The 72,089-nt window shown below is 45.2% G+C and overlaps 1 protein-coding gene across 2 annotated transcripts; it reads right to left on the reverse strand.

The window, feature by feature from the left end:
- Positions 1-13,524: 13,524 nt before the first annotated feature.
- LOC123411429 (RNA-binding protein L-like) lies at positions 13,525-27,172 on the reverse strand. Of its 2 annotated transcripts, none has more exons than XM_045104367.1 (6): positions 26,721-27,172; positions 25,678-26,140; positions 14,332-14,381; positions 14,112-14,242; positions 13,927-14,029; positions 13,525-13,854 (listed from the first exon to the last, which is right to left on the reverse strand). In XM_045104367.1, the coding sequence occupies exons 1-6, from the start codon at positions 27,042-27,044 to the stop codon at positions 13,759-13,761; spliced, it is 1,167 nt and encodes a 388-aa protein (XP_044960302.1). In that variant the 5' UTR covers positions 27,045-27,172; the 3' UTR covers positions 13,525-13,758. The 2 variants fall into 2 exon arrangements, with proteins under 2 accessions (XP_044960302.1, XP_044960303.1); XM_045104368.1 differs by having other exon boundaries at positions 13,525-13,845; positions 26,721-27,169.
- Positions 27,173-72,089: the final 44,917 nt, after the last annotated feature.

The following is a 72,089-nucleotide window of genomic DNA, read 5'->3' on the forward strand; positions in this document are numbered from 1 at the left end:
TAGCGATGCTTAAGTCCGTTCGAATCATGTTAGCGATAGCTGCATTTTTCGATTATGAAATCTGGCAGATGGATGTCAAAACGGCGTTCCTTAACGGTTTCCTTAAGGAAGAGTTGTATATGATGCAACCCGAAGGTTTTTTCGATCCTAAAAATGCTAACAAAGTGTGCAAGCTCCAACGATCCATTTATGGACTCGTGCAAGCATCTCGGAGTTGGAATAAACGCTTTGATGAGGTGATCAAAGCATTTGGGTTTATACAAGTGGTTGGAGAATCTTGTATTTACAAGAAAGTGAGTGGGAGCTCTGTGGCGTTCCTAATACTATTTGTGGATGACATATTACTGATTGGAAATGGCGTGGAGTTTTTGGAGAGCATAAAGGATTACTTGAATAAAAGTTTCTCTATGAAGGACCTAGGAGAATATGCTTACATTCTAGGCATTAAGATCTATAGGGGTAGATTGAAACGCCTGATAGGACTTTCACAGAGCACATACCTTGATAAAGTTTTGAAGAGGTTCAAAATGGAACAGTCAAAGAAAGGGTTCTTGCCAGTTTTACAAGCTACGAGATTGAGTAAGACTCAGTGCCCAGCAACTGATAAAGATAGAGAGCATGTGAGCACCGTCCCCTATGCTTCAGCCGTAGGTTCTATCATGTATGCAATGTTGTGCACTAGACCGGACGTTAGCCTGGCCATAAGTATCGCAGGCAGGTTCCAGAGTAATCCAGGAGTGGATCACTGGAGGGCGGTCAAGAATATCCTGAAGTACCTGAAAAGGACTAACGAGATGTTTCTCGTGTATGGAGGTGACGAAGAGCTCGCCGTAAAAGGTTACGTCGATGCAAGCTTTGACACAGATCCGGACGACTCTAAGTCATAGACCGGATACGTATTTATTTTTAATGGGGGTGCAGTAAGCTGGTGTAGTTTCAAGCAAAGCGTCGTAGCTGATTCTACATGTGAAGCAGACTACATGGTTGCCTCGAAGGTAGCTAAGGAAGGTGTCTGGATGAAGGAGTTCATGACGGATCTTGGAGTGGTGCCGAGCGCACTGAATCCAATAACCCTGTTTTGTGACAACAAGGGTGCCATTGCCTTAGCAAAGGAACCATGATTTCACAAGAAGACCAGACACATCAAACGACGCTTCAACCTCATCCGCGACTACGTCGAGGAAGAGCACGTGAATATATGCAAAGTGCACACGGATCTCAATGTAGCAGACCCGCTGACTAAACCTCTTCCACGGGCAAAGCATGATCAACACCAGAACTGTATGGGTGTTAGATTTATTACAATGTAATTCGCATGGCGATGTGAGGACTAGATTATTGCCTCTAGTGCAAGTGGGAGACTGTAGGAATTATGCCCTAGAGGCAATGATAAATAAGTTATTATTATAATTCCTCTATCAAGATAATCGTTTATTATCCATGCTATAATTGTATTGAATGAAGACTTAGATACATGTGTGGATACATAGACAAAACGCTGTCCCTAGCAAGCCTCTAGTTGTCTAGCCAGTTGATCAAGGATAGTCAGGGTCTTCTGACTATGTACAAGGTGTTGTTGCTTCATAACTGGATCACATCATTAGGTGAATCATGTGATGGACTAGACCCAAACTAATAGACGTAGCATGTTGATCGTGCCATTTTGTTGCTACTGTTTTCTGCGTGTCAAGTATTTATTCCTATGACCATGAGATCATTTAACTCACTGACACCGAAGGAATGCTTTGTGTGTATCAAACGTCGCAACGTAACTGGGTGACTATAAAGATGCTCTACAGGTATCTCCGAAGGTGTCCATTGAGTTAGTATGGATCAAGACGATTTGTCACTCCGTGTGACGGAGAGGTATCTCGGGGCCCACTCGGTAATACAACATCACACACAAGCCTTGCAAGCAATGTTACTTATTGTAAGTCACAGCATCTTGTATTACGGAACGAGTAAAGAGACTTTCCGGTAAATGAGATTGAAATAGGTATGCGGATACTGACGATCGAATCTCGGGCAAGTGACATACCGAAGGACAAAGGTAATGACATACGGGAGTATATGAATCCTTGGCACTAAGGTTCAAACGATAAGATCTTCTAGAATATGTAGGATCCAATATGGTCATCCAGGTCCCGCTATTGGATATTGACCGAGGAGTCCCTCGGGTCATGTCTACATAGTTCTCGAACCCGCAGGGTCTGCACACTTAAGGTTCGGCGTTGTTTTATGTGTATTTGAGTTATATGGTTGGTTACCGAATGTTGTTCGAAGTCCCGGATGAGATCACAGACGTCACGAGGGTTTCCGGAATGGTCCGGAAACGAAGATTGATATATAGGATGACCTCATTTGATGACCGGAAAAATTTTGGCATTACCGGGAATGTACCGGGAGTGACGAATGGGTTCCGGATGTTCACCGGGGGCAGCCCACCCCGGGGAAGCCCATAGGCCTTAGGGGTGCCGCACCAGCCCTTAGTGGGCTGGTGGGAAAGCCCAAGAAGGCCCCTCCGCAGGATAAGAGAAAAGAAAAGAGAAAAGAAAAAAAAAGGGATGTGGGAAGGAAGGGAAGGACTCCACCTTCCAATCCTAGTTGGACTAGGATTGGAGGAGGATTCCTCCTCCCCCCTTCGGCCGACCCCCTTGGGTCTCCTTGAGCCTCAAGGCAAGGCCCCTCCCCTCCCTCCTATATATACGGAGGTATTAGGGCTGATTTCAGACAACTTTGCCACGGCAGCCCGACCACATACCTCCACGGTTTTTCCTCTAGATCGCGTTTCTGCGGAGCTCGGGCGGAGCCCTGCTGAGATTAGATCACCACCAACCTCCGGAGCACCATCACGCTGCCGGAGAACTCATCTACCTCTTCGTCTCTCTTGCTGGATCAAGAAGGCCGAGATCGTCGTCGAGTTGTATGTGTGCTGAACGCGGAGGTGCCGTCCGTTCGGCACTAGATCGGAGCGGATCATGGGACGGATCGCAGGACGGTTCGTGGGACGGTTCGCGGGGCGGGTCGAGGGACGTGAGGACATTCCACTACATCAACCGCGTTTATTAACACTTCTGCTGTGTGATCTACAAGGGTACGTAGATCGTAAATCCCCTCTCGCAGATGGACATCACCATGATAGGTCTTCGTGCGCGTAGGAAATTTTTTGTTTCCCATGCGACGTTCCCCAACAGAATCGAGGCTGTCAAGGCGGATATCGAGGCGACAAGTCAGAGACTGCGATGATGGCGCCTAGATTTTTGGGATAAGTGATTATGGAGCAAAAGATCCGTTGATGGTTGCGGTGTTAACAACCCCGGGGTTAAAGGGATGAGGAGATATCATCGAAGATTACACGGCGGGTCAGAGAAGATTACAATGAGTGGCGACTTATCGATCATCGAAAGATAGAAATGGTAAGAGTCGCCGCAAATTGGTGAAGGTTTATTGACATGAATGAATTCAAGACAATTTGGGGCCTAATGTTGGGGATATTACCTGTGGATAACCCGCCCTTAGTGGGCCGGGTCATCGAAGGGGCGACTTGCAATTCAACGCGTGTCTCATGGCCGAGAAACTGGATGGCGGTTCAAGAGGTCGTGTGGTTGGCAGATTACCAAGGGAGTTCCCGATCGTGGAGAGCACGGCGACTTAGAGATAAGGAAAGTCACGAGGTGTAGCATGGCAGGACTTTGTAAACCCTAGGGCCTCGACCTGTGTATAAAGACGAGCCCCGGGGATAGGTCGGGCGAGTTAGAGAGCGAATCGAGAGCTAGGTCAGGCGACTTACGCCCTCCTTGTAATCAAAACCACCATTAATCCACACAAAGCAAGACGTAGGCTTTTACCTCCTCACGAGGCGCCGAACCTGGGTAAATCTGAGTCTTGCTTTCGCTCACCCCCTTCGAGTCGCCACCAAGGTGCGATGGCTCCATCTTTAAGTCCTTTCACGAGGACATCTGCCGTGACAAAACCACGACAGTAACCACACATATAACTCAACTATACTAAAATACCATCGAACCTTAAGTGTGCAGACCCTGCGGGTTCGAGAATTATGTAGACATGACCCGAGACACTCCTCGGTCAATATCCAATAGCGGAACCTGGATGTCCATATTGGATCCTACATATTCTATGAAGATCTTATTGGTTGAACCTCTGTGCCAAGGATTCATATAATCATGTATGTCATTCCCTTTGTCCTTCGGTATGTTACTTGCCCGAGATTCGATCGTCGGTATCCGTATACCTATTTCAATCTCGTTACCGGCAAGTCTCTTTACTCGTTCCATAATGCAAGATCTCGTGACTTACACTTAGTCACATTGCTTGCAAGGCTTGTTTGTGATGTTGTATTACCGAGTGGGCCCCGAGATACCTCTCCGTCACACGGAGTGACAAATCCCAGTTTTGATCCATACTAACTCAACGGACACCTTTGGAGATACATGTAGAGCACCTTTATAGTCACCCAGTTACGTTGCGACGTTTGATACACACAAGGTATTCCTCTGGTCTCAGTGAGTTATATGATCTCATGGTCATAGGAATAAATACTTGACACGCAGAAAACAATAGCAATAAAATGACACGATCACATGCTACATTCACAGTTTGGGTCTAGTCCATCACATGATTCTCCTAATGATGTGATCCAGTTATCAAGTGACAACACTTGCGTATGGTCAGAAAACCTTAACCATCCTTGATCAACTGGCTAGCCAACTAGAGGCTTTCTAGGGACATTGTTTTGTCTATGTATCCACACATGTATCTATGTTTTCATTCAATACAATTATAGCATGGATAATAAACGATTATCTTGAAACAGGAAATATAATAATAACTATTTTATCATTGCCTCTAGGGCATATTTCCAACTGTCTCCCACTTGCACTAGAGTCAATAATCTAGTCCTCACATCGCTATGCGATTTACATTGTTATGAATCTAACACCCATACAGTTTTGTTGTTGATCATGCTTTGCTCATGGAAGAGGTTTAGTCAGTGGATCTGCTACATTCAGATCCGTGTGCACTTTGCAAATATTTACGTCCTCTCCTTCGACGTAGTCGCGGATGAGGTTGAAGCGTTGTTTGATGTGTCTGTTTTCTTGTTAAACCTTGGTTCCTTTGCTAAAGCAATGGCACCAGTGTTGTCACATAACAGAGTTATTGGATTTAGTGCACCCGGCACAACTCCAAGATCCGTCATGAACTGCTTCATCCAGACACCCTCCTTAGCTGCCTCCGAGGCAGCCATGTACTCCGCTTCACATGTAGAATCTGCTACGACGCTTTGCTTGGAACTGCACCAGCTTACCTCAGCCCCATTAAGAATAAATACGTATCTGGTTTGATACTGAGTAATCCGGATCAGTGTCAAAGCTTGCGTCGACGTAACCCTTTACGACGAGCTCTTCGTCACCTCCATAAACGAGAAACATTTCCTTAGTCCTTTTCAGGTACTTCAGAATATTCTTGACCGTCGTCCAGTGATCCACTCCTGGATTACTTTGAAACCTGCATGCCATACTTATGGCCAGGCTGACATCCGGTCTAGTGCACAGCACTACATACATGATAGAACCTATGGCTAAAGCATAGGGGACGGTACTCATCTTTTCTCTATCTTCCGAAGTTACTGGGCACTGAGTCTTACTCAATTTTATACCTTCTAATACTGGAAAGAACCGTTCTTGGACTGTTCCATTTTGAACTTCTTCAAAACTTTATCAAGGTATGTGCTTTGTGAAAGTCCTATCAGGCGTCTCGATCTATCCCTATAGATCTTAATGCTAGAATGTAAGCAGCTTCTCCTAGGTCCTTCATAGAGAAACTTTAATTCAAGTAATCATTTACGCTCTCCAAAAACTCCACGTTGTTTCCAATCAGCAATATGTCATCCACATATAATATTAGAAACGCCACAGAGCTCCCACTCACTTTCTTGTAAATACAAGATTCTCCAACCACTTGTATAATCCCAAATGCTTTGATCACCTCATCAAAGCGCTTATTCCAACTCCGAGATGCCTCCACCAGTCCATAAATGGATCAATGGAGCTTTCACACTTTGGTAGCATTCTCTGGTTCAACAAAACCTTCGGGTTGCATCACATAGAACAAATCCTTAAGAAAACCGTTAAGGAACGCCGTTTTGACATCCATCTGCCAGATTTCATAATCGAAAAATGCAGCTATTGCTAACATGATTCAGACGGACTTAAGCATCGCTACTGGTGAGAATGTCTCATCCTAGTCAACTCCTTGAACTTGTGAAAAACCCTTTGCCACAAGTCGAGCTTTACAAACGGTCACATTACCGTGCGCGTCCGTCTTCTTCTTAAAGATCCATTTGTTCTGAATAGCCTTGCGGCCTTCAGGTAATACTTCCAAAGTCCACACTTTGTTTTCATACATAGATCCTACCTCGGACTTCATGGCCTCCAGTCATTTGTTGGAATCCGGGCCCACCATTGCTTCTTCATAATTCGCAGGTTCATTGTTGTTTAACAACATGATTGATAAGACAGGATTACTGTACCACTCAGGAGTAGTACGTGACCTTGTCGACCTGCGAGGTCCGATAGGAACTTGATCCAAAGTTTCATGATCATCATCATTAACTTCCTCCTCAACTGGTGTCGCTTCGACAGAGGTTTCCCCCTGCCCTGTGCCACCATCTAGAGGGATTAGAGGTTCGACAACCTCATGAAGTTCTATCTTCCTCCCACTCAATTCTTTCGAGAGAAACTCCTTCTCAAGAAAAGCTTTGTTCTTAGCAACAAACACTATGCCCTCGAATTTGAGATAGAAGGTGTACCCAACTGTCTCTTTTGGGTAACCTATGAAGACGCACTTTTCCGCTTTGGGTTCCAGCTTTTCAGGCTGAAGCTTTTTGACATAAGCATCCCATCCCCAAACTTTAAGAAATGACAACTTCGGTTTTTTGCCATACTACAGCTCGTATGGTGTCGTCTCAACGGATTTTGATGGTGCCCTATTTAAAGCGAATGCAGCTGTCTCTAATGCATAACCCCAAAACGATAACGGCAAATCGGTAAGAGACATCATAGATTGCACCATTTCTAACAAAGTACGATTACGATGTTTGGACAGACCATTACGATGTGGTGTTCCATGCGGTGTCAACTGTGAAACAATTCCACATTGTCTTAAGTGAGCACCAAACTCAAAACTCAGATACTCACCCCCACAATCAGAACGTAGGAACTTGATCTTCTTGTTACGATGATTTTCGTCTTCACTCTGAAATTGCTTGAACTTCTCAAACGTTTCACACTTGTGCTTCATCAAGTAGATATATCCATACCCAGTCAAATCGTCAGTGAAGGTGAGACAATAACGATATCTGCCACACACCTCCTCACTCATCGGACCACACACATCGGTATGTATGATTTCCAACAAGTCACTTGCACGCTCCATTGTTCCGGAGAACGGAGTCTTAGTCATCTTGCCCATGAGGCATAGTTCGCACGTGCCAAGTGATTCAAAATCAAGTGACTCCAAAAGCCCATCGGAATGGAGTTTCTTCATGCGCTTTACACCAATATGACCTAAGCGGCAGTGCCACAAAAACATGGCGCTATCATTGTTAACTCCACATCTTTTGGTCTCAATGTTATGTATATGTGTATCATCACTATCAAGATTCAATATGAACAATCCTCTCACACTGGGTGCATGACCATAAAAGATATTACTCATAGAAATAGAACAACCATTATTCTCTGACTTAAAATAAACAAGATCTAGATATAATGTACATGCTTAACGCAGGCACTAAATAAAATTATTTAAGTTCATAACTAATCCTGATGGTAACAGAAATGAGACTCTGCCGACGGCGATTGCATCAACCTTGGAACCATTTCCCACGCGCATCGTCACTTCATCCTTCGCCAGCCTTCGTTTATTCCGCAGTTCCTGCTTCGAGTTGCAAATATGAGCAACAGAACCGGTATCAAATACCCAAGCACTACTACGAGAGTTGCTTAAGTACACATCAATAACATATATATCAAATATACCTGATTTTTCCTTGGCCGCCTTCTTATCAGCCAAATACTTGGGGCAGTTGCGCTTCTAGTGACCCATTCCCTTGTAATAATAACACTCTGTTTCAAGCTTAGGTCCATCCATGAGTTTCTTCGTCGGATTGGCAATAGGCTTGCCGCTCTTCTTGGAGTTACCCTTCTTTCCTTTGTCGTTTCTCTTGAAACCAGTGGTCTTATTGACCATCAACACTTGATGCTCTTTCCGGAGTTCTGACTCTGCGACTTTCAGCATCGCGAATAACTCACCGGGTGACTTGTTCATCCCTTGCATGTTATAGTTCAACACAAATCTCTTATAGCTAGGTGGCAGTGATTGAAGAATTCTCTCAGTGATAGCCTCTTGTGGGAGTTCAATCCCCAGTCACCCAGACGGTTTGAGTACCCAAACATTTTGAGCACATGTTCACTGATAGACGAATTCTCCTCCATCTTGCATGCATACAATTTATCAGATGTCTCATACCTTTCGATCTGGGCGTTCTTCTTAAAGATAAACTTCAACTCCTGGAACATCTCATATGCTCCATGACGCTCAAAGCAACGTTGAAGTCCCGGTTCTAAGCCATACAAGATTGCACATTGAACTACTGAGTAGTCCTCCTTACGTGTTAACCAGGCGTTCAAAACATCTTGGCTAGACGGATATCACGCCCAAGATGCGACCCTATCCTCAATTTGGCACGGGGGCCTCGTCAGGGATAGAAGCGCATCTCGTCGTGTCGCAAGAATGGATATCGTTTCAAGAACATGTACTGAAAAGAAGAGATATAAAAAGAGTTGGCTTACACTCGCCACAAGCTACATCAGAGTCACATCAGTACATTACATAAACATCAAGAGTAAGAGCAGGGTCCGACTACGGACGAAAACAAACGACAAAAGAAGAACGCCGTCCATCCTTGCTATCCCAGGCTGCCGGCATGGAACCCATCCTAGATCGATGAAGAAGGAGAAGGAGAAGCAACTCCAAATGGACAATCAACGCGCTCGCGTCAAGTAACCTTTACATGTACCTGCAACTGGTGTTGTAGTAATCTGTGAGCCACAGGGGACTCAGCAATCTCATTTCCAAAGGTATCAAGACTAGCAGAGCTTAATGGGTGAGGTATGGTTAAGTGGTGAGGTTGCAGCAGCGACTAAGCACATATTTGGTGGCTAACTTACGAGTACAGGAAATAAGAGGGGGGATGATCTACGCATAGCGGGCATGACTACTAATGATCAAATGAATGATCCTGAACACCTACATACGTCAGACATAACCCCACCGTGTCCTCGATCGGAGAAGGAACTCACGAAAGAGACAGTCACGGTTACGCACACGGTTGGCAAGTTTTAATTAATTAGCTTCAAGTTGTCTAGAACCAGTGTTAAACAAAGCTTCCACGTTGTCACATAACCGCGGGCACGGCTTTCCGAAAGATTTAACCCTGCAGGGGTGCTCCAACTAGTCCATCACAAATTACCACAAGCCGCATAGAAATCCTCAATCACGAAGCTTGCGATCTTGTCGGATTCCCTAGTGGAAAACCTCAACTCTGAGATTACCCAAAGCATCACCGGAATCCCGATGCACAAGATATTTCGTCAAAGGTAAAACTAATCCAGCAAGGCCGCCCGACGTGTCGACGATCCCGATAGGAGTCGCGTACCTCGTTCTCAGGACACGGCGGATGAGCTAGACGTCGGGATCGCTAAACCTCCGGGTGACCAGAGGGGCGCTGGACATCACTCAGGTGGGGCCAACACTCATGAGGAGCACTGGCCCGGGGGTTGATTAAATCTCCTCGGGTTAATTACTCCCTATGCAGTTCATTAGTTATTAGGCAAATGTAGTACCAAAGTTGGGCCTTGCCAGACCAGCTTTAATCTAAAACGAATTATCAAGGGGGTCCCCATAACAACCCCGATCGTGTTAGGAGCATTCATTTATGGAACATAACACCGGTAGCCGAAACTAAGGGGGCAAAGGTGGAACAAAACACCAGGCTAGAAAGGCCGAGCCTTCCACCTTTTACCAAGTGTATAGGTGCATTAAATTAAATAGCATTAATAGGGTGATATGACAAGGAATCCATGTTATCACATGGAAGCATCTGCACCTGCAACTAGCAACGCTAACAACATGGGTAAGCAAGCGGTAACATAGCCAATCAGTGGTTTGCTAGGTCGAACAGTTTGAAGGTATTCATGGCATTGTTGAGAGGCTATTTTTTAACAAGTGGTAGGCAACGAGACATAATCGATGGCATCGAAATAACTAGCATGGCAATGATAGTAATGGTATCTGGGGAAATGATCATCTTGCCTGAGATCCTGCTTGGAAGAAGAACAACTCCGTGAAGCAGACGAACCGATGTAGTCGAACAGGTCCTCACAATCCGGCACGCTGCGGAACTCTATCGAGACGAAGCAAACCGGAAACACAAATCAACACACGGAATTTACCACACGATGCACTACACATATGATGCATGAGCTACTGAATACATGCAAGTCACGGCATGACAGTTCACACCATCAAACACTACACATTAAGTGAAGTTCAATATGTCACGAGTTGCATATTGACGAAACTTCACATATGAATTATTTAGTTCACTCCCGGTTATTTACACGGCAATATTAATGTTGTCAAACATGCAGGAGGTGAAGCGGTGATTCTACATGTCATCCTAGTCGGTTAACACGTGGAACAAAGAACAGAGCTACAACCAAGAGACATGCACAACAGGAAGCACTAACTAAAATGATGCATGTATGCTCAATCCCTAACTATGCACTTACACCAACCTACGAGGTCAACAAGTGCCACCTCATCACAAAGTGCCACTTCTGCAAAACTGCTCACAACTGGAATCCAGTGCCACCATTGGATTCATTGGGTTCTTCTACCCCAAATTCATATATTACACTGCTATATATGCATGCAGAAAACACCAGAAACAGCAAAGGAAAAACTACACAAGATCAAACTCCGCTAATAACAAGAACAGGGGTTGTTCTTGATATGCCAAATTTGGCATATTCCTCTTATGGAATATTCCAGATTTGGAAATACATCACAAAACAAAGCAACAACAAAAAAAACATATAAACATCAGGGGGTCCCACTGGTCATACTCACCAGGGCCCCTAATGGGTGTATGCAAGTGGGCCATACCCCCACAATACACACACCCCAACTACTGCACCACACACCTTAAAAAAATGGGGTGCAAGGGGATTCAAACCCTGAACCTAGGGTACCATAAGCACAACTCCACACCACTATGCTACTGCAGCACAGCTGACCATAGATGAGGACTTAGCATAGCTAAACTAACTCTACTGCTAGTGCAACAGGAAAAAACAAAAAAAACAAAAGGAGGCGCCGGCGGGATTTCATCCCTGGACCTCAGGTTTACTACCAAGCGCGCTGACCACTGGGATACAAGCGAATCAGTGATGCAAAAAGGGGTTTCCGCGAGATGAACCATATCTGAGCCGAACCTGACGAAACTGAAATGTGAAACAGAGATATCTCTGTTGCCAAGTGGGGAACGCAGCTCCTGTCCATGGGGGGCATGGACTCCTGCAAGAGAGAGAAGTCAGGGGGGAGAGGAGGCCGAGAAGAGAGGAGGGAGAAGCGCACGAGGGGGCGGGGCACCTGCCTGGGCATGCGAGCACCACGCTCGCTCGAAGCAACGGCGTCCTGGCTCTGCTCGTTTTCTGACGAACAGGAGCACAGGAGAACACCACGGAGGACGACGCGCGTCACGGATGGGCAGGAAGGCGAGCTCTAGTCGGATCCAGACGACCTTGGTGTCGCGGTTCCATTCCCGGTGGTGGCAGCGTCTGGCACCGCGAGGCCGACCGACGGGGAGCTTCTTGGGGAGGCGACCATGGAGGCCTGCTGAAAGAAACGAGAGAGAGATGAGACAGAGAGAGAGTCAGGAATAGATGGAAGAGAGCAGGAAGAAGGAGAAGGGAGGGACCCTGGTCCGGCCTGCGGAGCTCTGGCTGCCGGCAACTTGCTGGAACGACGACGGGGTCGGCTTGGCTCGGGCTCGCGAGGAGAGTTGGATGGCGCCGCTTGCTGGAGGCCAGGGTCGAGCACAGAGGCGCACGGGTGGAGCTAGTTGAATCACGGGTGCCATGAGTGCTGCTGGAGGCCAGCTCTTGCCTGCTGCTTGGAGACGAGGTGCGCCGGTGCACGGATCCAAGGGAGGCGTGCGGGTCCATTCGGGCAAGAGGGAGGATGTTGCAGGTTGGACGGCGGCGGAAAACAAGGAAGGTGGTCTCAGCAATGTGGTTGGATGGGGATGGATGCCAAGGGGAAATTTTCAGTGGGTGGCGGCGGAGAGGGAATTGATGGATGGGACAGCTAGGGCTAGGTTAGATTAGGTGGACTATATATGAGGTAGGTTAGATTAGGGGTTATTTGAACCCTCCGATTCGGATCGGACGGTCAAAAAAAAATAACTAGATTAGAGAGGCCAATGGACAAGCTGATGACTGCTTGCGGTAAAACGGGGTTGATCCGGACCCAACGGTCACGACCGCCCGGTCCGGGTTCTGAGAGATTTTTCGAACTAGACTGCACGCACGTCGATGCAGTGTGTAGAGGGGCTAGGCAGGGAAAAACGGGCAGCCCGGCAGCAGGGTTTTTTTAAACACCGACAAACGTCCGACGATAGACCGAATACGGTGCCGCTACGGTCGACCGTTCGGGTACCAGACGGTCTCCGATCGCGACGAAATTTCGACAAGCGGCCTAGCTATATCGAATCGCGACCGCGTGCCAAATTTCACCTCGATCAGAGAAAGTCTTATACGCACTTTAAAAACAGGGTTCCGACGATGCCGCGGGCGCGTGCGTGTGCGGTCGGACTCAGAACGGACAACGACGAGAACCGGCAACTACTAGCGGATGCAAGTTTGAAAACTGGCGGCAACGGAGATGCCGATGCGATGCAGATGATGCGCATGATGCGATGATGATGCGACAAATAAAATAAATCACACGACGAAAATGGAAAGGAAAGGGAATCTTCTGGAACGTCGGCATCGGGCTGTCACAACTCTCCTACACTACAAGAGGATCTCACCCTGAGATCCAAGAATGAAAGGGGGAGAGGATGAGAAGGAGACGAGGTAAAACTTAGTCGCTTCTTTGACAAATGAGTGACACCAACGATCCTTGAAGGTTGCAAAGAGATGAGGAATGACATGAGGAAGAAGCAAGAATTCAAGGAAAATTTCGGCAACACATCGGTAGGAAAATGGGACAAAATATTCGATAAGATGGAAGAAATAGACAATAAACACAACAAACAAGTAAATAGAGCAAGGGGACACCATGACCTTGATAGAACAACAAGATAGACACAAAAGAGCAATATCACAAAGCCTCCGGAACAATAGAATAGGAACTAGCTCATACGGAAGAAGAGAATGAAGAGAGAATGACAACTACTAACTCCAATGAACTTGGCAAGCATCCATGCCGCATATGCTGATGTAACAGGATGGTGTCCATATAACATGACTGTCCTAGGTCAGACGGCATCTATACAATTAACGAAGATTTTACCCGTTCCTGCTGTTGCTGCTGTGCTGCTACTTGTTGCTGTGGATAGTTTGGGTAGCTAGCATATGTCCCATACCCATACATGTTTGGGTCCTGAGGTTAAGCAGAATATCCATTAGCCCCGTAGCCTTGCCCGTAGCCATAGTAGCTAGCATTAGCAGTAGCACCACCCCACTGGTTGAAGTCCTGTTGAGACTGAAAATGTATAGCTTCAATTGGTTGGAGGGGTAATGAAGCAAGAGTCCCATATGTGGGACATGAAATCACCTGAACTTGTTTGTTTGAAGGGCTCCGACCCCATGAAAGCCTCACATTCTGCCCTTCAATCATGGTACCTTGCAGCATTAGCAGGGCTTCCTCTGCGGAGGATCTGAATTTTACAGTAACAGACTGCTTAGAATTTAAATGAATATACTGATTGGTACCACGAAACTAGGGTAAAAATAGTGAACCTGCTAGCATATTGAACAAAACCACATCTTTTGCCAACAGGTATCTTAACATGGACCACTTCTCCGTACGGAGTGAAAACTTGTTTTAACACATCCTCAGTGGCGCTCGGGTCAAGGCCACCAACAAATATCTGCATTCACCAAAGATAGATGATCTATCAAACATAAACGATTAGCAGGCTAGTTGCTTGCATTTAAGGAAACAGAACAAAGAACGCACGGTGGAATTGCTAGGATCATTGTCAGTCTGAATCCCCTGAGCAGTTGGTACTGTAAATAAACACAAATAGATACTGTGAGGCTTGAGGAATATTGAACGGAAAAACATATATATGAATAATTATGCCAGGCACGTTATAAATTTTCAATTGACTTGAAAAGAAAGGCTTGGTAAATGCAATTGTTCATACAATGCCGTGTTATATGCTGTAGCACTGACAAAACAGCACGCTTCACACATTCTAGCTAGCAATAACTAGGTCAAATATATAACACACTATGAAGCATAATGAATTACAACTTGTTCATTAAACAATATATGTAGGGAAAAGGGCAAATCAAGCATATCACATATCATTGTGCATCAAATCTCAGAAACTACACCGAACGTCAGAAAAAATACAACACTGCAAGGTTGCAATGAAGGATAATTCTTGTGGTTAGTATTATTCCTCAGTCCTTAACTACTCAATGGCCAAAAGATCCAAGAGCTCAAAGTAAATCATATACTACCTCCGTTCCTAAATACAAGTATTTTTAGAGATTTCACTATGAACTACATACGGATGTATATAGACATACTTTAGTGTGTAGATTCACTCATTTTGCTCCGTATGTAGTCCATAGTGGAATCTCTAAAAAGACTTATAGGAGTATTTAGGAACGGAGAGAGTAGCTAATAATGATATTTATATGAATGATTCAGCTCCATATTTTGAATAGTTACTGTATTATTCTTCAGTCCTTAACTAAGCAATGGCCAAAAGATCTAAGAGCTCAAAGTAAAGAATATACTTCCTCAGTTTCTAAATATAAGTCTTTTTAGAGATGAACTACATACGGATGTATATAGACATACTTTAGTGTGTAGATTCACTCATTTTGCTCCGTATGTAGTCCATAGTGGAATCTCTAAAAATACTTATAGGAGGAACGGAGAGAGTAGCTAATAATGATATTTATATGAATGATTCAGCTCCATATTTTGAATAGTTAGTGTATTATTCTTCAGTGCTTAACTAAGCAACGGCCAAAAGATCTAAGAGCTCAAAGTAAAGAATATACTTCCTCGGTTTCTAAATATAAGTCTTTTTAGAGATCTCACTAGGGGACTACATACGGAGCAAAATGAGTGAATCTACACTCTAAAGTATGTCTATATACTTCCGCATGTATTCTCCTAGTGAAACCTCTAAAAAGACTTATATTTAACGGAGGGAGTAGCTAATAATGATATTTCTATGAATGATTTAGCTCCATATTTGGAATTGCAAAAGCATCAAAATATGAGAATACGAATAACAAACTTGAACATATTAAATTTCAGAGTTTGTTCCTGAAAATTAGCCAGGCGAACTTGAGGAGTACGCAAGTAAAATATTAACGATATGTTAAATAGCCTGCTGATCAATGCAATCAATGGAACTTGCAGGACTCTGTCCTTCCTCGCTGCGTCTTGCGCCTTTGTGAAATGCTTATGTTTCCTGCTTTGGGGATTAGAAACTGTCTTCACAAAAGTTGACCAAGATAGATAGATGACATCGACTAGATAAGTTGACCAAGATAGATAGATGACATCGACTAGATAAGTAGCCTTGGTCATAATCACGGACATTAACATTGCATACTAAAAACCACATGATAGCCTCGCAAACAGATGAGATCTATGCAGGATATTAATGTCATTGCGAGATCCAGGCAAGCCAAAGTAGCAATGCAAAATCCACGAATCCTCTAAGTGTCACACCCTGTGTTTGTACCACTTTTGCCACATGTTGTTTTTATGAAAAATTGGAACCAATTACAACTTTTGCATGTTTGTGATGATTGATTTAGGTTGCAACTTGTTTGTGTGACCGATTGAGTTTTTGAATCACTATAGTTTTCTCCTCTCTAAAACCTACCTCCTTGACCCCAAGCCCTTGCCCAATGATCATGCCATGTGAGTAGGACCAGAAAACCATTTTTACAAATTACTATTTTAACAAAAGGCTTTTAATCGTTTTAATTTCTCCAAAACCCCTGATTGGAGATTTGCACTGCAAGTCCCTAAATTAGGAGGGATGTTTTACACCAAAGATTTTATTTGAATCCTATTATTCAAAAGACTCCCCAAAACCACAAAATAATTACTTTCAAAGCTATTTTCCTATTTTATTTAAATACCTTTTTCTGAGGCCAGAAATGGTATTTCATAAGGAAAAATTATTTTCTTTCTTCAAAAATATTTGAGAAAATTTAGGAAACTCAGTGGACATATATTTTCCATACATAAGAGTTTCAACACATGGTCATGTTCAAAATATTGAACAAAACCCCTCAAAACCCTTCCTGCCTATTTCAAGCTTTTGAAATATTTCCAAAGGAAATATTCTTAATAAATCCCAGGAAAATTTTAGCAAGTCACACATGATAAGTGTGGTGATCCTGCAAAGCTTCATCTCAATCCAAAATGATTTGATCCACCTATTAATTCCAAAAACCCTTCCTGTCCAGAACCAAATTTGGTCAACTCTACATTGCCAAGTTTACCCAATTGCTCTCAAACTTTACAGGAGCGATCCAGCCCCCAAATAAGTATGCCACACCAAGTTGTACATTTGTGGGAGTTGATTTGATCACCTTGGTCCACATAAATCTGATTCTATCCGTTCCTACGGTTTTTCATGTCTACATTGTCAACTTTGCTCAACTGAGCTCAAACTTGGTGAATCCTATTGGTTTTGCTCATAATCCAATCCTGTTAAATATCACTACAAGTGGTGAGGTTTATCTTCCTCAAACCAGCATCAAACACCTTCCGGTGAATTGGTAAAAGTGCTACTTTCACCCCCTACATTGTTCTCCTTCACTCCAAATTTTTACCACAAGCCCACAGAGTCACTCTTCACATGCAGTAGCGAGATCCAGCTCTAGTTCAACCGTGGAGTTAGACAAAAATCTCAATTACCCCTCTGGTCCACCCTCGCAGAAGCTTTTCACCCCTCTCCCTTTGACCACAGTCCTCCCCCTCGGCTCCAAGGCATCCCAGCATGCCCCAGACGCTAGAGGACAAGATGGGGCGCGCTAGAGCGCGCCAGCATGCCGTGGCATGCCAAAACTGTGCTCTGGCGGCGCTACAGTGCGCACCCGCACGTTGAGAGGCCAGCCGGCCAGCTTTGGACCCCGATGGCTATCCCCCGCGGCCCCCTCGACGGCAGGAGACCTGCACCACGTCGTGTGCCCCTCCTCTCTCTCCTTCTACTCCCCCTGCGACGCGTGCCCCAGCGGCCGATTTGGACAAATGGCGCCCGCCACCAAGGCACGCCAGGAACCAGCTCCCCGCTCCTCCTCAACCCTGTTCCAACCCCAGACCGCGTCCACGAAGACCGCAGACGCGCTCCCAAGCCCTCCTCCCCTGGCCGTCGTCATGGTCTCGCCGGCGCACGAACATTCGGTGCACCGTGCCCCATCTATATAACGCCACCCTGAGCCCTCTCCCTCCCTTCGACCTCCTGTTGCAGCTAATCGCACCCCTGAGCCACACATTCATCTCTAGGAGCCTCGAGCTCGAGATCGAGCTCCAGATCCGCCGCATCGGGATTCTGGTAATCCCCGGGTACAAGGTCACTCCGGCTATCATTTCTTTCCCAATGGGACCGCGGCAGCTTCTTGATGCTTTCCCCTATCTCCCTTGTTCTTTTGCTGCAGGTTTCGGCCCCGACGACCACCCTCCCCAAGCTCCTCCGTTGCGGGACCTCGTCGTCGGCAACTCCTTGCACCCCTGCTCCTCTCTCCTCCACCAGTCGAACGGCAGCTCGTCCTTGGATCCATTTCCATCCCTAGCCGCAATCGTCGTGCCCTCTATCATCGTCGGTGAGCTCGCCACCCTCTTTGTCCCGAGGTTGAAGATGACAGGTGGGGGCCACCTGTCTGGTAGAGGCTAGGGTTCTATCAGGTCTCGGGCGTAGGTTGTAGGGGTGGAAGTGCGGCCGGCAAGAGAGAGAGAGAGGCGGCTAGGGTTTGGGCTCCCGTCTCCTGAGGGAGACGACAACAGAATACTGTTTATTGTCTGCTTAATATCGAAGGGGTACATGTGTTTATATAGGAGGACAGCCTCCTCTAAACCCTAGATAACTCGGACTCTAATATAACTTGGACTCTAATATAACTTGGACTCTTAAGATAGCTAAGATAACTTGGGCTAAGCCCGTAAATAACCCTGCCCATTGGGCCTCCTCCGTTGGTACGTTGTACCGGTCATAACACTGTCATCCTCACCTCTCCCTCGCCTCCCCTCTCTGCCACTGGCGGATGGAACACTGGCGGGTGCGCGCGCCTGGTCCGCCTGGGCTGGGCCGTTTAGGCCAGCAACTCCAGGCACAGGAACTGTGGCCCTTCTTTTTCCTTTTTCTTTTAATTTCTGTTTTACCAAAATTCCACAGGATTAAATATTTATCCAAATTCAAGTATTCCTCCACCACTAATCTTGTAATATTATGTACTATTTTAGAGTGCCACTTGTGCAATTTTTAGAAAGGTTGCATGCACTGTATTATTTTAAGACCTTGTTTTAGACATTTTAACACTGTTAAAATAGTTTCTGCAACTTATTGCAATAAAAAAAACACAATAATTTTTACAGAACCTATACTCACCCTAGTATTTTACTAAAATGGTGTGACATTTTTCTGAGTAGAATATTTTCCCTGTTTTGGGTTGAGTGCTTATTTTTGCCCGTTTATATTGCGGCGATAGACTGAGTTGCTGACGAGGGGCTTGGACCAGAAGACCTCCAAGACCCGGAGACCTATTTGAGCAAGGCAAGCAGCCCTTGACCATGCTCGATAAAATACTTTCATGCATGTCATATGAAGCATTTATTCCGATGCATAAGACGATGTTGAATCGATAACTACCTCGATGGGGTGTTTCCGACAGTTCCTAATTGACACTTGCACTTGGGTATAACCCTACCACCTATGAGGGTTGTATGGGTGGGAGTAGTTAGGTTGCTAGTAGTGCAACGCATGGTAGTGAGCACATGCATGGTGACGGTAAAAAGGAAGTAATTTCAAAGGTTTTTACGAAAACCCCGTCGGGTGCCACTAATGCCCGAGGGACATGGTGTGAGCTAGGTAACCACTTGAGGAAGAAGTGGCATACCGAGGCTAGTGAGTGTGTGGTTTTCAAAATTGGATTGATTTAAGTTGCGACCGTTACTCCAACCTTACATGTATGACCAAAATACCGCTTACGGGACGGGGCTTTGCTGATTACTATGGTCGGTGGTAGTAGAGAGCCCGCATTACTAGTGCGGGAGTGACGTGGTCACTCTAGAGACGGGGTCGTGCCAGGAAAAGAGGGCGACCATGGGCTGTTTTTACAGACACCGGGCACACCGTTGCGTGCCCTCGTGGATGATATGTCTGATGTACATCACGAGGGACTGTCACCAATGAGTGGTCTCTTGCTAGTACGGTCACGGGAAAGATGAAGTTCGGGTACTTACCTCGGGTATGATAAATACCGCGAGTCGTGTTCTGACACGGAGGTTTCCCGAATCTTGTGGGTAAAGTGTGCAACCACTGCAGAGTGTAAAACTATTCAAATAGTCGTGTCCACGATCAAGGACAGTTCGATGACCGCTTTTGGGCTACGTCCATGTTTACCAAACAGTGTGCGTGTGGAAAGGGGTGGTATGTGGGTAATATGGTGTCTGGGCTAAGTCAGGTGACTTGGCATGATGGGTGGACAAGGGTTGTCCGACCCTCAGTTGATATTGGCATCTGTAACCTGCTCTTGGTTACCAGTTATCTTATGATGCATGTCGCACGAGAAGTTGATCATGTTATTGCACTAAGGAAAAATCTGCTTTCTGCAAAATAGCATACTAGTGTTATGTCATACTTTATTATTGCCTTGTTCCATATCATGGGTTGCTTGCGAGTACATTCAAAGTACTCATTGGCTTGCCACTGTTATTTAATTGACCACGCATGGAAGAATGGGAATTTGGAGAAGAGTTCGTCGGTGACGAACATGCAAACTACGACGTTTCCCAGTCGGCATGCTTGTAGGTTAAGGCAGATGGCATGGGTTCACGATTTCAACCAAGTTATCCGTTGTTAGTTTGTGTTTGGTGTGTCGGCCTTCGAGGCCCTATCTATATAATGACTTGGCCTTAATGGTCCTTATTTGTATCAAACAGTATGTATGTATGTAATGCTCGTTTTTATTCAGCTTTTATGTGTTCAGTGAGCATTGATCGCTGGGATCACTGTACACGTGCATTCGGTGATCACGACTTACAAGTCGGGGTCCCCATAGAGCTGGTATCAGAGCCATCCTGATTATAGGAAGCCTTAGTTAGCATGGACGTTAGGTAGGACAAAAAACCCTTTCAAAAGTCACACCTAGCCTTTACACTTAGGAGTTTCTGCATCTCTCGCCTCTTCCACTCTATTTTCAAAACCCTTTACTGACACCTCTCCTTAGACCTTGTAGATGGCCGTCGTACCCGAAAGCCTCCTAGAGTCCGGCTTTCCCCTACTCCTTGAGGACAGCCCGAAGAAGTGTCAGGTCCGCCAATTACCCGTTTTCCTTTACAACGAGCACTGGGTCAATGCCACCATGAAGGAGTACCACGTTGATGTGGTCCTGAAGGCAAATGACTCACCGACTAGTTGGTTCTTTGAAGGACCACAAATGGAGACTGGTGTTAGCAGTCGAGACAGCGGCATGAAGGGCGCTCATCCGCCTTCGCGACATCCTTCCTGAGATGGCCGACGAACCGGCTACTCGCCACTTGCCTTTCATAAAGGATGAGGATGGCGGGAGTTGGACGTTGACCCCATCCTCGAAAGAAGGAACACCATTCAGATTCCAGACCTACCTCAGCCTCTCCGCCGATAGTCTAGCTCACAACCTGATCAAGAAATCCGTGAAGCTCCGCCAGGAACTTCACCATACCCGTGAGCTACTCCGTCAAGCTAAGACGAAGACGGGCAAGATCAAGAAGGATGGAGCCCCCGAGGGGCAACCCGTTGTCGCATACAGAGGAGGAATACCTCCAGCTAGAGATACACCCACACGGCGTCATCGCATGAGTGCAAAGGAGTACCGTGAGCTCTTCACCGCTCCACTGACGAAGCGTCGTCGGGATGGACCTCCTCGTTCCCCGACTCCCTTGACGGAAGACAATGCTCGCACAGATGATGACCAGGAGGAAGACCGAGAGGAGCGTGAGTATGAGACCGAGCACTCCACTACTTGAGTCCGAGAACCCCTAGGGTAGGACAAGCTATGAACCCCTCATGCGAAGTCGAGTCCGTGTAATGGTTCATATGAAACCATGTGTGTTTGTTGCTTGTTTTTCTATTTCTGATTCGATGAAAGTCACGCTTTTGCCCTAGGCGACATGTAAGCGACTACATCGCTTATCCTATCTTAAGGTTATGTGATGAGTCTTTCGACCCTTTTGTTTGACACACTTGCACTATACCAACCCCCTTTAAGCGTGTTTCCCTTTTGTTGCTATTCCTTTCGAATATTCCAGTTGTTTGACTTGGCTTCTCCAAACAGGATGGTGACTGCTACTGGCACTAGTACTTTTGGCAACCCCAGCACCGGCGACTCTAGCCAGCAGCCAAAAGCCGGTGCGTTTGCTCAAGCTGAGGGGAGCAGCCACAAGACGATATTCCCCCGCCACCACCTCCTCCGGAAAACCTGACTATGGCTCAATTTCTCCAAGCTCTCCGGGAAGAACGCCAAACCAACAATGCCGCTATCCAGCAGATGGCTCAGGTTCTCGTGAACAACCCACAACAGGGTTGGAACGGCAATGGTCGTTCCACTCTGTCAGAGTTCATGAGGTCTTCGCCCCCGACCTTCACCGAGACAGCTAAACCTTTGGATGCTAATGACTGGATCCGCACCATCGAGGACCTCCTTGCTCTGGTCAACTGCAATGAGGACTGTGAGAAGGTTCTTTATGCTTCTCACTGCCTCGAAGATACCACCAAAGCTTGGTGGGATGGATTCAAGGTCATGCAAGGCGAGTGTGTTATCACCTGGGATGATTTCAAGCAAGGATTCCGTACTGCCCATATCCCCTCTGGGATTATGGCCATCAAGAAGCGGGAGTTTCGAGCATTGAAGCAAGGAAGTGGCTCAGTCAAGGAGCACCTGCAGAAGTTCAACCTCTTATCAAGGTACGCACCTGATGATGTCAGCACTGAGGCAGCCAAGATAGAACGCTTCATGGAAGGGCTTCAGCAATCGCTGAAGTATCAACTTGTTGTCTGTGACTGTCAAACCTTCTTCGAGCTGGTGAACAAGGCCCTCATGCTTGAATATAAGCGTCGTGCTATGGAAGACACACACAAGCGCAAGCTTATCAACATCGGTGGTTCCAGCAACCAGAAGACTCGCCCCTGGCAATCAGCCCCGGCAAAGCCAAACTATCAGCCTCAGCACCCCAGGACTCATGCACCTCGTTCGAGCTACCAGCCTCAGTCGTATGCCAACTCCAAGCCGACATACAACTCTCCCAACAACAACAGTGGCGGCAAGACCAACAACTTTGGGCAGGTAACTTGCTTTGGGTGTGGTCAGCCTGGACACATCTCGGGGCAATGCCCGAACAAGAAGCCAGATGCATCGCGCCACAATGCGCCAAACCAGGGACAAGGCCGTGGAGCGCCAACCACGAATCAAGCTCCTCGCAACCCGCCCAACAATGACAAGGGTCATGTGAATCACGTCTCCGCAGAGGAAGCCCAGGAAGACCCGAATGTCATACTGGGTACGTTCCGTGTCAACTCAACCCCAGCAACAGCAGAGGAAGCCCAGGAAGAACCGAATGTCACACTTGGGCATAACCCTACCACCTATGAGGGTTGTGCGGGTGGGAGCAGTTAGGTTGCTAGTGGTGCAACGCAATGGAGTGAGCACATGCATGGTGACGATAAAAAGGAAGTGACTTCAAAGGTTTTTACGAAAACCCCGTCGGGTGCCACTAATGCCCGAGGGAGATGGTGTGAGCTAGGTAACCACTTGAGGGAGAAGTGGCATACTGAGGCTAATGAGTGTGTGGTATTCAAAATCTGATTGGTTTAAGTTGCGACCGTTACTCCAACCTTACATGTACGACCACAATACCCGTTATGGGACGGGGCTTTGCTGATTACTATGGTCAGTGCTAGTAGAGAGCCCGCATTACTAGTGATGGGAGTGACGTGGTCACTCTCGAGACGGGGTCGTGCCAGGAAAAGAGGGCCACCATGGGTTGTTATTACAGACACCGGGCACACCGTTGTGTGCCCTCGTGGATGATACGTGTGATGTACATCACGAGGGACTGTCACCAATGAGTGGTCTCTTGCTAGTACCGTCATGAAAAAGGTGAAGTTCGAGTACTTACCTCGGGTATGATAGATACCGCGAGTCGTGTTCTGACACGGAGGTTTCCCGAATCTTCTGGGTAATGTGTGCAACCTCTACAGAGTGTAAAACTATTCGAATAGCCCACGGTCAAGGACAGTTTGATGACCGCTCTTGGGCTACGTCCATGTTTACCAAACAGTGTGCGTGTGGAAAGGGGTGGTATGTGTGTAATATGGTGTCTGGGCTAAGTCAGGTGACTTGGCATGATGGGTGGACAAGGGTAGTCCGACCCTCAGTTGATATTGACATCTGTAACGTGCTCTTGGTTACCGGTTACCTTATGATGCATGTCGCACGAGAAGTTGATCATGTTATTGCACTAGGGAAAATCTGCTTTCCGTAAAATAGCATACTAGTGTTACGTCATACTTCATTATCGCCTTGTTCCATATCATGGGTTGCTTGCGAGTACATTCAAAGTACTCATTGGCTTGCCATTGGTTACTTAATTGGCCAGGCATGGAAGGCATGGAAGAACGGGAGTTTGGAGAAGAGTTCGTCGGTGACGAACATACGAACTAGGACGCTTCCCAGTCAGAATGCCTGTAGGTTAAGGCAGATGGCATGGGTTCATGCTTTCAACCAAGTTATCCGTTGTTAGTTTGTGTTTGGTGTGTCGGCCTTCGAGGCCCTATCTATGTCATGACTTGGCCTTAATGGTCCTTTTTTGTATCAGACGGTATGTATGGATGTAAGGCTCATTTTATTTAGCTTCTGTGTGTTCAGTGAGCATTGATCTTTGGGATCACTGTACACATGCATTCAGTGATCACGACTTACAAGTCGGGGTCCCCACATGAAGGCAACCGCTTCCAAATTAATTGTTGGATCATGGCAATGCACCGGTGAATTGGTTGTGCCAAGCTGTAGGGCATTTCTTCCACCTTCAATGCATACAATCAACGCTACCAAGCAAGCCTCTTGCATTGCTAAAAGCCTCGGCGTGTCCTCGGCATTAGGTGCTCATAGATACTGAGCTCCATAAATACTAACCACAGTACCGGCAAACACTTGCGCACTTTATGATTGTATCTTCAGCCATTCAAAGATACCCATCCATCACATGAGCGTTGTACGCAATCATCCGAAGACAACCTTCATCCATTGCTTGAAGAAGGGGTACATTGGCTTACATGTGCTTTTATCATATACGATTTCTCGGATGAATTAGCACAAAGAGCCTCCGGGTAGAAAAGGCTCTGGCCATTCCTAAGAAATTTGTACAACTACCCATGTTGGGAAGGCCTTTTTGGCATTAACCTAAAACTTGATTGGCAAGGACACTGATATTTGAACATGTCATCCAACACAAGAAATTTAGAAGAAATTGTAAGGACTACTCAACCCCATAACTGTTTTACGAGACATTACACTATACACATTCTGCCACGGACCCTACGACCGACGAAGGTTGTGAACTTCAAGAGACACCTTTAATTGAAGATACAGAAGAAATAAAATGAGTACGTGGAAGGAACAACATTGGAAAGGAAGTAGTGGATACCAAAAGAGCCAGGTTCAAATTTAGGACATAAACGATTAACACTAACCTAACATAGGTCACACATTACACGAGACATGTAATGTTGTTCATGTCAGTCGTAGAGAGCCTGTTGGTATCCTGCTTCGACGCAATGGGAGTTTTATGAGTACTTCAGAATCCTAAAGTGTATTATTAAATGATCCGAATTCACGAAGGAAATGTTGTGGATCTACAAACTTATTGCTCAAGCCAAGCTTCAATACATTTTCAACTAGTAAAGGAAACTGAACCACAAGAGGCTAATAGAACAGGTAACTGCAAGAACAACTAAGGAGAAAATGAACACATAAAATCAATTACAAGTCAAATGCAAATGTAATAATCTTTAAAATGCAGCTAAAACAAATTAAATTCAGTTGACAAGGATTTAGTGCTTACCTTTCTCTTGAACTCCATTTGCTTTTTGCTTATTTGCAGCTGGACCAATACGCATGGGCCTGGAAGAACAGATCATCCCATTCATTTCAGTCATTGCACGAGTTTGTTCTGTAGGATCACCAAATTTCACAAAGCCATAGCCCTTTGAGCGCATTGTCAATTTGTCTGTTACAACTTTTGCACCCTTAACAGAGGGGTATTGTGCCCTAAATGTCTCTTGCAATAAGTAGTCGGTGACATCAGCAGCCAAATCACCAACAAATATTGTGTAATCAGCGCCGTCATCATGTTTTTCACCAGCAGTCGCCCAGTTCAATCTGTATGTCATCTCAACATTTGGCATCATTGCCCCGTTGAATGTCTGAAGAACTCTTTCAGCACCAGCACGGCTTGTGAATTCAATAAAGCCATAACCTTGAAGTTGTCCAGTCTGCTTGTCACGAATTAGTTTAACAGATTGTACCTATAAATTAAAGAGGACAATATGAAAGATCAATATGTATCCGATAGACACAAACAGAGAGTATAATTTGTAGAACACATGATGATAAATAATCCCAAATCTGAATCAGTCAACCAGTTACAACATCAATAAACCAGTTATAATAGAAAAGCAACTCAGTTTCGCAAAATACCTTGGCCACAGTCATTCCTAAAATTTAGTTTCAGCCTATTGTGAAACAAATAAGCTTAAGGAACCAATAACAAAACCAAACAAAAAAACTGAGAACCTGATCCCATGGCTCAAGTGGCTCTTCAGAAAGTAAAACGGTTAACTGAAGAATAACAGTAGTTTGAATTCAGACAGGGGCCTGACACACATAAACACATATATTGCATCAAACACGGATGTGTAATCACGAATTAACGTCCATTGCATTAATCGCAACGATCCATACAGCAAAGCGCGCAGCTACATAACATTTGCGTCAAGCGTCACCCACGGGCCCACGACAAATCACTGGTAAAATCCACATCGACATATTGAAACAATTATACAACGGATTCTGAGGAGATGGCACCGGAGAGCGAGAGGCACGTACCTCGCCGGTGCTCGCGAAGCAATTGTAGACATAGTTCTCGTCCATCCAGTACTGCAGGTCCCCTATCCAGAGTGTCCTGGCCTCGTTGGGCCCAGCGGGCGCCTGCGTCGGGACAGACGGCCAGCCGTAGTACGCGGTCTGGGGAGGCGGCTGCGCCTGCCCATACGCGGCCTGCTGGGGCGGCAGCGGCTGGCTCCACATCTGCAGGGGTGGCGGCGCGTAGAGCTGGTGCGGCAGCATGGGCGGTGGGATGGCGCCCCACTGTGGCGGCGCGCCGGACGCCGGATGCGGTGGGGCAACGCCGGGCTGCGGCTGTGGCATCATGGCGGCTGGAACGATGAACCCTAACGCGGAGAGGGAACGGGAGCAGAAGCAGGAGCAGGAGCAGGACGAGATGGGGTTGGATTGCGATCCCGATGTGTGCGCGTGTGAGGGCCAACGTGCAAGGACGGACGCAGACGTCTGGCGCCCCACCCCATATCTCTACTCGGCACCTGCTGCTCATCATGTCATCTACCGAGTACAGTATAACTCATCTTATAACTAACATATATACTCCGTTTCTAAATATAAGACATTTTAAGGATTACATTACAAACTACATACTGATGTATATAGACATATTTTAGAATATAGATTCACTTGTTTTGTTCCGTATGTAGTCCATGATAGAATATGTAAAAGGTCTTATATTTAGGAACGAAGGGAGTAATAGGTAATTAAAAGAGTGTGTTATTTTTTTGTTATATGGCCTATTTTTCACTCTCATAAATATCTAGGAGCACGTGCTAGTGCTGGTTTTTAATTAAAAGCTCGTTTATTTTCTTTCTCATCTTCTCTTTTCTCCAACTAAGCAAAAATATATTAGTTTATTTCTTATAGCCCCTTTGATTCAGCTCTATTGTACTTGCTCTTAGGCCCGTGCAATAGAAGTTTCTTAGCGCGGGTTCATGACGGTTTTGATTATGTGTCATATGTGTCATACTAGGTAACGATGATATGTCATACTAGTTAATAATTTAAGATACAATATTTGCACGCCATCATAGGTAAAAATGATTAATAGCTCAATCACATCTATGCATGAGGATCAAATCATTAAATTTAGAGACAACCTCTAAAAAATAATGCATTGGGTTAGTGGTCTCTTAAATTATTAATCCTCCTATAATAACGTGCTACGAAACGATGTATTGGCACACGCCTTAGAGCATCTCTAGCACACCCCGTATAAGAGCATCTCTAGCAGACCTCGTATAAGAGCATCTCTAACACACCCCGTATAATGCCTAGATCCGTAAAATAACCGTCCAAATACGGGTCTGCGCGGAAAATGTTACCCGATCATACCCCGTAAACGCGTCCGACCCGTAAAAAAATTTGAGGGGTGCGACAAAATTCCCTCCCCGACCCGCGAAAACACATGTTTCCGCCTCGCTCTACGATTCCACGTATCATATGAAAGCGGTTGGTGGGAGGGACATTTCAGCCCGCACCCTTTCCCCCCCCCTTCCGCCTCTGCCCCGCCATTGGTTCCGCCCGTGTGCCGTCGGCGATTCTGGCCAAATCTACGGGCTCAATCGCGTCGCGGGGGCGCCCCTGCCCTCTTTCATCGAGTCGCTGGACCGGCTCCCCCGGATCCGCTAATCTACCGTGGCCGGAGAGCCACCATCGGAGATGGAATTGAGCTCGTGCGAGAAGTTTTTGCTCGACGATTCATCCGATTCGGACGACTCGGATGTTGAGACGATGCTTCTCACCTTTCGCCGGCATACTTTGGTAATGGCCCTTGCCGTGAAGGAGCACGAACACAAGAACCAGAAGAGGCGGCAAGGATCGACCGTCGGTCGTCTTTGCATTCCTCAAAATCGCAACCTCGGGAACAAGATGTTGATGCAAGACTACTTCGCGGCCAATCCAACATATCCGCCGCACATCTTCCGGAGAAAGTAACGTATGCGTCGATCCATCTTTGTGAAAATTGTTCAAGCTTGCGAGGCCAATTGTCGATATTTTACTCAAAGAAGAAATGTCGCGGGCTTGAATGGATTTAGTGCATATCAAAAAATCTCGACACCTATGCGGGTAATTGCATACGGCATTCCTGCTGCCTATGCCGATGAGTACCTTCTCATTTTTTGCATGAAGGAGCGAGACCGCCAGTCCACCTTGGATGTTTCCCACATTATGTGGACGGAGTTGAGATCTGCAGTGCTTGATAAGAAGAAAGTGCTCATTTATGCTATGTACCTGTTCAACTTGATTGAAGACACTTGGGATGCTACCTTTCCTTGTGATCTCTTGTGACTGATCACATGGTTCATCATGGTGTACTCAAGCTCCGTGTGAAGGAAAATTGGGGCATTCCACCTGGCGCTGAGGAGATTGCTCCTACTGACTCGGATGACGAGCCTGAGCCCGATTGTGAGTTTGTTCCCAGATCAGAGACTGAACCTTCTTGGGCCTCCAAGATCACGAAGAAGATTGTAATGCCCCAGATGTAACCCTTGCCTTTTTGTGGAACCCTTTCCTATTTTGGGTCATGATGTCAATGCTATGGAGTTATCATTTCATGTGGTCATTTCATGTCATCACTTTTGCATCATGCCATTCATTGCATTCATGTCACTTCCTTTGTGTTGTTGTTTTTGTTTGATCCATGTTGGTGCAAGTGTGAGTGTTGATGTGATGAGGGGTGAATCCCAAGCTATGATCAAACTATGATTGTTTTTCAAACTAGGTTTCAAAAACCCCTTCTCCATGATTTATTTGAGCTCATGTTTAACTTGCTCAAAACCTGTTTTAAAAATGTTGTTCATTTTGTAGTTTTACCTTGTGTTTGAGGGGTACTGTTTTGGGGTTTTTAAAAACTTAAATGATTAGGAGTTTAAATACAAAAACAGCATAGTTATTTTGCTTTTGTATTTAATTTAGTTGCTCCAAAATTCTGGTTTTCATTTTGTTTAAATAGGGCATAATTTCCTTATGCCCCAGATATTTTACTTTTTCCTTTTGGAGCCCTGAGTTGCTCTGGTTTATTTTGTTTGTTGTTTGGTTTTTTTAAAAGAAGAAAACCTTTTGTTTTCTTCTCTGGCTATCTGCGCCAGTGGGTGGGCTTCCTCCTTCCCTCAGGCCCATTTCCTCCTCTCCTCGCGCGCGCAGCCCACTCAGCGACCGTCTTCCTCCTCGCTGTCGTCACCCTCATGTACGACCGCAGCACAGCCACAGATCCTCCCCCCTCTCGATCCTGCGGCTCCAACCACGCGGCCTGAGGCCATTTAAGGAGCTCGTCACCCTCCCCAACCCTAGGGCATTCCATTTTCCTCCTCCTCTCCTCTCTGGCGCCGCTGGAGGCGCTCCCGAGCAGAGCCGCCGCCATGGCCGACTGCTGTTGAGCTCGTCGCCGGCAAGAACGGTGCTTCATCTCCTTCCCCGATCGGTCTAGGAGCCAACGGAGGCAGCAGGAGTTCCATTCTCGGCAAGATCGGGCGATGGGATCGACTACATCGGCGACCCCGACTTCTTCCTCTTCTTCCACTACGGCAACCCCTCTGCAGCACCTCTCCATCGACCCCTTCTTCCTCAACGATGAGTTCCTCTCCTCGGCACCCTAGGTGAGCCGTGCCACGCTCCCCTCCGCCTTCTCCTTCCCTCAGCAGCGCTCGGCCGCATCATCGCCCGCGTTGCTCTGTTGCACGGGCAACAACACCTTTTGCGTAGATAGGTGAACATCGAGCCGCCGTGGTGGTGCATCTCCCGGCGAGTTTGGGACAAAAATGGGTCCCCTGATGACCCCTCTTCCTCCCCGCTAGCGCCGCCGTGTCGATTAGATGTCGTAGAGTCGCCGGAGATGATCCCCTGTTCCGGCGCCGTTGATGTGCAGTAGGAGCAGAGGGGGATGCTCAAAAGAGCAACGCCCCCCTCTCTGTTAAGTGCCGCTTCGTTGCCGAGTGGTAGTGGGGTGGTTTTGCGACAAGGTGATCGTGGGTTTGAATCCCCGAAGACCCCCCCTTTTTCCTTGTTGTTTCTTTTATTTCAGTGTAGCTTCGTAAGGTGATAGCTTACCTGCTCTGTTGCTTCTAATAGAGCAGAAACAACGCGCTAGTGCAGTGGTGTAGGCATGTGTATTGCACCAGGGGGCGTGGGTTCGAATCGAGGGTACCCCCCTTTTATATTTTTGCCTTTTGTTCATTTTTTTCCTGTTACATTACTTGGGCAACAAGTATGTCTTGGGTTTTTATCAAAAACCAGTGGGTTTTAATCCTTTTAAGTTTAGCTTATGTATGTATGAGTGTGTGAGCAAGTGCTTGTGTGTGTGCAAGTAGTGTGTGCACCCTTGTATGTACAAGGGCACATGAGGGTGTGTATGTGAGTGGATGTGTGTGTGCACATGAGGAGATGTGCACATATGTGATGGTGTGTGTGTGCATGTGGTGGCACATGCATATGTGCACGAGGGCAGCCCCTCTTGATGCACCTCTTGATCGTGTGTGTGTGAGCACACATATTTGTGTGTAGGTGTAGGTGTCATGCTTGTGTGTGTGTGTGGGCATGAGTGCACATATGCACTTGTGCATGAGGGCTAACCCCTCATGCTTGCCAATATGGTGATTTGGTGGCGTATGAACCTTGTGTGTGTGAATATGTAGGAGTAGTGGATACTACAAGTGCTAAGTTACATGTGATAATGCTCCTATATGCTCATATAGGATTCTAGGTTGATTTTCGAGCTAGCTTTGTGCCTACATGTTACATGCAAGTACCCATGTATTATATATGATTTTTGGGTAGAATCATCCCAGGAATCCACTGGTGAAATTAGATTTCACTTTAGAGCAACTTCATAAACTGTCATTTTTCTGTCTTGATGCCATGTTTGGAGCTTTGTATTAGATAGTGCTTTGACCCTATGAGGATGAATTCTTGATGTGGCAGTAGTGGGTGAACCCCTCTACAACATGGAGTCTTTGTTTTGTTCATAGGAGTTTGTATGCACCTTTTGTGCCTTGTCAAAGTTGACACTTGGCTGAAACTGACAACTTTGTGAAAATATGTGATTTTCACTAATTCTGAGAATCTGCTGTTATTTTCTTCCCTTATTGTTTTGTTTGCACAAGCTCATGTGTTGGGAATCAGCCCATGCAACAAACTAAGGTTTGTGAGCTTTTGTGTTTGTCTAGCTTCCTGTTAAATTTCATGCTCTTTCACTTCTTGTAGATATCATTTTGGAGGGTGCCAAAATGCTTTAGAGCATAAGCAGCTGGTAAAAATCTGACATTTTCACTAAGTCCGAGAATCTGTTATTTTTGTCCAAGTTTGTGTCCATAGATCTTCTCATGTGTGACTCCTTTGTACAAACTTCTTGCACAGGCTTGTAGAGCTTTTGAATGGCTTTTGCCTCATATCTTGTTTGGCTCATTTGGGTGGCTGTAGGTACTTTAAATGTTGTGGACAAACTGCTATGATGCTGTTTAAAACAGATTGCATGTTTTAGTTGTTTTGAAGCTTGTGTGGGCATAGTTGATGGTATGATGTGTTTCCATGCACCACCCCACTTGTATTTGATTGTTTGATCATGTGGCAGCCTGGTAACACCAGGAGAGTGCCATTGGTGTGTACTTGTGGTGGATTTGAACCGCAGGTCTTCATATCTTGTTTCGTAGTTTCCAGTTGATCCGTAGCTCCGTTCCCTACGTTCTTTATATGTTTTTGCTTCGTTTTCTCATGATGCACATGTTCATGCCATCCTCATGCATGTCAAGATAACTTAATATGAAGTTATGTCGAGAAGTTTATCAACTCAACTAATGCATATGAAAGTGACTAGAATAGTGATGCATGCTTCCTTCTTCACTCATGCATCATATTGGTTGTTGCATCATGTTGTGTTGGTGTTAATTGGCTGTTATTTTTATCTTGGGTAGCATCGGGATCGGAGAGCGAGTACGTGGATTCTGGAGAGTACGTGCAGGAAGATCAAGAGTTGTTCCAAGCTGAAGACATCACATGCAAGATGACCGTGACCTTGATACCGTATCTAGCCTTGTTATGCTTAGAATCACGTTTCCTTCGATGTACGCTCTCTGCCTACCACTTGACAAAAAATCCACATGTTATTGCCATGAAACCCAAACACCTTCCTCTCCTAGCAAAAGTTGTTTGGCTAAGTAGGCTTGCTCAGCTTCTAATGGATAGCTTTGCTAGTTGCAGGTGCCAGCTGTCTCATGTGATAACATGAGTATTTTGATATCATTATGTTTAAACTGCTATTTAATTAATGCACCTATATACTTGGTAAATGACGGAAGACCTAGCCTTTTGCGGGGTGATTTGTTCCGTTATTCCGCCTTAGTTTCTGTTACCGGTGTTTGATTCCATAACTGATCGCTCCTAACACGTTCGGGGTTGTTATGGGGACCCCCTTGATAAATCGTGTAGTGTTAAGGCTCGTCTGGAGGACCCAACATTGGTTTTAATTTGCTAATCACCTAATAATAATTTGCATAGGGAATAACTACCCCAAGGATTTAATCAACAAGCCGGGCCAGTGCTCCTCATGAGTGTTGGTCCACCCTGTTAACCACCGGTGGCTACCAGGGGCAACTCTGTGTTTGGCCTACCGGGAGTTTGGACAATCCGTCGTGTCCTCAAAATGAGATATGCGGCTCCTATCGGGTTCGTGGACACGACGGGAGGTCTTGCCAGATTTGTCTTACCTTAGCGATATATCTTGCGTATAGGAATCTCGGTGAAACTTTGGGTCTCCTCAAAGTTGAGGTTTTCCTCTAAGGAATCCGACGAGATCATGAGATTCATGATAGAGGATTACTTTACGGCCCGTGGAAGTTTGTGATGGACTAGTTGGAGCACCCCTGCAGGGTTTAATCTTTCGGAAAGTCGTGCCCGCGGTATGTGGCAAACATGGATATTTTGTTAACATCCGGTTCTAGACAACTTAAAGTAACTCTAATAAAACTGCCAACTGTGCGTAACCGTGACTGTCTCCTTCGAAGACCTCTCTTCGATTGGGAACATGGTGGGGTTATGTTTGACGTAAGTAGGTGTTCAGGATCACTTAGTGATCATCTAGTCTTCGACCGCTCGCGTAGACCACCATATCAACTACTCTCATCAACGTAAGTTAGCCACCATATATGTTTAGGTTGTTGCAAACCTATACACCAAACCTTCCTCACCTAATAACTTGACTAGATTCGATACCAAGGTCATCCGATTGCTGAGTCCCCGTGGCTCACAGTTTACTACAACACCCCAACAGGTACAGGTACGCCCGACGCAAGAGATCCTGATGGCACCCAGCTGACGTGGTAGTACGATGAGGAGTCTGACCGACTGTACGTGAACTATCCGGAGGACTAAGGTCGTGGTCGTGATCGTGGGCCAGCATGCGGGATGTCATAGTCTTTTACTTGTTTCATGTTGTCCGTAGCGGGACTAAACTTTGCTCTGAATAATTGTGTGGATGTAAACCTTATGTTATACTATGTCAGATGTCAAGTGTATGCCCTACTTGTCATTCTTCAGTTATGTAATGTCATGATTATGTCGCTTGCGAAACGTTTAGATGCGCCTCTTTCTCTTTTGGGGCATCGCCCCCAAAATAGGAAAGGGCCGCATCTTAGTCGTTACAAAGATGAAGGCTCTATTCTACTTCCAGATGAAGGGTCAGTACAAGGCACATGTTGATGCCAAGAAGGCGCACAGTTGTGACAAGATGATCATGCGGAAGATTGGCCTTGATGTCCAGAGTGGTTCAGAGGACAAGATCATTGATGAGGAGGACTGGATGAAGGCCAACTGCGAGTGGACGGAGTCTGAGGAGGAGGTGTCTACTACTTTCGATGAGTCTGAGCGCGATGATGATGAAGATTACTGAGCTTATCTTGTCTCCCCTTTTTGGTGTCTCGATGCCAAAGGGGGAGAGAGTATCTTAGTTTGAGATGGATCTGCCGAGTCACGAGTGCTTTATTGATTATTTGCTTTCCTATCTCGTGAACTCATTTTAATTTATTTGGTTGCTTTGGTTTGTGTTATCATGACTTGTGTGAACTAAAAGTGTTAGACATATGCTATCTTCCCTATTATATTATGACTACTTCAGTGTTTATATGAGTTCATGTTTTCTACTCTTGCATCCATATTCAACTCGCATTTCGTGTTCATGCAAGCATGTGGTTGTATCTATAAAATATAGGGGGGGTGATCCTAGTGTGTGCTCTTTGCATTCCAAAAACATACTCAAATAGAGCACGCATCTCGGGGGAGCTTATCTATATTTTGTAGGTTTTGGAAATCCCTAAGAATGTTGGAAATATGCCCTAGAGGCAATAATAAAATAGTTATTACTCCCTTCATCTCAGTTTATAAGTTCGGCACGTGTACCTAGGTCATCAATTTGACCAACTTAATGATAAGCATATATTACAAAAAATATATCATTAAAAACTTTAGATGTTCTATTTTTTATATTGAACAATAGATTTTATATAAGTTAAATTGACGATCTAGGTACACGTGCGTGCCTTCTAAACTGTGACGGAGGTAGTATTATATTTCTTGTTTCAAGATAATCGTTTATTATCCATGCTATAATTGTATTGAATGGAAACATAAATGCATGTGTGGATATATAGACAAAACAATGTCCCTCGTGAGTCTCTAGTTGACTAGCCTGTTGGTCAAGGATGGTTAAGGTTTCCAAGCCATAGACAAGTGTTGTCACTTGATGACGGGATCACCTCATTAGGAGAATGATGTGATGGACAAGACCCAAACTATAAACGTGGCATATGATCGTGTCATTTTGTTTATATTTTTTTTCTGCATGTCAAGTATTCATTCCTGTGACCATGAGATCATGTAACTCACTGACACAGGAGGAATGCCTTATGTGTATCAAACGTTGCAACATTACTGGGTGACTATAAAGGTACTCTACAGGCATCTCCGAAGGTGTCCGTTGAGTTAGCATGGATCAAGACTGGGATTTGTCACTCCGTGTGACGGAGAGGTATCTCGGGGCCCACTCGGTAATACAACATCAGAAACAAGCCTTGCAAGCAAGGTGACTAAAGAATTAGTCACGGGATCTTGTATTACGGAACGAGTAAAGAGACTTGCCGGTAACAAGATTGAAATAGGTATGAAGATGCCGACGATCGAATCTCAGGCGAGTAACATACCGAAGGACAAAGGGACTGACATACGGGATTGTGTGAATCCTTGACATAGAGGTTCCACCGATAAGATGTTCATAGAATATGTAGGATCCAGTATGGTCGTCCAGGTCCCGCTATTGTATATTGGCCAAAGAGTGTCTCAGTCATGTCTACATAGTTCTCGAACCCGCAGGGTTTGCACACTTAAGGTTCGGTGACGTTTTCGGTATAGTTGAATTATTGATGTTGGTAACTGAATGTTGTTCGGAGTCCCGGATGAGATCCCGGACGTCACGAGTGTCTCCGGAATGGTCCGAAAACGAAGATTGATATATGGGATTGTTGCATTTGGCTTCCGGAAAGATTTCGGGCATTACCGGTAAAGTACGAGGAGTGACGAATGGGTTCCGGGGTTTTACCGGGAGGGGCCACACACCCGGGAGAGAATCTAATAGGCACATGGGTGGTGCACCAGCCCTTAATAGGCTGGTGAGGCCAGCCCAATAGGGCTATTTCGGCTAGAGCAAAAAAAGGAAAGGAAAAAAAAGAGGAGGTGGGCAAGAAGGAAAGGACTCCTCCACCAAACCAAATTGGACGAGGAGACCTTCCTCCTTGGCTCGACCGACCCCTCCTACTTGGAGTAGGAGGCAAGGCAGCCACCCCTTGGTTCCTCCTATATATAGTGGAGGTTTGAGTGGGTTTTTGCACCTCAAGACTTTGTGCAAACCTCTCTCCCTCCACTACTTCGTGACACATCGTAGCTAGATCGGCACGGCACGACGAAGCCCTGACGGAGCAGCTCCACCATCATCACCGCCACGCCATCGTGCTGCTGGAGAATTCATCTACCTCTGTGTCTCTCTTGCTGGATCAAGAAGGCGGAGATCGTCATCGAGCTGTACCTGTGCTGAATGCGGAGGTGTCGTCCGTTCGGTGCTAGATCGGGACGGATCGTGGGACGGCGGCGATTTGGATCGCGAAGACGTTCCACTACATCAACCGCGTTTCTTAATGCTTTCCGCTTAGTGATATACAAGGGTATGTAGATCCTGTCTCCCTCTCGTAGATGATCATCACCATGATAGGTCTTCGTGTGCGTAGGAAATTTTTTGTTTCCCATGCAACGTTCCCCTACAGTGGCATCATGAGCTAGGTTCATGCGTAGATGATATCTCGAGTAGAACACAAAAGAGTTTGTGGGCGTTGATATTCAATTTGCTGCCCTCCTTAGTCTTTTCTTAATTCGGCGGTATTGTTGGATTGAAGCGGCCTGGACCAACCTTACTCGTACGCTTACGAGAGACCGGTTTCATCGACTGACGTGCAACTTGTTGCATAAAGATGACTGGCGGGTGTCTGTTTCTGAATCAGATTTTACCGAGGCGGTCCTTGGAGAAGGTTAAATAGCAATTTGCATATCACCGTTGTGGCTTTGCGTAAGTAAGATGCAATCATACTAGATACCCATAGCAGCCACGTAAAACATGCAACAACAAATTAGAGGATGTCTAACTTGTTTTTGCAGGGTATGCATGTGATGTGATATGGCCAAAGACATGATATGATATATTAGATGTATGAGATGATCATGTTGTACTAGTTAAATATTGACTTGCACGTCGATGCTACGGCAACCGGCAGAAGCCATAGGGTTGTCTTTAAACTAACGTTTGTGCTTGCACATGCGTTTACTTTATTGCTAGGTAATAGATTTAGTAGTAATAGCATGGATAGCATGACAACCTCGATGGCGGCTGAAAGGATCGATATGGTTGGCTAGAGGGGGGCGGTGAATAGACAACGACCACTTTTTAATTAACCTTAGCAAGTTAAGGTAAACAACATACGGGTTCACAAATAATACGACAATGAGATGAACTCTCAAGAGGCTAACAACGAGAGCTATTAAGACAAGTAAGATATAGTCACGAGCATAAGCAAATACAAAGTAAAGGATAGAGATAACCACAAGTGGAACCGATGGAGACGAGGATGTGCTATCGAAGTTCCTTCCCTTTGACAGGAAGTACGTCTCCGTTGGAGCGGTGTGGAGGCACAATGCTCCCCAAAAAGCCACTAAGGCCACCGTATTCTCCTCACGCTCTCGCACGATGCAAGGTACCGTGATTCCACCATAGGTGCCCTTGAAGGCGGCGACCGAACCTTTACAAACAAGGTTGGGGCAAACTCCACACAAAGCTTGGAGGCTCCCAACTAGACCACGAAGCTTCACCACAATGGAATATGAATTCGAGGTGACCTCAACCATCTAGGATTCTCAAACACCCAAGAGAAACAAGATCCGCAAGGGATTGGTGGGGGAATCAACTTTTCTCTTGGTGGAAGTGTGGATCTAGGCCTTCTCAACCAATCCCTAAAGAATCAACAAGTTTGATTGGCTAGGGAGAGAGATCGGGCACTTTTGAGCTTAGGGAGCAACAATGGAGCTTGAGAGAGTGAAAGGTAAGGTTCCACAGCTAGAAGAACCCTTTATATAGTGTAGGGGGGGGAATCCAACCGTTTTCCCACTCTCTGCCCGAGCTCCAGCGGTACTACGCTAGCTGCAGCGGTACTACCGCTGACCAGGGGCAGTGCTACCGCTTACTAGTAGTACTACCGCTGGTTACAGCGGTACTACCGTTGGCATTCCAGCGGTACTACCGCTGGGCCCCTGGTAGTGCAAAAGCACTACCACCGCCAAGAAAGTCTTCGCAAAAAGGTCCGTCCACGAACAACCGCTAGGCAGGCGGTACTAAGCTCCTGGAGCGGTACTACCACTGACCAGGGGCGGTACTACCGCCAGCCAGCGGTACTACCGCTGGCTGCAGCGATACTACCGCTAGCACTCCAGCGGTACTACCGCTGAGTACCATTTTGCAAGGAGGAAAGAAACACAGTGGCGGGGGGGGGGGGGGGCGCTCCAAAGATGAAGGCAAGGGAGAATATGTGAAGTGTGCGCGTGCAAAGATAGATTCCACCCAAACCTTTCCACTACGGATCCCCTCTTAATAGTACGACTTTTCTATGACTCAAATAAAGAGAATCGTAGAGAGCGCCGTGCTTTCGTTCCATGAATGAGGAGGCGAGTCGTCTTGTGCCGTCGACGTGTGTTCTCTGAAACCTTAACACACACAGTTAGTCCTTTACGGTACTGTCATCAATCACCAAAATTACTTAGGCATAAACTATGCCCCAACAATCTCCCCCTTTTTGGTGGATTGATGACAATACCGGATTTGCACAGAGAATAATATGAGAACAAAAAGATAGAGATATATGACAATACGGGGCATATGACTCACAGCATATGGAAATAAATCTCACATAAGTTCATGTCTCACAAACGATAGCAAACTAGAAGTAAACCAAGTTCGAAGCAAACCACAAAAGAAAGCAAAGCAAAACAAAGTTCGACTATGAAAGCAAATCCAGCTCCTAGACTCTCTCCCCCTTTGGCAAAAGACACCAAAAAGGGGTACACCTAACGCCACAGGTGGTTACTCCTCATCCTCAGCATCGCCAGACTCGTCGGTACCCTCCTGATCGTCCTGCTCCTCCTCTGCCTCCTCATCGCCAGACCACTGGTAACCTTGAGCCTGCATCCAAGCAGCCTCTGGAGTGATGTCGTCCTCTGATCCGCTGGAGATGTCCACATCAAGAGTCCTGAGAACACGCTTGTGCCTCTGGCGGCTCTCCTTCTGAGCCACATGCGTCTGGTACTGACCCTTAGCCTGCATACAGAATAGAGTCTTCATCTTATCCTGCAGTTTGATGGCCCAAGATGGCATGGCAGAAGAGCGGGACTGAGAGGTGGTTCCTCTGTCAGCAGTAGTCTCTGTGTTAGTATCCATGTGCTGAGAGGAAGTTGACGGGTTGGCCCATTTATCCTTGACGCGAAGCTTGATCGGGTCGTGCACAATGTAGTCAGACTGAGCGTAGAGCACCTCCTCCGGAAAAGTATCGTGCCACTTCTGACAAATATAAGCGAACAGATAGGGCCCGCAGATGGGTACCTTACGCATGATGATGCAGTTCCAGAGCTCCGTGAACATCACATCAGAAATATCAAGAGGGGCAGACTCCTTAGTCATAGCCTCCTCACAAAGCAGCAGCATCTCAGCCAAAGAGCCATGAACCTCGTCGAAGTTACCAATGCGAGGGAAGAGGGTGTTGCGAAGGATCCGATGCATGATGTCCAGATGCTTGGGGAGCACACCCTTCCTCACATAGAGTTGCTGCAATCTGTCCTTTGCGGGGGGCCTATCGGTGGGGGCTGCAGCATGAGGACGCGACCCAAGTGGAGTGTCAGCTCCCTGGAAATCAACCTTGAGGAATGTCATGAGTTCACGCCAGGAACCGGTCAACTTCTGAGTCCCAGTCATCCATATCATAGAGCGCTCTTCATCAGGAGAGAAGTGGACCGTGACATAGAACTGAGCAACAGCAGTGGGGTCAAAATCTGTCTTGAAAGTGATGATGTCCTTGATGCCCAGTTTGTCAATCAGAGAGAGGGAATCACCAAAATATTCCAGGTTCCGCTGAAGATGAGCTAGGTCAATCCACTGAACGAGGACATAGTTCTTCTTGAATTGCATGACAATATCACGATAGATCCTGCACTGATCCTTTGCCCAAACATGGTCAACATTCTTGATCATAGCCTTCTCTTTGAGGTAATGGTTCTGAGTGCGAAACTGCAGAAAGTCCTTGGGGGGCATTGTTCGGACATTGATCCCCTTATCCTTGTGCGCGGTCTTCTTGAAGGACTGCTTTTTGGGTTGCAGACCTGAAGTGGCAGACCCCTCTGGAGCTTCTGGGTTGCGATAGTGCTTTGACTGCGTGTCCCGTGGGGGGTTCGAACGGCGAGAACCACCTGTGACACAAAACACACAGCGAAAAGAAGCGACAAAAAGAGTCAAGGCAATGAACTAGAAAGATCAGAAAAATAAACACTCATTGCCAAGCACATAAAAAAATGCACAGTGAATCCTCCCAGCGGTAGTACCGCTACCCCTGGCGGTAGTACCGCTGGGGTCCTAGCGGTAGTACCGCTACCCCTGGCGGTAGTACCGCTGGGGGTCCTAGCGGTAGTACCGCTACTCATGGCGGTAGTACCGCTGGGGTTTGACTTTCAGATCTGACAGATAAAAATAGACCTCATGCATAGGGCTACATGATTTTTACGAGGGGCATAGGCTGTATATGAACACTAAGAACTCCACCACATCCCTACTCACATGAGGATCACAGGAATCACCGAAATAAGAATATGCCTAGGCAAGAGAGAGCAAGTTGTAGATCTAATCCAAACATAGTTCAAGTGCTAGATCTAAAACAAGTAAGTCCTAGGGCATGGCAAAATAATCAGCAAGGATCCATAGGACCTATACTCCCCTCAAATATCTCCTTCATGCCATCCAAGAACAGGGCACAAGATTAAAGACATGGATACAATCCCCCAATGCTCCTAGCCCTAGAACAAGAACATCAACCAATAGAAGAAGGGGAGGAGCTTTACCGGGATTCATGGCCCTTGGAGGAGGAAGGAGAAGTGGAGCAACCCCTCCAATCCAACGGAGAGAAGAAGCTCCACGAAACGAGATCAAACCAGGGGGATTTCGGGCTAGGGGAGGGAGGAGCCGCGAGGAAGAAGAAAGAGCCTGAGAAAAACGGGCTCCCCCTCCTTTATATAGCCCAAGGGGTACGGGCCAACGGTAGTACCGCTGATGACCTAGCGGTAGTACCGCTGCCTGGTGGTAGTACCACTCCCCCTAGCGGTAGTACCGCTCCCCCTTGAGACAACCCTAAAAATTTCCTAGCAGGTCCTGTTAGATGGGAATCCTGGAAGTAGTACCGCCATACCTAGCGGTAGTACCGCTGGGGTCCTGGCGGTAGTACCGCTACCCGTGGCGGTAGTACCGCTACCCGTGGCGGTAGTACCGCTGGGGTCCTGGCGGTAGTACCGCTACCCCTGGCGGTAGTACCGCTGGGGTCCTGGCGGTAGTACCGCTACCCCTGGTAGTAGTACCGCTGCAAATGTCACAACGTGGCCTAGGATAAGAGAAGAACTTGGGCAAATGACAAGTAAGTAAAAAGAGATAACACCTAGAAAAAAAAAGTACTGACTTGTCATTATATATCCTTTCTTCTATACAAAAGAAAGGTGGGAGGGGCGGTGGCCGAGGCCACCTATGTTTGAGACAATGGTGTGACACCGCGAAGAATTATCCTGGGGTTCATGACCAATGCTCGTCTTTGAAGCACAAGTGCCATTTGACGATGGCTAAAGTGAAAGACTAGATTGATTTATGCATAATGGGGGGAGGGAAAGTTCATTGAGAGAACAACACTCCCCCTATGTCCATGCCTACATCTAGACCAAGATGGAATGCAAAGTGAGGTGCAACATGCCTAGTTTCAATCCACATTACTTGAATCAATGATATTTAGCTCATGCCTTAACTCCCGGAACCTTGCTTCATCTAGAGGCTTAGTGAAAATATCTGCAAGTTGCTCTTCAGTGTGGATGAAGTGAACCTCAATATCACCTAGCTTGATATGTTCACGAATGAAGTGATGGCGAATATCAATATGTTTGGTTTTGCTATGTTGCACTGGGTTGAGGGAAATCTTGATAGCACTTTGATTGTCACATAGAAGAGGCACTTTGTCACAAGTGACACCATAAACCTTTAAAGTTTGCCTCATCCATAGCAATTGTGCACAACAACTTGCAGCTGCCACATACTCAGCTTCGGTGGATGATAAAGAGACGCAATTCTGCTTCTTTGACGACCAACTTACCAATGAGCGACCAAGGAATTGGCATCCTCCAGACGTTGACTTCCTCTCCACACAATCTCCTGTCCAATCTGAGTCAAAATAGCCAACTAGATTGAAGTTTGCTCCTTTGGGATACCAAAGACCAAAGTTTGGGGTATGAGCCAAATATCGAAAGATTCGCTTAACAGCCATGTAATGGCTTTCTTTTGGTGCGGATTGAAACCGTGCACATATCCCTACACTCAACATAATATCCGGTCTAGATGCACAAAGGTAAAGGAGGGATCCAATCATGGAGCGATATACCTTTTGATCCACTGCTTTACCATTGGGATCACTGTCAAGCTTGCATCTTGTTGGCATGGGGAACTTGACCGGTTTGACATCTTCGAGCTCGAACCGTTTGAGCATGTCTTGAGTGTACTTGGCTTGTTTGATGAATGTCCCTTCTAGACCTTGTTTAATCTCGAACCCGAGGAAGAACTTCAGCTCTCCCATCATGGACATCTCAAACTTCTCAGTCATTAGTGCAGCAGATTGTTCATTGAAGGAAATGTTAGGAGAACCAAAGATAATATCATCAACATATAGTTGGCATATGAACAAATCCCCTTTAACCCTCTTAGTAAAAAGAGTGGGATCTATCTTCCCAATTTCAAACCCACGATCTTGTAACAACTCAGTAAGATACTCATACCACACGCATGGGGCTTGTTTAAGGCCACAGAGTGCCTTATTAAGTTTGTACACATGATTGGGGAGCTTGGGATGTTCGAATCCCGGGGGTTGTTTGACATAGACCAACTCATTTAAGGGACCATTAAGAAAGGCACTTTTCACATCCATTTGTTGTAATTTGAAGTTATGATGAGAAGCAAATGCAAGCAACATGCGAATAGATTCTAGACGAGCAACAGGGGCAAAGGTTTCACCGTAGTCGATACCCTCGACTTGGGAGTAGCCTTGAGCCACCAATCTTGCCTTGTTTTGAATCACAATCCCATTGGCATCTTGCTTGTTGTTGAATATCCACTTGGTCCCGATGACATTATGTTCCTCCGTTGGCCTAGGCACTATATCCCAGACTTGGTTGCGCTCGAAGTTGTTAAGTTCTTCGTGCATGGCCATAAGCCAATCCTCATCATCGAGCGCTTCCTGTACCTGTTGAGGTTCACAATACGAAACAAACGCGTGATGCTCACAATAATTCCAAATGTGTTGACGGGTGGATACACCCCTTTTTAAACTGCCCAGTACATTCTTCATAAGATGTGACTTGACTCTCAGCTTGTTCGCAATTTTGGCTGCTCGACGCTCCAAGAGTTCTTCATTAGATAAGGGGGGAGCATCGACTTGTTTCCGTTGCTTGCCCTTGCGTCTTGAGCCGGCTGTTGGTGCTCCAGAAGGGAATTGTGAGACAGTCTCCTGATCATCTTGTCCTTCGACTTGAGCAGGTTCACTAGTTTGTTCTTGTATTTGTGGTTGCTCTTGATCTTGATCTTGTGCTTCTACTTGGTCTGGATCTCGGGGTTGCACTTGATCTTGATTATGAGCCGGTTCGGAGTCTTGGGGTAGTGCTTGAATATCCTGAGACACATCATCATTGTTGGGCAATTTATCTTGACCTTGAGCTAGTTTATTTTGTTGAGAGTCTTCTCTTTGTTCATCGGAAGCGTGTGGGGCTTGTGGAGGTGATGGATCCACTTGAGTAGAGCATTGTCCTTCTCCTTCGGCCACAAGGGGTTCCTCAATGGGGAGTATTTGACCAATCCCCATTCTTCTTATGGCTTGGGGAGGAATTTCATCACCTACATCACAAAGACCACTTTGCTCCACTTGGGAGCCATTATTTTCATCAAACTCTACGTTACACGTCTCCTCAATTAGTCTGGTGGACTTGTTGAGGACACGGTAAGCATGAGAGTTTGTAGCATAACCAACAAAGATACCCTCATGTGCTCTAGAATCAAATTTAGCTAACCGTGCACCTTTCTTGAGAATGAAACACTTACAACCGAATACCCGGAAGTACTTGAGATTGGGTTTGTTTCCAGTTAGAATCTCATACGGAGTCTTGTTCAAGCCTTTGCGGATGTAGAGCCGATTGGATGCATGACATGCTGTGTTGATGGCCTCTGCCCAGAAGTTATATGGAGATTTGAATTCTGCCATCATTGTCCTTGCTGCGTCTATCAAGGTCCGGTTCTTCCTTTCTGCCACGCCGTTTTGTTGAGGGGTATATGGTGCAGAATATTGGTGTTTTATTCCCTCGTCACCTAGAAACTCATCTAAGGTGTAGTTCTTGAACTCGGTGCCGTTGTCACTTCTAATCATCAAGATCTTTGCTTCATGTTGACGTTGCGCTTCATTAGCAAAGTTGATGACCGTTTGTTGAGTTTCACTCTTCTTTCTAAAGAAATATACCCAGGTATATCTTGAGTAGTCGTCAACAATCACTAAGCAATACTTTCTGCCTCCAAGACTATCAAATGATGGAGGACCAAACAGATCCATATGGAGAAGTTCCAATGGCCTCTTAGTGTAGATAAGAGTCGTTGGACGATGAGCAGTTTCATGAAGCTTTCCTTCAATGCAGGCACTACAAACACGATCTTTGGCAAAACTCACATTTGTTAGTCCATGAATATGGTCCCGTGTCAGAAGACTTTGCAAAGATCTCATATTGACATGAGCTAAACGGCGATGCCAAAGCCAGCCCACGTCAACTTTAGCTATTAAACATGTCGCAGTCTTAGTGGGTCGCTTTGAGAAGTTCACCACATAAAGACCGTTTTCAACATATCCTACATAGGCTACTTTAAGAGTCTTGCTACTTAGGAGGACCACAATATCAAGATTAAAGAATGTCGAAAAACCCATAATTGCGAGTTGACGAACCGAAAGTAAATTGTGGGCAAGTGACTCAACAAGCATGACCTTCTCAATAGATAAATCTTGAGAGACGACCACCTTACCAAATCCCAATACCTTTGAAGAAGATGCATCGGCGAATTGGACATGGGTGGGCATAGATGGAGAAGGATGCACATCCACCACTAAGTCCTTGCTTCCGGTCATATGATTTGTTGCTCCACTATCGAGCAACCATGACACCCCACCGGAAGCAAACTCCTGCAATAGATCAAGGCTTGGTTTTAGGTACCCATTTTTTAATGGGTCCTTTCATGTTAGAGACAAGGGTCTTAGGAACCCAGATAGCCCATTCAATATCCTCATCGTAGGAACCAACAAATCTGGCATAAACATGCCCATCACTAGCACAACATAAGACATAAGAAGAATTGAATTTGCCAGCTGTGTTAGTAGGGGATGGTTTTGCCCTTCTTGAGGTTTCCATAGTCCACCTTGTTCCTGTTCACCTTCTGAGTCCCCTTACCCTCTTTGACAAAGATGTCCATGAGGGTGGAGATCGTTTGTTCCTGTTCCTCCTTTTACCTTTTGTCTTGGAGGTAAGTCCAAGTCCCTCCTTCCCTACAACGCCATTTTGAGTGCTCAAGAGGTCGTTGAGACTCTTCTCACCTTGTATGCATGCCAAAAGGCCCTTCTCAAGTTTCTCCTTTAACTTGGCATTTTCCTCCACAAGATGTACATGCTCACAACAGGGGTTAGTTGCACAAGCATTATAAATTAACACAAAGGGAGGGCAAGTAGAGATCTCCTTGGTAAGCTTTGCTTGGAGTTGATCATGAGACTCTTTTAGAGAGAAATGAACACCTTTCAAGACTTTGTGGGCCTTGTCAAGTGTGTCAAACTCCTCTTTGAGTCTGTCATGGCCAACCTCAAGAGCATACTTTTCAGACTTAAGCATACGAGTAAGAATAACATCATGATCTAGTTTCTTTTGCATTTTAGCGCAGTCATCGTTATATGACTCCTCAAGAGCCAAACGAAGAGTGCGCTCCTTTTCTAGAGCATTAGATAATTCGGCAATTTCATCGGCATAGTCACGACCGTGTCCCTGAAGCTCGGAGATGGTCTCCTTATGAGACTCAATGAGGTCAGTGGCCTCACCCAGTTGTTCCAAGAGAGCAACAAAGTGCTTCTTGGGTTCTCCCTTAATAGTGCACAGAAACTTGTCAAGATCATGCTCATTAAGTTCCCCAACATCACTATCTTCAACACAATTTAACAATGAAGGGGCGGAAGTAATGTTGGTCTTAATGATGGGAGTTACCTGATTGATACCTTTTGCCATGAGGCACTTGGTGATGTGGTTCTCGTTGGGGGCGTTGAAGAGAGACACCTTCTGGGGAGGTGTAGTGGCAATAGCAACAGTTGCCGTTGCCACTTTATCATCATCATCATCATCATCGGAAGGGTACTCTTCAAGGGCCACCATCCCTTTTGGGTGAGGTTTCTTCACAAAGTTGTTCTTGATTGGAAATGATTTGGTTTTGTCTTTGCGAATGAGCTTGCCTCCGTTGTCTTCCCTTTTCTCATAGGGACATTCGGCCACGAAGTGACTCACGTTACCACAGTTATAACATGTCCTTACTCGTTGCTTGGGTTTGAATCCACTCGAGTTGTTCTTGGTGAAGGAGGGTCTTGAGTTCCTCTTGTTGCCCCAAAATTGCCTCGATGCAAGAGCCATGTGCTCATGATAGGCATACTTTGTTTCTTCAGGGCAACCCTCCTCTTCCTCATTTTCTTCTTCTTCTTCTTCTTCAAGCATTGCTTTTTCTTTCAACGCAAGGTTGGGTGAAGTTGTCTTTGATTGAACACGAGCAAGTGCATTGTGGGCTGTTTCGTTCATGATTGACATTGCAATGAATTCATCCAACACCTCACTGGAAGACAAGGAGTGGAAGTCTGGCCGCTGACGAATGACAGATGACATGGCTTTGTTGAAAGGCATGATGGCTTTAAGGAACTTGCGCTTGACCCATGTATCATCCACATCCTTGCTCCCATGATCCTTGAGTGCCACAGCAATAGCAGTCACCCTGCGATAGAGATCACGAGGGTCCTCGTCTTCCTTCATCACAAACTTATCGGCCTTATCAAGTATCACTTCATAGTTGGATCGTTGAATGCTTGAGCTTCCCTTGTACAATACCATAATATGCTCCCAACAATCCTTGGCCAAAGTGAAGGGACGCAAGTGAGGAAGATCTTCAGGTGGCACGGCAGACTGGAGAATAAACAAAGCAGAGTGATTGTATTGATTGTCTGCATCTTCTCTTGGAGTGAGGTTGCTTGGATCATGGGGATAATATCCTTGCTCGATGATTGTCCACAAGTTTGTTGAGCTGTGATTCAAATGAGACTTAATAGAAAATACCCAGTTAGCAAAGTCACCTTTCACAAGCTTAGGAGGAGGACCAACAGGATTAAGACGTGGTGCGGGAACGGATCCTCCATAGACCATGGGGGGTGGAACTGAGGCATATGTTCCAGTCCCATCCTTTTCGTGAGATGAGGGAGGTTGCATACCTTTAGCCGCTTCCTTAGAGGAGTTGGCCTCCGAATCGGAAACGGTGGGTTTAACCACTATAGCCGGTTCGGGTGAACTTTTAAATCCCTCAATTAACTCTTTAAGCATGGTCTTGACCTCGTTCGTCAAGGACGTCTTGAGAGCGGCCATAGCCGTATTCAAGTCGTCCCTTGTGACCGAAGTCAAGTCCATGGCCTCGGGTTGACCATGGTTAATTCCCTCTTCGCCTTCCATACTCTTCGGGTGGTTAAACCCTTAATAAAGAGACGTGGCTCTGATACCAATTGAAAGGATCGATATGGTTGGCTAGAGGGGGGGTGAATAGACAACGACCACTTTTTAATTAATCTTAGCAAGTTAAGGTAAACAACATACGGGTTCACAAATAATACGACAATGAGATGAACCCTCAAGAGGCTAACAACGAGAGCTATTAAGACAAGTAATATATAGTCACGAGCATAAGCAAATACAAAGTAAAGGATAGAGATAACCACAAGTGGAACCGATGGAGACGAGGATGTGTTACCGAAGTTCCTTCCCTTTGACAGGAAGTACGTCTCCGTTGGAGCGGTGTGGAGGCACAATGCTCCCCAAAAAGCCACTAAGGCCACCGTATTCTCCTCACACCCTCGAACGATGCAAGGTACCGTGATTCCACTATAGGCGCCCTTGAAGGAGGCGACTGAACCTTTACAAACAAGGTTAGGGCAAACTCCACACAAAGCTTGGAGGCTCCCAACTAGACCACGAAGCTTCACCACAATGGAATATGGCTTCGAGGTGAACTCAATCGTCTAGGATGCTCAAACACAAAAGAGTAACAAGATCCGCAAGGGATTGGTGGGGGAATCAACTTTTCTCTTGGTGGAAGTGTGGATCTAGGCCTTCTTAACCAATCCCTAAAGAATCAACAAGTTTGATTGGCTAGGGAGAGAGATCGGGCACTTTTGAGCTTAGGGAGCAACAATGGAGCTTGAGAGAGTGAAAGGTAAGGTTCCACAGCTGGAAGAACCCTTTATATAGTGGGGGGGGGGGGGGAAATCCAACCGTTTTCCCACTCTTTGCCCGAGCTCCAGCGGTACTACCACTGGCACTCCAGCAGTACCACCGCTGACCAGGGGCGGTGCTACCGCTTACTAGCGGTACTACCGCTGGTTACAGCGGTACTACCGCTGGGCCCCTGGTAGTGAAAAAGCACTACCACCGCCAAGAAATTCTTCGCAAAAAGGTCCGTCCACGAACAACCTCTAGGCAGGCGGTACTAAGCTCGTGAAGCGGTACTACCGCTGACCAGGGGCGGTACTACCGCCAGCCAGCGGTACTACCGCTGGGGACCATTTTGCAAGGAGGAAAGAAACACAGTGGCGGGGGGGGGGGCGCTCCAAAGATGAAGGCAAGGGAGAATATGTGAAGTGTGCGTGTGCAAAGATAGATTCCACCCAAACCTTTCCACTATGGATCTCCTGTTAATAGTACGGCTTTCCTATGATTCAAATAAAGAGAATCGTAGAGAGCGCCGTGCTTTCGTTCCATGAATGAGGAGGCGAGTCGTCTTGTGCCATTGACGTGTGTTCTCTGAAACCTTAACACACACAGTTAGTCCTTTACGGTACTGTCATGAATCACCAAAATTACTTAGGCATAAACTATGCCCCAACAACGGCACAATGGTGGAGATCATGGTGTGGCACCGGTGACGATGAAGATCATGCTGGTGCTTTGGTGATGGAGATCAAGAAGCACAAGATCATGGCCATATCATGTCACTTATGATTTGCATGTGATGTTAATCCTTTTATGCACCTTATTTTGCTTAGAACGACGGTAGCATTATAAGGTGATCCCTCACTAAAATTTCAAGATAAAATTGTGTTCTCCCCGACTATGCATTGTTGCGACAGATCGTCATTTCGAGACACCACGTGATGATCGGGTGTGATAGACTCAACGTTCACATACAACGGGTGGAAAACATTTGCACACGCGGAACACTTGGGTTAAACTTGACGAGCCTAGGATGTACAGACATGCCTCAGAACACAAGAGACCGAAAGGTCAAGCATGAATCATATAGTTGATATGATCAACATGGAGATGTTCACCACTGAAACTATACTCAACTCACGTGATGATCAGACTTGAGTTAGTGAATTTGGATCATGCGACACTCGAATGACTAGAGGGATGTCTATTTGAGTGGGAGTTTATTAGTAATATGATTAGCTAAACTCAATTCTATTGAACATAGTCTAAGTAATCTTTGCAAAATTTTATGTTGTAGATCAATGGCTCGCGCAGTAGCAACACTGAATTTTAATACGTTCCTAGAGAAAGCTGAGCTAAAAGATGATGGTAGCAACTTTGTTGACTAGGCTCGAAATCTGAGGCTTATCCTCCAAGCTGGCCAAAAGCAATATGTGCTTGATGATGCGCTAGGTGATGCACCACCCACTACGGCAGATCAAGATGTTTTGAACGCTTGGCAGACACGTAAGGATGACTACTCACTAGTTAAATGTGTAGTTTTGTATGGCTTAGAACCGGGACTTCAAAGACGTTTTGAACGTCATGGATCATATGAGATGTTCCAGGAGTTGAAGTTTATCTTTGAGAAGAATGCCCCAATCGAGAGGTATGAGACCTCCGATAAGTTATATGCTTGCAAAATGGAGGAGAATTCGTCTGTCAGTGAACATGTGCTCAGAAAGTCTGGGTACTCTAACTGTCTAGCTGAGCTGGGGATTGAACTCCCGCAAGAAGCTATCCCTGATAGAATTCTTCAATCACTCCCACCTAGCTACAAGAGCTTCGTGTTGACCTATAACATGCAAGGGATGAATAAGCCACCCGACGAGTTATTTGCGATGCTGAAAGTCGTTGAGTCAGAAATCCAGAAAGAACATCAAGTGTTGATGGTCAATAAGACCACTAGTTTCAAGAAAAACGACAAAGGCAAGAAGGGTAACTCCAAGAAGAGTGGCAAAGTTGTTGCCCCTGCGACGAAGAAACCCAAGGCTGGACCTAAGCCGAAAACTGAGTGCTATTATTGCAAGGGGACTGGTCACTGGAAGCGCAACTACCCCAAGTATCTGGACGATAAGAAAGCGGCCAACGGCAAACAAGGTATATATGATATACATGTTATTGATGTGTACCTCACTAGCTCTCGTAGTAGTGTCTGGTATTTGATACCGGTTCTGTTGCTCACATTTGCAACTCAAAACAGGAACTGCGGAATAAACAAAGGCTGGCGAAGGATGAAGTGACGATGCGCGTGGGAAATGGTTCCAAGGCTGATGCGATCGCCGTCGGCACGGTCTCACTTCAGTTACCATCGGAATTAGTTATGAACTTAAATAATTGTTATTTAGTGCCTGCGTTGAGCATGAACATTATATCTGAATCTTGTTTATTGCGAGACGGTTACTCACTTAAGTCAGGGAATAATGGTTGTTCTATTTATATGAGTGATATCTTTTATGGTCATGCACCCAATGTGAGGGGTTTGTTCATATTGAATCTCGATTGTGATGACACTCATATCCATAACACTGAGACCAAAAGATGTATAGTTAACAATGATAACACCACTTTCTTGTGGCACCGTCGCTTAGGTCCTATTAGTGTTAAGCGCATGAAGAAACTCCATGCTGATGGACTTTTGGAGTCACTTGATTTTGAATCACTTGACGCATGCGAACCATGCCTCATGGGCAAGATGACTAAGACTCCATTATCTGGAACAATGGAGCGTGCAAGTGACTTGTTGGAGATCATACATACTGATGTGTGCGGACCAATGAGCATAGAGGCGCGCGACGGATATTGTTATTTTCTCACCTTCATCGACGATTTGAGTAGGTGTGGCTATATCTACTTGATGAAGCACAAGTCTTAAACGTTTGAAAAGTTTACACAATTTCAGAGTGAAGTTGAAAATCATCGTAGCAAGAAGATCAAGTTCCTACGATCTGATCGAGGAGGAGAATATCTGAGTTATGAGTTTGGTGCTCACTTAAAACAATGTGGAATTGTTTCACAGTTGACACCGCGTGGAACACCACAGCGTAATGGTGTGTCCGAACGTCATAATCATACTTTATTAGATATGGTGTGATCTATGATGTCTCTTACCAATTTGCCATTATCATTTTGGGGCTATGCATTGGAGACAACTGCATTCACTTTAAATAGGGCACCATCAAAATCCGTTGAGACGACATCATATGAGCTATGGTATAGCAAGAAGCCAAAGTTGTAATTTCTTAAAGTTTGGGGATGTGATGCTTATGTTAAAAAGCTTCAGCCTGAAAAGCTGGAACCCAAAGCGGAAAAGTGTGTCTTCATAGGATACCCAAAAGAGACAGTTGGGTATACCCTCTATCTTAGATTCGAGGGCAAAGTGTTTGTCGCTAAGAACGGAGATTTTCTTGAGAAAGAGTTTCTTGGGAAAGAATTGAGTGGGAGGAAGATAGAACTTGATGAGGTTGCGGAACCTCTGCTTCAACAAGATGGTGGCGTGGGACAGAAAGAAATTTCTGTCGAGGCAACACCAATTGAAGAGGAATCTAATGATGATGATCATGAAGCCTCAGATCAAGTTAATGTCGGACCTCGCAGGTCGACAAGAGCACGTACTGCTCCTGAGTGGTACGGGAATCCTGTCTTGTCAATCAGGTTGTTGGACAACAATGAGCCTGCAAATTATGAAGAAGCAATGGTGGGCCCAGATTCCAACAGATGGTTAGAAGACATGAAATCCAAGATAGTATCTATGTATGAAAACAAAGTATGGACTTTGGAAGTATTACCTGAAGGTTGCAAGGCTATTCAGAACAAATGGGTCTTTAAGAAGAAGACAGGCGCGGACGGTAATGTGCCCGTTTATAAAGCTCGACTTGTGGCAAAGGGTTTTTCACAAGTTCAAGGAGTTGACTACGATGAGACATTCTCACTCGTAGCGATGCTTAAGTCCGTCCGAATCATGTTAGCGATAGCTGCATTTTTCGATTATGAAATCTGGCATATGGATGTCAAAACGGCGTTCCTTAATAGGTTTCTTGAGGAAGAGTTGTATATGATGCAACCCGAAGGTTTTGTCGATCCAAAGAATGCCGACAAGGTGTGCAAGCTCCAACGATCCATTTATGGACTGGTGCAAGCATCTCGGAGTTTGAATCAACGCTTTGATGAGGTGATCAAGGCGTTTGGGTTTATACAAGTTTTTGGAGAAGCTTGTATTTAGAAGAAAGTGAGTGGGAGCTCTATAGCGTTCTAATATTATATGTGGATGACATATTGCTGATTGGAAACAATGTGGAGTTTTTGGAAAACATAATGGGTCACTTGAATAAAAGAATTTCAATGAAAGACCTAGGAGAAACTGCTTACATATTGGGCATAAAGATCTATAGAGATAGGTCGAGACGCCTAATATCTCTTTCACAAAGCACATCCTTGATAAAGTTTTGAATAAATTCAAAATGAAACAATCCAAGAAGGGGTTCTTGCCTCTGTTACAAGGTATAAACTTGAGTAAGACTCAATGTATAGTAACTATAGAAGATAGAGAAAAGATTAGTGTCATCCCCTATGCTTCAGCCATAGGGTCTATCATGTATGCAATGCTGTGCACAAGACTGGATGTCAGCCTGGCCATAAGTATGGCAGGCAGGTTTCAAAGTGATCCACGAGTGGAACAATGGCGGCGGTCAAGAATATTCTGAAGTACCTGAAAAGGACTAAGGAAATGTTTCTCGTTTATGGAGGTGACGAAGAGCTCGTCGTAAAGTGTTACATCGATGCAAGCTTTGACAATGATCCGGATGACTCTAGGTCGTAGACTGGATACATATTTATTCTTAACGAGGGTGCGGTAAGCTGGTGCAGTTCCAAGCAAAGCGTCGTAGCTGATTCTACATGCGAAGCAGAGTACATAGCTGCCTAAGAGGCGGCTAAGGAGGGTGTCTGGATGAAGCAGTCCATGTCAGATCTTGGAGTAGTGCCAAGGGCACTGGATCCAATCAATATGTTCTCTGACAAAACTAGTGCCATTGCTCTAGCCAAGGAACCAAGGTTTCACAAGAGGACCAGACACGTAAAGCGACGCTTCAACGCCATCCGCGATTACATCAAGGAGGAGGACATAAATATTTGCAAAGTACACACGGATCTGAATGTTGCAGATCCGCTGACTAAACCTCTTCCGTGAGCAAAGCATGAACAACACCAGAACTGTATGGGGGTTAGATTCATTACATTGTAAATCACATGGAGATGTGAGGCTAGATTATTGACTCTAGTGCAAGTGTAAGACTGTTGGAAATATGCCCTTGAGAGGAAATAATAAAATAGTTATTATTATATTTCTTGTTTCAAGATAATTGTTTATTATCCATGATATAATTGTATTGAATGGAAACATAAATGCATGTGTGCATATATAGACAAAACAATGTCCCTAGCGAGTCTTTAGTTGACTAGCCTGTTGGTCAAGGATAGTTAAGGTTTCCTAGCCATAGAAAAGTGTTGTCACTTGATGACGGGATCACATCATTAGGAGAATGATGTGATGGACAAGACCCAAACTATAAACGTAGCATATGATCGTGTCATTTTGTTGATATTGTTTTCTGCATGTCAAGTATTCATTCCTATGACCATGAGATCATGTAACTCACTGACACCGAGGAATGCCTTGTGTGTATCAAACGTCGCAACGTTACTAGGTGACTATAAAGGTACTCTACAGGCATCTCCAAAGGTGTCCGTTGAGTTAGCATGGATCAAGATTGGGATTTGTCACTCCGTGTGACGGAGAGGTGTCTCGGGGCCCACTCGATAATACAACATCACAAACAAGCCTTGCGAGCAATGTGACTAAAGAGTTGGTCACGGGATCTTGTATTACGGAACGAGTAAAGATACTTGCCGGTAACGAGATTGAAATAGGTATGGAGATGCCGATGATCGAATCTCGGGCGAGTAACATACGGAAGGACAAAGGAAATGATATACGGGATTGTTTGAATCCTTGACATGGAGGTTCAACCGATAAGATGTTCATAGAATATGTAGGATCCAATATGGACGTCCAGGTCCCGCTACTAGATATTGGCCAGAGAGTGTCTCGGTCATGTCTACATAGTTCTCGAACCCGCAGGGTCTGCACACTTAAGGTTCGGTGACGTTTTCGGTATAGTTGAATTATTGATGATGGTAACCGAATGTTGTTCGGAGTCCCGGATGAGATCCCGGATATCACGAGTGTCTCTGGAATGGTCCGGAAACGAAGATTGATTTATAGGATTGTTGCATTTGGCTTCCAGAAAGATTTCGGGCATTACCGGTAAAGTACCGGGAGTGATGAATGGGTTCCGGGATTTTACCGGCAGGGGCCACCCACCCGGGAGAGAACTTAATAGGCCCATGGATGGCGCACCAGCCTTTAGTGGGCTCGTGAGGCCAGCCTAGTAGGGCTATTTAGGTTAGAGAAAAAATAAAGGAAATGGAAGAAAGAAAGGAGAGGAGATGGGCAAGAAGGAAAGGACTCCTCCACCAAACCGAATTGGAGGAGGAGACCTTCCTCCTTGGCTCGGCCGACCCCTCCTACTTGGAGTAGGAGGCAAGACAACCACCCCTTGGTTCCTCCTATATATAGTGGAGGTTTGAGAGGGTTTTTGCACCTCAAGCCTTTGTGCAGACCTCTCTCCCTCCACTACTTCGTGACATATCGTAGCTAGATCGGTACAGCACGGCGAAGCCCTGCCGGAGCAGCTCCACCATCATCACCGCCATGTCGTCGTGCTGCCGGAGAATGCAGATACCTCTTCGTCTCTCTTGGTGGATCACCTCTTCGTCTCTCTTGGTGGATCGACGGAGATCGTCATCGAGCTGTACGTGTGTTGAACGCGGAGGTGCCGTTCGTTCGGTGCTAGATCGGAACGAATCGTGGGACGGCGGCGATTTGGTTCGCGAAGACGTTCCACTACATCAACCGCGTTTCTTAACGCTACCCACTTAGCGATCTATAAGGGTATGTAGATTCGGTCTCCCTCTCGTAGATGATCATCATCATAATAGGTCTTCGTGTGCATAGAATTTTTTTTATTTTCCATACAACGTTCCCCAACGCCACTAGCGAGTGGCAGTAATGCCCCTCGGTGGATGACGGGGGGCACTTGTCACCTTGCAACATATGGGAAAAAGGGGGGAACCATCGGTACGGCCGGGGGGAACCCAACCCACGGCCTCTCAGTTGTGTGGGCTCGGTCGGACCAGCTGGGCTAGGATGCGGCACGTGCTAGAAGAGGTGGTCGGGTCCTATTTTGACCAGACCACTGCATTCGTCTTCCTCCTCCTGCGGCAGGGAAGACAACTTCATCGCTGGCGAGCACTCCGGCAACCAACAGGCTGGCGATCTACGATGGGGGTTGCGGGCTACACGGGGGTCCCATTCCCGGGGTTAGGAAACAGGAAGGAGGACCTAGACTACCGCGACATGAAAAAAATGTGCGTTTTATCTGGAGCTTCGAGAGCGCGGTAGTGGTACGGGCATAGCGGCACCTACGCAGAACGACGAACGATGGGAAGGAGTCGGGGGGGGACGATTTCTCATCTAGTGTGCACTAGACATGTAGGCGATGCTGAGGATGGGCTGGAGATGATGCACACAGCGACAGAGCGTGGTGAGTTCCTTGGACCACAAAGCAATGGAAGAAGGGCTCGGGGCCGAGGCTGATACATGCCTTGGAGCTCCCCGGGTCGTCGAGGAGGAAGAGGGCGCTGCAGACTCTCCTTCCCACGGATCAAGGGCTTCGGATGCGCGCCGAGCGGGTCACCCCGTGCTCGAACTCGAGCTGGACAGTTCATGGCGGGTAGGGCATTGGTGAGAGAGTGTCTAGCTCACCTGGTGGAGACGATGCGAGGTGATGGAGGGAACAGAAGGGTTAGGTCTAGGGCTAGCTCGGGGACACATTTTATAGGAGGCTAGGGGTGGCGTCAGCGTCAGTCATCAAATCAGTCGGACGCCGACGTGGCGTCGCTGGTTGCTCTATCATACGGAGGAGGGGGACAACACACGCACAGGAGTTGGCTGGGCCGTGCGGGACTGCTGGCTGCTGCTGTGCGCTGGGGTGCTGCACGGCTACGGGAACTGCTCAACCACGAAGGAGGAGAAGGCCGAGGTGGCTTTGCTCACTCTGAGGGAAAATAGTTTCCTATTTTTTTAAACCAAAAGTGCAAAATCCTCACAGAAAAGAGAGGAAGGGTTTTGGGAAAGAAAAATATGTTTTTCAGTCACAAAAATATGACCTATTGAGTAAAACTGATTAGGGGTATTTCTAAGAGAGAAAAATAAAATGGCTTTTATTGCCATTTGAAACTGTTTTGCAAATTTATAAATAGCAGGAAAAATAGAACACACTTGAGACTTATTTCTAAATTACCAAATAATTTTTACAGATTTTGCAACATTTTTAAGAGGGTGTTAGCTAAAGCAATATTTCACCAAATCTCAGTACTTTGAATAAAAGAGAGAGGGATATACTAAGGCATTGAAAGGAGGAGTTCACTCATGAATCATAACTCTTGCAAGCACATCACCACACAACGCTTCATTCCAACCACGCAAGCTACAAGGAGACACAAAAATAATGCATGTCATGATGATATGATGCTATGACGCATGAGAAGCTAACAAGTCATGAGTACAAAGTATATTACTTCAAAGCAAAAGAGTCATGCACACAAGGTTACACATGGAATTGGTATAAGGGTTGCACTTGGGCTGTTACAATCACGAAATAGCTAAAGGTTGAACTAAGATAGATGGTAATGGTGGGAGTGATGGTGATACGATATCGGGGCACCTCCCCCATTCTTGGAACAAGCTAAGGGTGGTGCCCATACCCATGTACTTAGGCATATTTCTTGGGTGATGATGGTGGTGGTGATAAGGCAGGCTTGTCCTTTATCTTCGGGAGAAATTTCAGGTTACTGATTATCCTTAAGAGAGCACGATTCTACTCCTCTAGTAGGATGACTTCATTAATTAGATTTATATTTTGGGTATAGAATGTTTCCATGGCGTTCAAGACATCAATTTCAGGTAAGGAAATATCATCACGAAGAAGTAATAGTGATTCTCCCTTGTTAGAGACTACATAGGGAGGATTTGTGTAGTCCCCTATCGACCCTTTATCTTCCTCGTGGCTCCTTCTCATGACGTCTTCTAGGATCCCAAGTGTATCCTCCTATTCTGAGGGCAACTCGTAGTGGACCCCGCTGCATGGATGCGTGCGTGGTGAATGTCGAACTATGCGATGTTTCTTGCACAGAGTCGATAGAGCCATGACGATCTAGATTTGTCGGAAAAACAACCCAAAACAAGAATAGAGGAAAATCTCGCGATGCGGTGGTCAAAATAGTCAAGAGTATATATAATGATTTTTCCAGGTAAGAATACATGCTCGGGGAGAAAAAGGAGTTCGAGAGGCACACGAGGGCCCCACAAGGCAACAAGGCACGACCAGGGGGTGGTCGCGTCCTATTGCCTTGTGGCTCCATCGTGGATCCCCCTGAATCCTTTTTATTTATGGATTTTTTTAAATACAAAAACAAACAAAACATATTTTTTTGGATTTTTGGAGTCAGTTTTCTTACCATTTCACGTACCTATTCCATTTTCATGTTTCCGGAGTGTTCTGAAAGGTCCGTCTTATGTGCTCCTTTGGTGTTATCACTTGTATAATGTTAGTTTCAACATTGATGGGCGTACCTGAGATGTAATGCTTAGTTTTTTTACCAATTTAACACTCTCAGATTTCTGCCTTTGAAGTTATTGATCTTATGTGCCATCCCATTGGAGAGGAGTTTACCTGCAAAGAATCTGAACTGAGAATCAAACAAAAGCACTTGATCTCCTACATTGAATTCTCGTTTTTGTATTCTCTTATCATGCCATCTTTTAACCTTTTCTTTAAGTAAGTTGGCATTTTCATAGGCTTGTGTTCTCCATTCATCTAGTAAGCTAATATCAAATAAGCTCTTTTCACCGACAAGTTTAAAGTCATAGTTGAGTTCTTTAATTGCCCAATAAGCTTTATGTTCTAACTCAAGAGGCAAATGGGAAGCTTTTCCATAAACCATTTTCTAAGGAGACATCCCCATGGGATTTTTTATAAGCATTTCTATAAGCCCATAAACCATCATCAAATTTCTTAGACCAATTCCTTCTAGACCTATCGACATTCTTTTGGAATGTTAATTTCATCTCTCGGTTGCTCAGTTCAACTTGGCCACTAGACTAAGGATGATAAGGTGATGCAATTCTATGGTTAACATCATATTTAGCTAGGAGTTTACGGAAAGAACCATGAATAAAATTTGAACCACCATCAGTCATTAAATATCTAGAGACTCCAAACCTCGGGAAAATGATGTCTTTAAGCATTTTATAGAAGTGTTAGGATCAACACTACTAATTGGAATAGCTTCTACCTATTCATTAAAGTAACCAACAACAACTAAAATATGAGTATACCCATTAGAGGAAGGAAAAGGTCCCATAAAATAAAATCCCAAACATCAAATGGTTCAATAGCAAGTGAATAATTCATAGGCATTTCCTCATATTTACCAATGTTACCAAATATTTGACATTCATCACATGAAAGGACATACTTATGGGCATCCACTAGTGCAGTGATACGTCTCCGTCGTATCTATAATTTTTGATTGTTCCATGTCAATACTATACAACTTTCACATATTTTTGGCAACATTTTATATAATTTATTGGACTAACATATTGATCCACTGCCAAGTGTCAGTTCCTGTTTGTTGCATGTTTTTTCATAGAATATTAATATCAAACGAACTCAAAATGCGATAGGAATTTACGGAGAATTATTTTGGAATATATATGATTTTTGGGAGGTGGAATCAGCGTAAGCGGAGGCCCACGGCCTCCACTACCCACCAGGGCGCGCATGGCCCCCTGTCACGTGGTGGTGCCTAGTGGGCACCCCTTAAGTTCGTTGGGGATCTTCTTAGGGCGCAAGAAAGCTGATTTATGGATAAAAATCCCCTCAAAAGATTAGCCTGAACGGAGTTATGGATCTCCAGAAATTTAAGAAAAGGTGAAGGGCCAAAAAACAGGAACATGAAACAGAAGATAACATAGTGGGAGATCCAATCTCGGAGGGGCTCCCGCCCCTCCGCTACAATAGAGGCCATGGACCACACGGGGAAATATCCTCCCATCTAGGGGGAGGACAAGGAAGAATAAGAAGGAGGGGGATCTCTCCCCCTCTCTCCCGGTGGCTTCGAAGTGCCGCCGGGGCAAGGAGCGTGACGGCGATCTACATCAACAATCTTGCCGCCGTCAACACCAACTCTCCCCCCTCTATGCAGCGGTGTAACACCTCTTTTCCCGCTGTAACTCTGTACTTAAACGTGGTTCTCAATACTACATACTATTTCCCAATGATATGTGGCTATCCTATGATGTTTGAGTAGATCCATTTTGTCCTACGGGTTAATTGTGATATGATGTTATTGATATGATGTAACGACCAAGATGCGGTCCTTTCCGATCTGGGGGTCGAGGCCCCGAATAGGAAAGAAGCGCATCTAAGCGTTTCGCAAGCAAGTAAACATAGCACATAATAATAATTATAGTAGACAATCTGGGATTCAACTGTCTTATTAAAAATACAGAGTACAACGCAGATACAAACAAGGTAGTTCCGGTATGGACTACAAAACAAGGAAAATGCTATGCTACCCGCTGCAGGCCCACGATCACGACCACGGCTCAGTCCTTTAGACAGTTCACGTAAAGGCGATCTGTCTCCTCGTCATACTGCCACGCCAGCTGGGTGCCGTCGGGATCATCTGTCTCTGGGGTACCTGTACCTGCTGGGAGTTTCGGAGGAATCCGTGAGCCACGGGGACTCAACAATCTAGGACCTTTGTGCCAAAAGTAGTCACGTTATTTGGGTAAGGAAGGGATGAAGTGTTTCAGGCCGCTGCATCCTATGATAGAATAAGTGGCTAACTTACGCAAAGGGGAAGCGAAAATGGTCTATGTTAACGATCGGGAGTACTTGATCAGAAAGTGATCCTGAACACCTACCTACGGCATTCATAACCCCACCATGTTCCTGATCGAAGAGAGATCTTCGAAGGGACAGTCACGGTTACGCACACAGATGGCATTTTTATTAGTTTATGTTTAAGTTCTCTAATACCGGATGTTAACAAAATATTCCAAGTTGCCACATAACCGCGGGCATGGCTTTCCGAAAGATTAAACCCTGCAGGGGTGCTCCAACTAGTCCATCACAAACGAACACAGGCTGCAAAGGCATCCTCTATCACGAATCTCGTGATCTCGTCGGATTCCTTAGAGGAAAACCTCAACTCTGGGTGAAACCAAAGCTTCACTGGGATTGCTATACGCAAGATATACCGCTAAGGTAAGACAAGGCTAGCAGGACCTCCCGACGTGTCGACGACCCCGATAAGAGCCGCGTATCTCAGTCTCAGGACACGGCGGATGCAACTAGCTACAGGTACCAAACCTCAAGTTTCCTTGTGGTGGCCCCGCAGGCAGACCAGTTTGGACCAACACTCATGGGGAGCACTGGCCCGGGTTGTTGATTAAGAAACCTCGGGGTAGCTACTCCCTATGCAGATTATTATTAAGTGACTAGCAAATTAACACCAAAGTTGGGTCCTGCCGGACAAGCCTTAACACTACGCGATTTATCAAGGGGGTCCCCATAACAACCCCGAACGTGTTAGGAGCGATCATTATGGAATCAAACACCGGTAACCGGTAACTAAGGCGGCAATAACAGAACAAGACACCCGGCAAAAGGCTAGGCCTCCCGTCATTTACCAAGTATATAGGTGCATTAAATAAATAACAGAATTTAATATAATGATATCAAGCTCATGTCATCACATGAGTTAAAAACACCTGCTACTAACAATGCTAACATTAGTAGCTGAGCAAGCCTACCTAGCCATACAAGTTTGCTAGGAAAGAGTAAGGTGTTTGGGGCTCATGGCATATGAAGAGGCAATTTAATTTCAGTGGTAGGCAGCGAGCAATATGACATGGAATCGAAACTAGCATGACAAGTTTAGAGATGGAATCAAGGTCATATCATCTTGCCTGTGATATCCTCAGCTTGGAATGGTTCTGGATCGTTCTGCACGTACTCTCCCGACTCCACGTATTCGTTCTCCGCTCCCGGTGCTACCCACCATAAGAATAACAGCCAATGAACAGCAGCACCACAAAATGCAACAATCACATGATGCATGAGATGAAAGTTGAGCATGCACCACTATTTCTATCACTAGCACAAGCAAAATAAACTACAGCAAGTTTCTGGACAGAACTTTGCACTAAACTACTTTGACAGATATGAGAATGACATGAACAGATGCAGCTCGTAAAAACGGTGCAAAACCATATAAGGAACATTGCAAACGGAGCTACGGATCAGCGGGAATCAACGAAACAAGATATGAAGCTCTACGTGAAAGATTCAACACCACACACACAATTGGCACAAATCTGGTATTCCCAGGTTGCCAAGACATGTAATAACCCAACATGAATGAAATGGAGCAAGGTAGAACACCTCAACATCAATTAAGCTCAAACTTTGAACAAAATGGCAAAACTACATAATCTGCCAGTTTCTGCATCTTAGCTGTTTGGGAGCAACATGCAACATAGCTACAGGTCTTCAAACATGACAAATAATATATGTGGCTGTTTCCAACCAAGAACACTACAATCCCCAGCAAGAATCACAGCAAAAGGAATTAAACTCTAGAAGATACAAGGCCACAAACTTTCCCAAAACCATCAGATCTCAGGGACTTAGTGAAAATTCCTGCACCTGAGTTTCTGTTTCTGTTCGGAAGCTTTTTTACAGCAATCAAAACACAAGATACTGGACTCCAAATGACTTGCAAATTGACAGGAAGCTTCACAAACATACCAGGTTCAAAATACTAGCACTGAACTAAGTCCAGTTCTCAACAGAATGACCAGCACATCCTCATCTACAGGGGAAGAAAATGTTTCCAGCATCCCAGACTTAGTGAAATTTTCAGAGTTCAAAAATCTGGAATTTTCCATTTTCAGAGTTCAAAAATCTGGAATTTTCCAGCCACATGCCCACTTTGTCTAGGCATAGTTTGCACACACATGTCACCAAGAGGTAGTTGACACCACTATGGTGTTGAGCACAAACCCCTACTATTAACACACAAAATCCATGTCCTTGGGCTCCTCCTATACCATGGAATCAAGGACCAAACTTTCAACAAAATGTAAATGCAACTCCATAAAGTATTCTTCTAAGATGACATCTACATAGGGTGAGTTTCATGTGCACAATGAAAAAGTGACATGGGGGTTTGAACCCCATGTTTGTGTCATGCACATCAACAATACCAACACACACAAGCCAACCCCACACACACCACATGCTCTCTCTCATATTAAACATGAGGAGGTGCACCACTTGCAAAGGTGGGAAGGTCCACACCACCCACATATCTAGCATGACACAAAGCTAGTCCTACTAAAACTAGTTAGAACATACAATAGCTACACTCCCTAAATGAATCCAACACCACCACACACTATTAAGTCATATGCACAACAATGCTCTTCATGCCTTGCCATGGGTGAGGCTCTCACGCACATAACTATACTAGTGCTACCACAAGCTAATGCACACACATCACAATCTACATCCACCAAGACTTAAACTTCAAGGCTTGTGCAATTGCACAAGCAGGTGTATAGGGTTACACACACACTTGCACTCACACTCAACCTCAAGCTCAAACTTACACACACATCAATCTCACCACTACCACTATCACACTAACCCTACTTACAAGCTCTCTCTCACAAGAACACATACACATCACCTCAAATGGCCATACTATAGCAGCAAAGAAAAACATAAACATGCCCTCTGCATCTAAGCTTACTGCACAACCATCAACTAATCAAAAGAGCAAAAGGAAAAGAAATAAAACAGGGAAAAGAAATGAAATAAAAGGGCACCCTGGGGTTTGATCCCCTGTGCCTCTGGTGTGCAACCCTGCCGCACACCACTGGGCTGAGAGGGCATGCTCGACAGGAAGGCTATCTCAGCAGGAGTTTGTGCAGTTGCACTGCTACTGAACTCTACTGTCAGGCAAAAAAATAACAAAAGGGGGAGGTGTATACCCTGGGATTTGATCCCAGGACCTCACGGGTACAACCCCAACATGCCAACCACTACGCTACGCTGCTGCTATTGACAAAGAAGGAGGGGCATCTCTGAAGATCATCTACTCTGCTCTGAATACATCGCCGACGACCGAACCAGAGGTGTACGGTGGCGACCACGACGCAAGCCTACGGGCACACACACACTACGGTGTTGGAGTAGGATCCTAAGGGGATCCTTTCCCACCTCTAAAGGCACCTGTCGACGCATCTAACGACGAGCACGTCTACTTCTACAGACTACTACACTGCTACTGCTGCTACAGCGGTGCACAGCACCTCGGCGACGGCTCGAGCTGCCCCTGGCAAGAGAGGAAAGCGGCGGGACGGCGGCTGCTCACCGAGGGAAGACGAGGGAGGAGGGCGGCGCGTTGCTGGTCGCTGCAGGAAGTCGAGGAAGGAGGCCGTCGCTGCAGGAAGGCGAGGAAGGAGGCACACGTCGGGGGCGTCGAGGAAGAAGCTCCGGCTTCGGCTCCGTGCGAAAATGGGACCCCTCCTGGGTCCTCTTGCCTGCGCCGCTGCGGGGAGGCGACGGGGTGGCTGCTACGCCGGCGACGAACGCGACCTGGAGCTGGTCATGGCCTTGGAACGACCACGAGGTCTCTGGCGGCGCAGGAGGAAGAAGAGGAGGGAGAGAATAACGCCCTAGGGTTGCGGGGAGGAGGCTGGTCATTTTATACACCTCGGGGAACAAGCTTGAGCCGCTGGATTGGGGGGAAGGCGATCGAGAGGTGGAGCGAGGTTCGTACGAGCGTGACGTCGCCAGGAGGAAGAAGAGGGGCGTCGAGCGGGCTGCTGGCGCGAAGGAACTTGTGCCAGGGAGGAAATGGGCCAACAATGCCAGGGAGAGAAGAGGGAACCTGGCCCTCTCCAATTTAAAATCGCCACCACAGCAAATAAAACCCCAAGAAAACTAAGGCCTAAGAAAAAAAAATCAAATACTCCTGGGCACAAGGGAATTATGCTCCAATTAAATAAAATACCAAAATGGCTAATTGGGCAACTAAAAATTAATTGCCAAACAGATTTAAATAAATCTGAAAAAAAGAAAAACATCAAGCAAAAGAGGTTTTAAAAACCCCTCCCTTAGATACCCACACTCCAAATAAAATGGGCTAAAAGTGTAACATTTTTAAAACAGCCTAGGAGCAATTAGATTTTGAACTTGGGAATTAAAGAGGGATAGGATGGAAACTAACAAGTGGTTGAAAATAAAACCATGCCAAACTCTACACTCCACAACACTTATGCAACCACACATGAAATCACAAGATCACCCAAACACACCTAGCAAGATATGTGCACACAAGACATGAAATGAAGCATCATGGTTTGCATGCATGCAAGGGAAACTAAAAATAAGAGTCACATGAAATCACAAGATCCAGGAGATGACATGTTATGTTATGCTAAGCATGCATGCAAGGAAGATAAGCAAGGGACACTAGGTGGCACAGGAAATCATAGACACAAGTGACATCATCATATCTCTGACAGGGTGGACCCACATGCAACAGGTTCCAAATAGGGAAGGTTCCACACTTGGGGCATTACATATGAGTAGTTTGTTGATATGGTGTTGTACAAAGGTGCCTTCTATGAGGTGCATGCATGAAGGATACACGATGGAGGGTTTGCAGTATGTTCATGATTCGCTTATAGTGGGTGGCGAGAGTGACAAAAACTTACACCCGAGTAAGGGAGTTGTGCGTGTATGGGAGTAAAGAGGACTTGATGTTTAATGCTATGGTTGGGTTTACCTTAATGATTTCTAGTAGTTGGGGATGCTTGCTAGAGGTCCAACCATAAGTGCATATGATCCAAGTACGAAAAGTGTGTTAGCGTATGCCTCTCACTCATTGCACATGATAAGTATCTATCATGTTATATTCAATTGCCTATGGACAATCTTTTTCTTGCGTTACACAAAAATGTTTCTACTAAATAGACCCTACTTTTATTTACTTACTCTTTATTTTATCGCAAATTACTTCTAGGTTTATTCTTGTTTTAGGTAAAGCAAACGCTAAGTGTGCGTAGAGTTGTATTGGTGGTCGATAGAACTTGAGGGAATATTTATTATACATTTAGCTCCTCGCTGGGTTCGACACTCTTACTTATCAAAAAAAGGCTGCAAACAATCCCCTACACTTGTGAGTTATCAATACGTTTTTTGGCGCCGTTGGTGGGGAGCAATAGCGTGGGGTGAATATTCTCGTGTGTGCTTGTATGCTTTACCACTAAGTAGTTTTTATTTTTTGTTCTAGGTTGTTCTCTATCTTCAGTTATGGATATGGAACACGAAATACCAAAAAAATAGGTACTTCCTACTCATGGAGATGCGGAACCTCCTAAAACCCTCGATGCTTGTTATGTGGAAAATATTAAACACTACTTTGATAATCCTGAGAAAACCCCATTCAACTAGATAATGGGAGTAACGTCGGATCAACGTGAATACTTTAGGGATTATCGCTTTACTCAAAAAGGGAAGTTGTTATGGGATTAAATTCATATGTTGCATTGGTATGCTTGGAATTTATGCCAGATATATGATTATACTTGTTGCTCTAGGATGAAGGCTCGACACCTCCCCTTTTCATATGAATTTAATGATAATGAAAACTTAGCTTCTTATGCTAATGGTATATATTATTACTATGATGGAACGAATAAATAATTTGTTTCTTTCAAGGGTGCTTATGAAATTGATTCTTTGTTTGAAAAGTTTGAAAATTATGATGATGGTGTTTATAAACCTGAAACTGTTGATATACTTAAATATTTATATGAGAATTATGAATACAATTATGATATTGATGCATTGCTTGAGAAAGTCTCCGCTGTCCAAGAAGAGACTAATATTTTGCAGGAATCTATGGAAGAAGAAATTGATGAAACTGTGAGCTCATTGGATGAAAAGGATGATGAGGAGAATGAAGAACAAAAGGAGGAAGAGTGGATTAGCTACCAGTGCCCACCTTCTAATGAGAGTAACTCTTCAACTCATACATTGTTTAATTTCCCTTCGTACTTACCGAAGGATGAATGCTATGATACTTGCTATGATCTCGTTAATTCATTTGAAATATCCCTTTTTGATGAACTTTATGCTTGCTATGCTTGTGGCCAAGATTCCAATATGCATTATGCTTATGAATATGAACTTGCTATAGTTCCTTCTGTTAAGAATGACGTTGTTTCTATTGCACCCACACATGATAGTCTTATTATATTTTTGAATTCTCCCAACTACAATATTTCGGAGAAGTTTGCTCTTATGAAGGATTATATTGATGGGTTGCATTTTACCATTACACATGATGATTTTGATGGATATAACATGCATGGGACTCGTGATCCTACTTGCAATTATTATGAGAGAGGAACTACATCTCCACCTCTTTATGTTTCCAACACGATAAAATTGCAAGAAACTGCTTATGATATGTATTGGCCTTTACTTGATGTGTACGAATTGTTATTTTATGACATGCCAATGCATAGGAAGAGAGTCGGAGTTTGTTATCACATGATATATATCAATTTGTGCTCACTACTTAATTACAAATCATTGTTAATTAAAATTGGCTTTGATATACCTTGGGATCTGGGTGGATCAATTACTTGAGCAATTTATGCTTAGCTTAATGGATTTAAAGAAAACGCTTCTAGGGAGACAACCTGGAAGTTTTAAAGAGTCATTTATTTCTGTTGTGTGTTTTAAAAGGTTTAAAACCAAAAAATATAGAGGGGAACTTAAAACTTTTTCAAAAAGTAAAGCGATTGGAAGGTTATGCATTGGAGAAGTGAGGGTCGACCTTGAACACTTGTGTTCATCCTCATGGAAACAATGTAGAATTTTTCATGAGTTACTCACAAAAAGAATTATCCCCATGTACACATCAATTGTATTCCAAAAATAATGTGCCAATATTTGCCTCTAGGATGATTAGATTGCTTATTGGTATGTGCGGTGTAAAAACCGAAACTTTGGCTGTAGTGCGCGACTTTACATTTTTTTAATGGAACGTCTAAAGTTTCTGAAATTTTGACACAGTAATCCTATGATTTTTTTTTATATCGTCCTAGTTTTTTAGAATTTGTTAAGTTACATAATTATGGTCAATGTTCAGATTCTTAAAGAATGTCCTGTTTTTGACAAATTCTATTTTTGATGCATTGTTTTGCTCGTTTTGATGAAACTATCGATTGTATTGATGGTATAAGCCATGGATAAGTTATATTATAGTAGCTACAATACAAGAACAAAATATGAATAGGTTTTCAATAGTACTTAAGGTAGTAATTTGCATTGTTATACTAATGTATCTCACGAGTTTTCTGTTAAGTTTTGTGTGGATGAAGTTTTGAAGTTCGAGGAGGTGTCGATATGAGGAAATGTATGAGACGCAAGAGTTCAAGATTGGGAATGCCGAAGGCACCCCTAGTAAATATCCAATGATACTCAAGCGTTTAAGCTTGGGGATTCCCCGGAAGGCATCCCATCTTTCTTCAACAAGTATCAATATGTTTTCGTCTTCGTTTCGTTCACGTGATATGCGTAAATCTTGGAGCGTCTTTTGTATTTAGTTTTAACTTCTATTTTATGCACCATGGTGGTATGAGATAGTCCATGGTTGATTTATAGAATGCTCATTGCACTTCACTTATATCTTTTGAGTATGGCTTTATAGAATGCTTCATGTGCTTCACTTATATCATTTGAAGTTTGAATTGCATGTTTCTCTACATATAGAAAACCGTTATTTGTATAATGATCTTCTGCTTCACTTATATCTATTTAGAGAGTCAAAAGGAATTGGTCGTTTACATGGTTAGTCACAAAATCCTACATAAAACTTGTAGATCACTGAGTATGATATGTTTGATTCCTTGCAATAGTTTTGCGACACTAAGATAGTAATATGTGGGTGCACTAGTTGACGATTGTGGATTACTAAGAGTATTGATGTTAAGGTTTGTCATTCTCGAAGCATGCACGTATAGTCTCTGGTTATGCGATGAAGTTGGAGCATAATTTATCCTTGGTTGAAATCCTTTGTGCTATTATAATCGGAGTCGCACGATGGTTAACTCCTCCCAACCTTATCCCTAGGGACATGCGAGTAGTGCTTTGATCCGAGAGATCTAATAGTCTTGCAGTAAGTATGTGAGTTCTTTATGACTAATGTGAATCCATGGATTATACGCACTCTTACGTTTTCCACAATTTGCTAGCCTCTACAGTACCGTGCATTGCCCTTTCTCACATTGAGAGTCAGTGCAAACTTTGCAGGTGCATCCAAACCCCGTGATATGATACGCTCTGTCACACATAAGCCTTATTATATCTTCCTCAAAACAGCCACCATACCTACCTATTATGGCATTTTCATAGCCATTCCAAGATATACTGCCATGCAACTTTCACCGCTTCCATTTTGATGACTTGAGCATTCATTTTCATATTGCTTTGCATGATCGTAAGATAGGTAGCATGATATTTTCATGGCTTGTCCATTTTTTTAGGGATTTTTATTTATGTGCCACTCGTTCGTTAGTTCTACTCATTCATCCCCACGCTCTTAACTTTTGCTCACTTTCCCCACTCCCTTGCTCGAAACCCTCAGAACAGGTTACAACGGACGTTGCCGTTGGGTCAGTGCTTTAACCGTTAACTCTGACGAGTGGGTCCGCGTAGGGCCGAGTCCACCTTTGACCGTTTACCCATATAGTGGTTTCGTATGCTGACTGTACAGTGGTATTCATATACGTGGGCGCATACAACTGACCGCGGTCGTGGGGTAGCACGTGTCGATGGGACATGCCCGAAACGTCCCATCGTATAAAGAGGGGGAACCACCTCCCAGCGCATTGTTTAGCAGATCCCTGACAATGGCTAGACAAATGCTATTCTCGATTGCTCAACAATTAGAAATTGTCTTGCAATGACCCACCAGCGCGTGGGATTGAGGCAGCTTTCGAGGGTAGAGTATTCGACCCAAATTTGTTGATTCGCCGGACAGGAAGTGAGAGGATACTCTCAAGTATTAGTAGCTGAATGTGTCAGATTCAACCACACCTGAAAGATTAGTATCTGCAAGTAAAGTATCAACAACAAAGTAGTATGATAACAACGGTGTCAGAAACGATCTGTTGACGGCAGACTATTCCTAACGATTGTATCAATGGCGCCAGAAGTTGCCCGTGGATGGGAAATATTCTTTCCCGTCAACATCGTGCGAACCAGTATTGTAGCAGGTAGTAGCAGTGTAACGAGTAGCATCAGTGGCAAGGAACAACAGTAGTGACAACAGTAGCAAGTAGCAACAGTAGCAAGTAACAGCAGAGCAAGCAAGTAACAACAGCAGCAACAGTAGTAATAGTAGCAGAGCAAAACAAGTAACAGCAGCAGTGGGACAAACTCGTAGGCAATGGGTCGGTGATTTGTTTGGATGATATTCATCATGCAACAGTTATAACACGGAGAGATATGTGGCTAGCTCCCGTTCGTCAATGTGATGTAAGCATGCATTCCGTGTGTCGTCATACGTGCTTAGGGACAAGAACTTGCATGACATCTATTGTCCATCCCTCCCGTGGCAGCGGGGTCCAAAAGGAAACTACGTGATATTAAGGTTCTCCTTTTAATAAGAACCGGACCAACGCATTAGCACTTGGTGAACACATGAACTCCTCAAACTATGGTCATCACCGGGAGTGGTTCCGGTTATTGTCACTCCGGGGTTGTCGGGTCATAACACATAGTAGGTAACTACAACTTGCAAGATCGGATCTAAAACACACATATATATGTGACAACATAATAATTTCAGATCTGAAATCATGGCACTCGGGCCCTAGTGACAAGCATTAAGCATCGCAAAGTAGTAGCAACATCAATCTCAGAACATAGTGGATACTAGGGATCAATCCCCGTCAAAACTAACTCGATTACATGATAGATCTCATCCTACTCATCACCGCCCAGCGAGCCTACGAATAGATTACTCACGAACAATGAAGAGCTTCATGGAATTGGATAGGGAAGAAGGTTGATGATGACGATGACGGCGATTTCCCCTCTCCGGAGCCCAAAACGGACTCCAGATCTGCCCTCCACATGAAGAACACGATGTGGCGGCGCCCGGCGAAATCTTCTCTCTTGATTTTTTCTGGGACGAAAGTGAATTTATAGAGTTGAGTTTGGGGGCGGCAGAGCCACGTGGGACCCACAAGCTTGCTAGCCGCCACCAGGGGGGTGGCGGCTACAGGGCTTGTGGCCCACTGGCCCATCCCCTCCGGTGGATCTTTGCGCAGGTGTTTTTCATATTTTCCAGAAATATTCTCCGTAAATTTTCAGGACGTTCTGAGAACTTTCATTTCTGCACAAAAACAACACCAAGGCAATTCTGCTGAAAATAGCGTTAGTCCAGGTTAGTTCCATTCAAATCATGCAAATTAGAGTCCAAAACAAGGGCAAAAGAGTTTGGAAAAGTAGATACGATGGAGACGTATCAACTCCCCCAAGATTAAAACCTTGCTTGTCCTCAAGCAACTCAGTTGACAAACTGAAAGAGAAAGAAAAACTTTGACAAACTCTGTTTGATCTTGTTGTTGCAACTATGTCT

The sequence above is a fragment of the Hordeum vulgare genome, chromosome 7H, assembly GCF_904849725.1.
Source record: "Hordeum vulgare subsp. vulgare chromosome 7H, MorexV3_pseudomolecules_assembly, whole genome shotgun sequence".
Lineage (NCBI taxonomy): Eukaryota > Viridiplantae > Streptophyta > Magnoliopsida > Poales > Poaceae > Hordeum > Hordeum vulgare.

Bases quoted from the DNA above. Each gene is read 5' to 3' on its own strand.
- LOC123411429 (XM_045104367.1), bottom strand. From the start codon at position 27,044: ATGATGCCACAGCCGCAGCCCGGCGTTGCCCCACCGCATCCGGCGTCC. The intron at 26,141-26,720 runs GTACGTGCCTCT...TTTAATTTATAG, and splicing joins GCTTCGCGAGCACCGGCGAG to GTACAATCTGTTAAACTAAT. The intron at 14,243-14,331 runs GTGCGTTCTTTG...TGGTGAATGCAG, and splicing joins ATGATCCTAGCAATTCCACC to ATATTTGTTGGTGGCCTTGA.